Source organism: Pinus tabuliformis, chromosome X (assembly GCF_031772625.1).
Source record: "Pinus tabuliformis cultivar Carrire ecotype Pingquan chromosome X, CPIR1, whole genome shotgun sequence".
In the NCBI taxonomy this organism is placed as follows: Eukaryota; Viridiplantae; Streptophyta; class Pinopsida; order Pinales; family Pinaceae; genus Pinus; species Pinus tabuliformis.
Genome location: NC_142308.1, coordinates 766,274,300 through 766,346,388, shown reverse-complemented (window position 1 = coordinate 766,346,388; position 72,089 = coordinate 766,274,300).

Below are 72,089 nucleotides of genomic sequence, written 5' to 3'. Positions count from 1 at the left end.
TCCCCAAAAAATTTCATGGCCACTGAGGCGCCATGTGGCAGCCTCTGGCTGGGCCACGTGGCAGCCTCTGGTTGGTCCACCTAACCAACAAAAAATTGACCAATAAATAATCACCAACTCAACACGAATAAGAATATGAAAAGTGGCACGATGTCATTGGCCCTTTTTGAAGCCCAGTCATATGCCAACTCAGCAGGCCCAATCATCATGCCACGTCAGCAGTATGAACTGCTGACTGGGCATCCCTACACAAATTTTTCCTATTTGCCAAATAGATCAGAACTCATTTCTGGGAGAATACAACTTTTTTCTTTTGCGAAACGAGTTGCGTAGGATTCAAGAAGACGAGATATATGTGGTTGTTCAAGTTTCTCTTCAATCTGGAAACTTTCATTTTTTAGCATATTTTTTAGCACCGAATCACTCCTCCCCACTGGAAGCTTTTGGACCCCAAAAGCTCTTTTAGTAATGAACAATTAGATGAGGGTACAACCCCCTCACCCTTTGAGTCTCAATCCATTGGAATTTCCCTGAATTCAACAATTTGAGCTTTTCATGAAAACTGATCCTTTTCCTTGATTCTGGAGACCCTGTCTTGCTATTGTAGATACCATCTTGGAGCAATTTCCCAGAATTTGCAGAACAACAAACTGTCCTTGAAGAAACAAACATATTCCTGCCTTAGTCGTCAATCAAAGGAAACTTAAACAACTTGAAATTTTACTCACCTCGAACACGGTCGACATGGCGATGTTTAGCTTGTCTTTCCTTGTCTTGCTTGCCCTTCTTAGGATGAGGTTGCAGATGCAATCTCCAAAACTTCTCGACCCAATTCCCACTGATATTACAATGGGTGCAGATTTTTTTGTGCTTGCTTCTTGATGACATTGTCTTTGAACTTGGAAGAGAGTCTTTCTGCCTTGCTTCATTCCTACATTCAAGCAACTCTTTCCTTTGCGGACACTTCTTACAGAAAGTGAATGGAACCATATTCCATAAAAGTTTATTCAATGGATCATGTGGCTCAAAATCAAATAAACTATTTGAGTGAGGCTTATACCTTCCCTTGTTATCCTTTGAACCATGCTTCTTACACAAGGAACTTGAATGCTGAGAAGAACTTGTCTTAGTCTCTTCTTCAACTTGTTCATCTCTCTTTAGAGAGGTCTTGCATTTCATGTCCTCCTTTTGCTTTAGAAACCAAGAAAGTACCAATTTCAGATGCAAATCCCAACAATTTGCCTCGTCATGTCCTCTCTTATGACAAAAAGAACATGATAGCCAAGAGTTATCGCTAGAAGACCATTCTCCCTTTTCAACATAGCCCAAAACTTCATATCGAGGTCTCTCCTTTTCCTCAATTGGATGGATAATGCCCTGATTGTTCACTCCAAGGCCTTCTCCCTTGCCTCCTCCCTTCTAACCCATCTTGGACAAGAGCTTTGTTCATATGACTTTTCTATGCTTCTCAAAGGTTGCAAAAGAGCTTAAATCAACATTTTCATATAAAGAAACTACATTTAAATTCTTACCATTTTCCTCATCTTTCGACTGAAGGAAAAAGATGCTCTGAAACTCCTTCCTAATTCTTGAGGTGTCTTCTTGGAATCTTGGCCTTTCTTATTTCAGCTCCTTGGACTTTGGTGCTGATAGAACCTCATCCTCATCATCATGAGGACAAAAGGTGCAGACTTGGCCATCTTCCTTCTTTGAGGGTCTTTCTGCACTAGCCTCTTGTGTAAGGGTTGTTTTGGAAGAGGATGATGATGAAGGTGAGGATGGAGGTGAAGATGATGGTGAAGAATATGGTGGTTCATCACAATTCCATTTTGAAAGCTTGTCATCATCTCCTCCTTTTCCTCCAGAAGAACCCTTTCCTTTTGAAGGCTTGGAGCTCTCACCCTTCAATCTTGAATTTCTCTCTTCATAGAGAACTTTCACCATATGGGTCATGTCAAGGAATTCTTTTTTGAAAGAATTCTCATGCTTCAATATATTATCAAGTCCTCCTTCATGAGACATGCTTACTAAAGCTTCAGGAACAAATTTAGGTGAAACTTGTGGTGGGGATTGTGGCAAATGTGCTCTCCGTGTCCTTGTCCCAATTTGAGAACCTGTACCCACAAGCTTTCCTTATCCTCTCTTAAGCCTCAACCTTGTAAGCATCATAAACACTTGCAAACAATTAAATCCTCATAGGAGCAAAGAAAACCTATTCCCTAAGGCCAAACTTGGTCTGTATATGAAACTGCTTGAGGATTATGTAAATTGCAAGTTAATAAAATGAGTTTTTATGGCTTTTTAAGTTGAATTTATACACATTAAAACATGAATTTAATTGGTATATTGTAGAAAATTGCAGATAATAAAACCATAATAGTAACCACAAAAAAAAACATGATGAAGGAGTTCACCCCTCCTGGGCTACGTCTCCTGGTCCAGCTTCCAATGCTTGGCCCTCTTTCATTATGCTAAAATATGATGACTACAATGAGTTACATTGCTCAAATGGCTTGAAAAACTGCTTCAACAGCTTCATAGCTATCAAAAACCCTTGTCTAGCCTCTTTCTACTCCCCAAAAGACCAAAAAACTAAGAAAGTAATGAGCTTTCCAAGTTTTGCTGCTAGTTGACCCACAATTTCTCCAAGTTTGGATAACTGTCCTATATTCTCGCCCCATTTTTCGCTAATGGAGCAACAAATCAGCACATCACCGGTGTAAATTATGGGACCGTTAATTTCTCCATTAACTCATGTGCGCACCGGTGGTCACATGGGTGCTCCACGTGACTTGGGGTTGGATCCCACGGTCTAGTTCCCCTTCGTATCAGCCCTTGGTCTCGGCACTATGGTTGCAAGGCCAATGTTTAAGGTTAGGGGGGCCGAGGCTAATCCCTAGCCCCTGGTCCCGCCCTTAGTCCTTGTGGGCATGGCGACTGGGGCTGGGGCTAGCCCTCGACCCCTTACCCCAATAATCACCCCATTAATATTTAAATAAACATATGGTGGGTCATTTACACAAGGCCCACCTTTGGCGTAATGGTGTATGCATATATTTGTTGGTAAGCGGTTTTAGGTTCAATTCCTGTGGAGTATAATTCAGACTTGCCCCAAAAAATTTCGTGGCCACTGAGGCACCACGTGGCATCCTATGGTTGGGCCATGTGGTGGCCTCTGGTTAGTCCACCTAACCGACAACAAACTGACCAATAAATAATCGCCAACTCAACATGAATAAGAATATGAAAAGTGGCGCAATGTCATTGGCCATTTTTGAAGCCCAGTCATATGCCAACTCAGCAGGCCCAATGAGCATGCCACGTCAGCATTAGAGACTGTTGACTGGGCAACCGTGCACATAATTTTGCCTGCTTGCCAAATCGATCAGAACTCATTCCCGGGAGCATATGACATCTATTTTTCGCAAAATGAGTTGCGCTGGATTCAAGTAGACGATATCTACGCGATCATTCATGTTTTTCTTCAATCTGACAAATTTCATTTTTGAGCATATTTTTGAGCATCAAATCACTCCTCCCCACTAGAAGATTTTAGACCCCAAAAGTTCTTTTATTACTGAAAAATTAGATAAGGGTACAACCCCCTCACCCTTATACTATTAATCCACTGGAATTTTCCTGAATTCAACAATTTGAGCTTTTCATGAAAACTGATTTTTTTCCTTGATTCTAGAGACATTGTCTTGTTGTTGTAGACACCATCTTGCTGCAATTTCTCCCAGAAATTGCAGAACAACAAACTATTCTTGAAAAAACAAACATATTCCTTCATCGGTCGTCAATCAAAGGAAACTTAAACAAATTGAAAATTTTCTCACCTCGAACACTGTCGGCATGGTGATGTTTAGCTTGTCTTGCCTTGTCTTGCTTTCCTTTCCTAGGATGAATTTACGGATGCAATTTCCAGCACTTCTCGACCCAATGGCCACTGAATTACAATGGGTGCATAAATTTTTGTGCTTGTTGCTTGATGACATTGTCTTCGAACTTAGAAGAGAGTCTTTCTTCCTTGTTTCATTCGCACATTCAAGCAACTCTTTCCTTTGCTGACACTTCTTCACACTATGGTTATGTGAATGACAGAAAGTGCATGGAACCATATTACATAAAACCTTATTCAATTGATTATGTGGCTCAAAATCAAAGAAACTATTTGAGTGAGGCTTATACCTTCCCTTGTTATCCTTTGAACCATGCTTCTTACACAAGAGACTTGAATGGTGAGAAGAACTTGTCTTAGTCTCTGCTTCAACTTGCTCATCTCTCTTTGGAGAGGTCTTTCATTTCATGTACTCCTTTTGCTTTAGAAACCAAGCTGGTACCAATTCCAGATGAAAATCCCAACAATTTTCCTCGTCATGTCCTCTCTTGTGACAAAAATATCATGATACCCAAGAGATATCACTAGAAGACCATTCTCCCTTTTCGACATAGCCCAAACCTTGATATCAAGGTCTCTCCTTTGCCTCAATTGGATGGATAATGCCTTGATTGTTCACTCCAAAGCCTCCTCCCTTGTAACCCATATTGGACAATAACGTTGTTCCTATGCCTTTTCTATGCTTCTCAAAGGCTGCAAAAGAGATTAAATCAACATTTTCATGTAAAGAAACTACATGTAAATGCTTACCATTTTCCTCATATTTCAACTGAGGGACAAACATGCTCTTAAACTCTTTCCTAATTCTTTAGGTGTCTTATTGGAGTCTTGGCCTTTCTTCTTTCAGATCCTTGGACTTTGGCGCTGATCGAACCTCGTCTACTTCATCATGCAGACAATACGTGCAGACTTGGCCATCTTCCTTCTCTGAGGGGCTTTCTGCACTAGCCTCTTGTGAAAGGGTTGTTGTGGAAGATGATGATGATGAAGCTGAGGATGGAGGTGAAGAAGATAGTGGTTTGTCACCTTTCCATTTTAAAGGCTTGTCCTCATCTCCTCCTTTTCCTCCAGGAGAACCCTCTCCTTTTGAAGGCTTGGAGCTCTCACACTGCAATCTTGAATTTCTTTCTTCATAGAGAACTTTCACCATGTGGGTCATGTTAAAGAAATATTTTCTTAAAGCCTTCTCATACTCTGACATATTATTATCTCCTCCATTAGACATGCTTACTGAAGCTTCAGGAACAAATTGAGGTGAAACTTGTGGTGGAGATTATGGCAAATGTGCTCTCCTTGTCCTTGTCCCAAATTGAGAACCTATACCCACAAGATTACCTTCTCCTCTCTTAAGCTTCAACCTTGTAAGCATCAGAAACACTTGCAAACAATTAAATCCTCACAGCAGCAAAGAAAACTTATGCTCTGATACCAAACTTGATTTGTATATGAAACTGCTTAAGGATTATGTAAATTGCAAGTTAATAAAATGAGTTTCTATGAATCTTAAAGTTGAATTCATACACATATTAAAACATGAATTTAACTCATAAATTGCAGAAAATTGTAGAGAACAAAACCATAACCGTAACCACAAAACAACAAGTGATGAAGGAGTTCACCCCTCCTGAGCTACGTCTCTTGGTCCAACTTCCAATGCTTGGCTCTCTTTCATTATGCTGAAAGAATGTGATTACAATGAGTTATAGTGCTCAAATGGATTCAAAACCTACCCCAACATCTTCAGAGCTATCAAAAACCCCTGTCTAGCCTCTTTATGCTCCCAAAAAGACCAAAAACAGATAAAGTTATGAGTTTTCCAAGTTTTGTTCCCAATTGACCCATAGTTTCTCCAAATCCAGCTAATTGTCCTACATTTTTGCCCCATTTTTCGCTAACGGAGCAATAAATCAGTGCACCACTAGCGCAAATTATGGGACCGTTAATTTCTCCATTAACTCCTGTGCGTGTCGGTGGTCACATGGGTGCTCCATATGACCTCAGGTTGGCCCTCGCGGTCTAGCTCCCCTTCATATCGTCCCTTGGTCTCGGCGCTATGGTCACCTAACCAATGTTTAAGGTTGGGGGAGCCGGGCTAAGCCCTGGCCCTCGGTCTTGCCCCTAGTCCTTGTGGGCGCCGTGACCGGGGCTGGGGCTAGCCCTCTGCCCCTTACCCCAATACTCTACCCTGTTAATGTTTAAATAAATATATGGTGGGTCCTTTAGTAAAAGGCCAACCTTTGACACAATGGTGTATGTGGATATTTGTTGGTAAGAAGTTTCAGGTTCGATTCTTGTGGAGTGTAATTTGGACTTGCCCCAAAAAATTCCGTGGCCACCGAGGTGCCACGTGGTAGTCAAAGAAATCATGTTGAGACATGTTGATGATCATAACCTTAGTCTTGAATATGAATCTATATTGACTTGATGGTTTGCTTGCAGGCCTCACTTTGGTACTTTCTATTTCTATTTAGAAACTTCAAATAAATAGAAGAGTAATTATGTTTCCCTCCTCTTATCGGAATGACACTACTCTTTGAAAGGCAAACTGTCCAACCTACAGTTGGGTTCTGGCTGTCTTCCAATTATCACCTGGATATGGAGAAAGAGAGAATACAGTGTAATATTTAAATACATAAGCAGTCAGAAAACATGGCCTATTGGAATTATGATTTATACCACTAGTTTTATTTTTGAATATGCTTATTGAATAATGTAGCTTATGCAATAAGGCACAGGTCATGCCACAAAAAAAACAGGGGTGGAAAATAGGTTGTGCCACAATCACAACAATGCAAAATCTGGGGAGAATAAAAAGTCCCTGCTCTCTAGATTCTCACTGAAAAATATAATCAAGGTCAACCTCCTCATGTGTTCAAGGAGTTTAGGGTTTTCAAAATAAGCCTAAAGAGAGTTACAATGTGACTATATTGTAAATGCTTTAGCTACTTGGAATAGATTAGAATGTAGGGTTGATGTTTATGTTGGAGCCTAAATTCATGCAATGTTCAGATTGCAGGTTGGCCTCCAACAATTATCAAAACAATATGTTATGTTCCCATTGTAGTTTTTGATGCCTACTGCATCCATTCTGGGATTGATGGTCAACATGCTTCATACAAAACAAGAACCAACAAGATAGTAAGCATTGAACAAATTTACCCATATGTCCCTTATAACACTTTCTTCATCATAAGCTTGGTGAAGTCAATTGCATTTCCCCAAAACATCTCTATGGGAATCTTCCAAGCATTGTGGAGGAGGCATTTGAATGCCGTCCATATATAGAAACATGCTTCAATTAACTTTAATGCAGTGACAAATGAACCAGCTTCAGCCCAACAAATTTTATATTGTATTTATTAAAGGATGGGTACTTCCATGAAGTCAGTTAAAGGTATCAATCAATAGTAAATAGGCAGAAACTCTTACAAGCCAATATTCCTGGCAATCTACTCTATCTCCAACAAGAACATAACTTTCACATAAAACCAAAATACATTAAGTTTTGAAACAACCATTCACATAATTCTGCACATGTTTCGCTTTCAAGATAACCCATTGTCTGCATTTTGTCCTATGTGGAGGGATGAGGTAATCCTCAGCTCTTTCTCAAGGACACTTCAAGATGTCCAATCTTTAGATCCCATAGCTTATTTAGGATCTATCTAAGTTTTAGGAACTTGTGGGAGGAAGTTATGTTGTCCATTCTACATGCGTTTTCACTTTTTTTTTTTTTTTTTTTTTCTATATTGTTTGTAAATATTTTCCTATAAATATAAAACATATTTTATTCAAAAGAAAGAAGAAGAATAGATAAAAATCTATCATTGAATTCATTAGAACAAAGTTTGGCTTTGATTGTTTATATACAAGGTCAATGTAAACCACAAGGAGAAAGCTCAGAGGGGCAAGACACTAAAGAAAATGCGTTCAATGTAGAGGTATGAATATATAGGAAAAGGAAATCTCTCTGGAGTCTGTTAGCAGAAAGACATTGTCCAAGGAGTCAAGTTGATCTGTAAATGTAATATGCCTATGGCCTCTCCATTTCACCAACACGGATCCTTTGTGGAATTAATAAATTCAATTGGTGTCTCTGCAATTCCTTGAATGACAAATTACAACAATGTATATAAATTCTTTAACTCCTTGAATGACAGATTACAACATGTATATAAATTCTTTAACACTAACCTCTGTCTCTTTGTTATGCTTTCAATTATTTATTTTATGTGTGGTCTATCCAGAGAACCCAGTTTCTAATACATTGATTTCCAACTATTAAATAACGTTATTTCATTTCAAAACATTCCCAGCACTTCTATGCTCATTAATAAAACAAAAGAACAACTATATATATTGTTTGATCAGACACAAACATCACAGTGAGCATTATCCTTCAAGGAAACACTGAATTTATGGTTCTTAATTTGAAGAGAAGGCAATGGGGATTTAAATATGCACTTGGTTTGAAATATGGTATCCAACCACCAATGCTGCATTAAATAAGAACATAAGCACTCCAGCATTAAATAAGAATAGTGGCACTTTCCTCAAGTTTCAACATGAACATCACCAAGCATTGACACATTTATATATTCATATGAGGGCCAACAATTTAAATGGGAGTATCTACATACCATCTCATTTTCTGCCCTCCATCTCAGCAATTAACAAAGTAATGAGCAAGTATTTGTTTACAAAGGAAAAGATATGAAGTGACATACATATACCAATTTTTCATGTATACTTGTTTTGCAATTTACCATACTATGCATTCTCCAAAGACTGCCTGGTCCTGCATATGTTCAATTTCAGAATAGGGGTCCAAAAAAATAATAATTTTCAATGCATAAATTATATATGGAGAATTACATAGCTTGAAAGACATCCATAATACATATACATTGAACAAATGGGTATATCTCTCACATGGTTAGTTACAGAATTAAGAATACTTGGACGCAGCTAGTCAGTGGGTGGGTGAGATAAAATCTAATGCCTGTGAGTAGATGAAGAAAATGTTGTCATAAAATAGAATACACCCTAAGGAAAGACAAAGCAAGAAATTTGTTGTGTGAAATGAGGATGGTAGAATTTAATACTACGATTCTGTTGAAACCCAAGAGATTACTTCTGAGCATGCAATGTGAACAACACTACGATGCTTTTGAAACCCAAGAGATTACTTCTGAGCATGCAATGCGAACAATACTAGTCTAGTTTAGTCATCCCATTACATAGCACTCATAAAAAATTCAATGATGTTGCCCAAAACTATTCCTCTTATGATTGTGATTCTATTGAGTATTACAGTCTATCGTTGAATGGGAGGATTTCATACTAGGTAAGGAGACAATTAATCACTCTACCCTAAACTTTTCCAATTTGTGTAGACATAAAGAAGATTAGTAGATGGTATTCCGATGACAAGTCAACTTGGTGAATAGAAAGTGCACTTTCCCCTAAAAAAATCATTGATCCATCACTTCTAACGTCAATGACTGAAATGACCACCAACATAAGCTTCAGCCCATCCATCAACGAAGGGTTCTAAACGCTCACATTAAAAATAGAGTGAGCCTACATCTAACATAATATCATTATTTGATATCAAGCAGTAAATATGTCCAAAATCAAAAGAACATTCCTCAAAATGAATTTGACCCATGTATCAGACAACTATGTATGAAAATACGCAGATACATAGCAACGAAGCTATGGTGACCATATCTTTGGTACCAAACCAAAAACCTAGTAAAATGGCTAAGAAACAAAAACCACACTGATGGAGATCATTGCAATTTATAAAATTACAATCAACAAGGCTCGAATCGTAATGAAATATCCATATGACTGCCAGCAATCCTTTGGACTTTCAAACCATAGAACATTTTTTCCCACCCCAAGAAACCACCTGAGCTTCTGAAATGTATATATGGTAGATAAATGAGTTATATTTTGCTTAATTTCTACATATCTTGAAGATTTGTTTCATGGAAACCGGAGAGTTTTACTCCTTACCTTTGTGGAGAGTTTGATTCCCTAAAAAAAACTATGGACGTGGATATCTCTAGTCACTGACATTGTTACTGAAGTGATTCCTTACTCCCAGCAACCATAAGGTTGACCAATTGAACCATAAGCCTAACCAGCTGAGTTGGGGAATGCCAATGACTGCCCAACCATAGATTGGTCTGCACTGTAAACTTTCTTGCAGCCCAATCACTCCCATGCCAGACTCCAGAGCATGAGGAGTCTACTTAAAGGATGAAGCACTCGCTCCTATTCTGCTCACAATTTCCAGCCCATTCTCCTGCGTACCTGCTTCTCACCCTCTTCATGGCATGCTACCTTAAACAGAGTACTGTCATTCACAGACTTTAGGTTCTCCCCCTCCTTCTCGGTGCGCTCTTGCTTTTGAAAGATGCCTCGAACTGTTTCCCCCTTTCCTGGGTATAACCAAGGTCTGATAAAAAAAAAAATCTCCCTCTAGCCCAAAGTTACTGAGCCAATCAATTGTTTCCCAACTATCCATCTTGTCCATATTTTTTTGTGTTACTTGACCTTGTCACTATTGATTGATTTTTTTCTGCTTGCCAAGTCTTGCAAGCCAATCTCTGTGATGCCACCTACCAGCCTTCATGGTTGTCATAAGCAACAAAATCCCAAGCAGTTTACCTCCTCATCTCTGGAAGTCCATGTCACCAACTTAGCCTTTTTATTTAATTAAATTTATAATGCTTAAAGCAAGAGGGAAATGTATTGAGTTATTACAGCCAACACCACATTACAAGATCCGGAATTCCTCCAGGCACCTAGTGTCATCAAATTTTCTTACTCCAAGAATTAAAGGACTTGAAATTGAAACCTATAATTAGCTACCATGATGAGAATTCTGTTAGACTAGCACATCAAGAAAATTACACTTCCACCTTGTCTTTTTAAAATTAAAAAATTATAGAGAAACGACAAGGTGATATGTTTGGAGATGGCCCAGTTTAACTCTTAGTTACCTCCTGTACACACAGTTTCTAATCCGCCTAAAGGGTGTTTAGACTCTACATACAGAGAATAAATACAAATCTTCTTAGATAATGCACAAGATTCACGGAAATTATCAGTGGTCAATAAACCCTCTAGAGCTTAGAAGTCACTCTCAAGATAACACACATGTGAGGTACATTGGATGCAAGAATGATAAAAATGAAACCACAATTGCAACCTAGAAATCTCACCCACCCAACACCCCTAAATTGTCTGGAAAAAACAAAGAACCCAAAAAACACCACAACAAATAAAAAGCAAGCCCTGAAACTCATAACCCTAAAATTCTTAGATAAGATTTTTTTTTTTGAAGAGCTAAAAACAATCAATGATGACATTGCAAAAGCAAACTATTGATAAACCATTAACGCTCACATAAACACTCTTAGTTGATGTTTCTCAACATTTCCTTGTATCTTGGCATATCCATTACGAACCCATGAATCAACTTGAGCATGCATAACTGAGGGTCAATCCCTCTCATGTCTGGGTAGTCCCATGCAAAAGCCCCTTTATATTTCCTAAGGACTTGGATAAGTTTCTGTTGCTGTTCATTACGTAGATTACTGTTAATGTTCAGGATTTTCCCTTGCTCGATTTCAATAGGCTTGCTATTATAGACAATGGTTGTTGGTATTGGTTGGTCATTAATGTCTGTTGTTGGGAAAAGTATCCAATACGGAATGACCCTATCCCACTCTAAGGGTGATAGTTCCTTAGCAACAATCAAAGCAAAGCTATCTGAGATTACTTCTTTATGAGATATAAAAGAGGGGAGAAAGAGATCCACTAACCGATGTCTTCCGCTAATGATTGATCCAATCTTCTCTCTTTGCTGCTTGCCCTCAGTTCCTTGCTCTTTCACTGGCCCAGCTACACCAAGATCCTGCAAAATGGCAAGAGAGGGAAACTACAAGAAGCATACATTCATAATTGATTCAAGGATTAGAATAAATCAAATACACAAGTATAACAATACACCATTGAGACACATGCATATAGAAGAACCTCAAATGCTTTATTAATGGAAGAAGTAAGGTTCAGGAAGTGATACAACCATAAGAGGCCCAATCCAGCATCACCTTCCCAGCAGAAAGAAATCTCCTCTTCACCTCCTTCAAAGCAAATCACCCAATAGTTCTAAACTCAAACCAACAACAATTCTTTACATTCACAAGATTCCAGCCTCCCTCGACCTCATGAGAGAGATCTATATATAGGAGTTTTGGAGAAAGGATGAGTCAGCTTGAGGCTGGCATGAAGCTGACTAGTGTCCTCTCTCACTTCAATTATTCTTCAGTTCTTGAGTCCACTTGGAGGTTCTTGCTTCCACTTGGAGATCTAGAACCCCTTACTCATCACCAGTCGAATTCCCTGATCCAAGTGTCATTTTGGAAGCTTCCTGGGCATTGACACCTTGAGGAATGACTGTGCCACATGTCCAAACTAACCCAGCGCAGGTAGCCTTCTTTGTAGTTGACATTCAACGCAGGTAGACAGTGGAGCAGTTGACATTCAGCGCAGATGCTCAGTGGAGCAGTTGACATGATCCAGAATTGCCTTGTTTTTGAGTGTTTTCAGGTGGAGAACTTTTATTCAGTGCTGTGGTTTGCTGACCTTGTTCCTCTAGGGGTAGGAACAACATGTTTAGGGACTTTGGATCCCTTAGATTATGGACATTTCATGCTTTATGCTGATGAGGCACAAAAATGTCTATAACAGTTGCCCCCTAAAGTATGAGGTCGTTTAGCGGGTGAAATGCTTTATCAGGAGGATCCGAAGTTCATTCAATCGCTGAGAGGTGACCTGTAATAAAATAAAATACAATACATTATTTTTCATACTGCTTTCATGATCTAGCTGAGGTGGGCATTCCCATGCTCAGCTTTATAAATTCATTTTGGTACATAGAACAGACGATCGTCTGATGGTAGACTGATAATTTTGGTGAAAATTATCATCCTTTGAGTAGGATGATCATCTGCTGCAATGATGTACATGTCAAATGTCTTTACATTTCTTGAATATATATCGCAACCCGGATGGATGAAACTAGATCCGAGGTCTTCAAACTCGTTCGATCTTCACTCTAAGTACAAGTCGATCCATGTGAGAATTGCGCTGAAGTCGAACATGGAAAGACATCTCTTGATTACCGGTCAATGATGTAAACCGTTAACAAGCGCGAGAGGAATCACCGATAATGATAATGACCCTCAAGGTACTGTAGTACAATCCACGTGGTGTGAATAAAGGACTTGGCGTCGAACACTACGCAAAATCTTTCGGTCGAAGGTCATTGATGTATACCTGTCGCCGGAAGTGAGAAACTTTCCATTGAGGCATGCAAGCTTCAAAGTATTGAGGGGGGTGTTCCTAGATCAACTTCTTGGATAATGAGCTGAAGTCGACAAGACGCGATCCGTCAAAGGAGGGCCTTAATGAATCCCACATCAGTGACACGGAACGGAGCTAATGATTTTAATGGAGGTGAAAACAATCTGTGACATATGATTCAGGGTGGCGGTCATGAATGGATGAAGGATAATGTATGGCAGTGGATGGGACACGGTTGACTCTTTCTGAACAACATCTCTTGAACATATAACGACACTGATGTGATGGATCGGTAGCATTACCCCAAATGTGGATGGTTTGGCGAGACCATGGTGATGAGACCGGTGAATGAAACAACCCAACCCGATGTGGTACGGAGGAAAAGTGTCATGTTCAAGAGCGACTTGCTACCATTAAAGCTTTGAGGTTCTCCCAATTTTTCCCCAGTCATTTCTGACCAGTACCTCTTTATTTTTGTCAAGCTTGAGGAGGATAACATATGCTTGTTCTATAACCTGCCCTTTGGGCAAGCCCATCGCTATGTTTTAACGAGCCTAGCGATAGGGAAACTCGTTCTCGTCTAAAGACAAGTTTGTCGCTATTTAATCATTTTAACGAGTCTAATGACAAGGAAAACTCGGTCCTTTTCATTTTTAGAGAGTCTGACAAGGTACATAAAGTTAACTCCAAAATTCCTTTTTCGTCATCTAATCCCTTAGGTCCAAAAAAGTGTAAAACAATACAGAAGGGATGAGTTTTCGATAACTTTAACGAGCCGAAAAAACAAGCGCTCGAACTTTTTGTGCAATAATCCCTCAGGTCCAAAAAGATTAAAATCTAGAGGAGGGATAGCTCTTCCGGTCCTTTAACGAGCTGGAAGGCCAAAACTCGGCAATCTTTTCATATTTTACGAGTCAGTTGAAAAGAGCTTAAAGAAGACTCGTCTTTTGAGGAACGAGTGATAAACAGGGATAGCAACTGATTCCAGGTACAGGTTGGAATTTTCCAATCACGGCAGTGTCACAAGGATGGCTAGGTGAAATCACTCTTCGCAGCTGTTCCTCAAAATAGGTAAACAATCATATGGAGGTGAACGATCGGCCAAATGAAGGTGGAGGTGGCAGGTGCAAACACAACCAAGGCTTTTATGGCTGATAAATTTACGATCACAGTGGTTATTTACCCAGATAGGTTCATTTTTTATTTAAAAATGAGCTTAAACTCTGGAGGAAACATTGCTCACTGCTTATATTTATTTTTTAACGAGCATGAAGACCGCGTTAAAACTGCTCAGATCTTGCGTTTATTTTTTAACGAGCATGAACTTTATGCTAAAACTGCTCGATTATATGGTCAAATTTTGAGTTTTTTACCATTACTAGCTTTTCTCTTTTCAAGGATAGTACTGCATTCTCAATTGCTGCAACAAACTTTGTTAGAAATGAATAATATCTGCATGAAAATGAGATTATAACCCTAATATTTCGCTTCGAACTACGTAAAAAGCCATTAAAAGGTGTTTTTACCTCTCATTTTACCATTTCATTTGCATTTGGTTTGTTGGAGCTCTGGAGGTGCCTCTTCCCCCTTGATTTTCACCAGCTAATTCCGGGAGATTCTGCGGACGATTTTCAGCACCGTCTGGACCAGGTAGGAGCTAAACCCTAGCTCTTTCTTTTCATGGTTTCCTTTTTCAGTTTTGTGCATGTTTCCCAGCTTTTCTGAGCCTCAGGGGTTTTTCCAGGGCGCCCCAACTTCAGCGCAGGTTTCCCATTCGAAACCTGTGTTGAATGTCAAGCTGCCTTAAGGTAGCCTGACCTTCAATGCAGGTGGGACACTCTCTGCCTGCGTTGGGCTCAGAAAACTGAGTTTTTAGCTCATTTTTTGATGAATTTTCGCCAGTTTCTCATCAAATTCAGGAACTTACTCTTTCTCTTGTTTGTTTTGCAGGGATCTTTGAACAAAATGTCCCTTACATGGCGAGAACGAGAACATGAAGAGGAGGACATGATTGCCCTCCATGACCCTGTCACGGTGAACGCGCTGCGGAACTGTGGCCTGCTGAAATTTTTCCGTATCTCTAGCATGAGAGCACATATTACTTTGCTGCAGTATATGATTGATGCTTGGGATCCCATTAACCAAGTATTCCAGATTAGGGGAAAATCCATCCCCTTGACCATAGAGGACATTTACTTCTTGACTGGATTGTCAAGGCGAGGTACCCCCATTTCTTTGTCAGGTACGGCCCGGGGGACCGACTCCGTGAGAGATTATGTCCGCCAGTATTGCAGGGAAGGTTCCCAGCCGAGCAGAGACGGCAAGGTTGTTATCCGTGAGATTACTGACAGGTCTCTTAGATCCATTCTGTATACCATTGGTAGGATGGCCGGTAGCGCAGCTCTACATGTTGCCAACAGATCTTATGTGCAGCACGCCTTGGAGTGTCTCCAACCGAAAGTATTCAACTGGTGTGATGCAGTACTTGTTCAGATGAAAAGTCAATTGACCAAGGTAAAGGACGGGAAGCTGAAGAACTTTGGATTTGGTTCTATTCTGACTGCCTTCGCCTTGGAGAAAATCCCACTGATGCAGCCTCAGTACATTATACTCGACTTGCCTTCTCCGACCGAGCCATGCATGCAGAGGTGGGTCGATCACATGTCTAGGCATGTAGGTCAACCTCAGATCAGTTTCACTGATGCCTTCTTCAGGTGGTTCGAGCGCCAGGAGATGGTCTTTTCCGAGTATCCATATGTGGGTATGGATTTCCGAGGTGATCCGGATTTGGTGTTACCGGATGGCGAACAATGGGGCGCTATGGGTAAACTCTTTGACCATATCACTGTTTACTGTTTTATTCATAATGTTGCTGTGCTTTATTCTATCAAGACTTTTAATCATACTTCTTGGGTGCATGCAGATGTTGGTCCTGTTCGTCCAGCAGTTCGTCCGAGACCACCAGTTGCTGCCCCGGCAGTGGAGCCTGCTAGGAGAGTTATTCTTCGCAATCTTGACGATACTGAGACCCTTACAGCTGTGCAGGAGCAGGTTGAGAGCCTTACTCTCGGCATTCCCGATGTGAGGATTGATGAGTTACCTTTACAGCTGCAGCGGCATACTACTAGCGTGCCTAGACGATAGACTCGTCTCTTGCGCATGATTGCACAGGCCGTGACGTGCTACCATGAGCACCACTAGGCTAGGGTGCCCCCTAGCACTTTTTGAGTTTTAGGTCATATGACCAATTTTCGTCTTGGTTACAGAACATTATGTATGAACTATAAACAGCTTATATATATTTTGAATTTCGAGTTTTATTCTGGTTGAGTTATATGATCCATATGTACAATCATTGATGATGTGTCTCTTTTATAAATGTCGCAAATGTCTATCTAACACATAATTTGCTAATGAGTCAGTTAATGTGTTTACGTTTCTGGAAATATGTTGATATTGAATTGAATCAAATTGTCTTTCCAAAATCTTAACCCTTAGGAACATGCGATAAATAGTTGGATTGCGAACAGAATATATACCATTGAGTTGTAGTATTACGAGCTGTGAGTCTAGCCTGACAATTAGTCGGCATATGCCACGTGTGATGGCATCAGAGAGTAGTTCTATCAACGCTCTATACTCAGCGATGTTATTCGTTGATTTCCCAATACACACTCCTCTGAAACTTACTAACTCGCCGCTTGGATCAAAAATGGCCCAGGCTGCAGAGGATAGGTTCCGCGAACTACAACTCGATCCGTTGGCATATCCAACACATGTCTCCAGAAGGTTCGAAATCTACAACAAATGAAAAAGATGGATCACTCGACCAGAACAAAAACTTTAGCGAAAACAAAATACAACAAAAGCATGCAGGTTACTATTTAAGCATAGTAACGCTTGAGGTACAACCCGTTACGGGGCTGCGCTAGTGGAATTCCGTCATAATCCATTAACTCATAGGCTCCTTTTGCCAACACCATTTTAACAATATAGGGGCACATCCATAAGGATTTGAATTTACCTGCTCCCAATTTATCGGATTCTTGGTCATAAAGCAAGACCAAATCACCTTCTGAGAAGACACGGGGTTTGACACTTTTGTCGAACTGAGCCTTGACTCATTTCTTATGGGCTTCGTTAGCCAAAGCGGCATCACGACGGGTTTCATCCAATTGGATTAATTCCAAGAAACGAGCCTCTTCTTCTGAAGTTCCAGGGAGGAGATCAATTGCGAGTTTAAGCGACGAAATTTCGCACTGGATTGGCAAGACTGCTTCCAGGCCATACACCAGTTGAAAAGGTGTGAACCCGGTTGCGTTCTTTACCGACGTTCGGTAAGCCCACAAGGCTGAGTACAGGATTAGGTGCCACCTTCTTTTATGAACCCCGATCATCCTTTGCATCATACGCTTCAGGACCTTGTTGATTGCTTCAACTTGTCCGTTGGCTTGCGGATAATACGGGGTAGAGCTGTCGTGAGATAGCCCTAGTTTGGCAGCTAATTCGATCATCATGTGATTGCGAAAATGCGACCCATGATCTGTCACTATAGCCTGTGGTACGCCGAACCTGGTGACTACATGATTGAAAAAGAAAAGGGCAGCTGTTTCACCAGTGTTATCCAATGTAGGCATCACCTCGGCCCATTTGGTAAAATAGTCAACAGTGACTATAATATACCCATGCCCCCTGGTCGAGGTGGGGTTACATTGCATGAAATCGATGCCCCACTTGGCGAAGGGCCCAACAGCAACTATCGGCTGTAAAGGTGCGGGTGGTCGTCTGGTTTTGCTATCAAAAATTTGACAAGCATGGCAACTTCTGACTGCGGTTATGCAATCTTTGAACATGGTTGGCCAGAAGTATCCTGCTCGTAAGATTTTTTGTGTTGTTGCATATCCAGATTGATGCCCCCCACACGCGCCTGAATGACACTCATTCAGGGCTTTTTCGGCCTCCTCATGGGTAAGGCACCTCCTCAGAACTGTATCGACACCACGACGGTAAAGTGTATCACCAACGATCATGTAGTCTTTTGCTTGGTATCGTATACGTTTTTGTTCGGAGTAAGAGGTGTTTGGCCTGAATTTTTGGGTTTGGAGATAAACTATGATATCTCCGTACCACTCATCGCTTGTAGATATCAGAAACAAACTTTCGTCCACAATTGACTCTTCCGATGTTTCATCGTTGGACGACGATGGGAGATCGCATAATAATTCTGCGAAAACTAGAGCTTTCTTTGATTTGGATTTTACAAATTCCAGATCAAACTCTTGAAGGATCGCTATCCATTTTGAATATTTGCCCCCCAGCAACTGTCGCGATAGTATATAAGTCATGGGGTTGCAATCTGACAAGATGGTAGTTTTCCGAAAGAGGACATAATGTCGAAACCTTTGAAGCGCTTGAACAGCTGCAAGCGCTAGTTTTTCAACATAAGAATATTTACTTTCTGTATCATTTAAGTTTTTACTTAAATAATATATAGGATGTTCAATTCCATCGACTTCTTGAACTAAAACCATCACAATGGTCGTATCCGCTGCAGCCAGATACAGGTTAAAATCTCTTTGATAGTCTGGGGCGTACATTAATGATGCTTTTACTAGACAATCTTTCAGAGCATCAAAGGAAGCTTGCGCCACCTGGTCCCAGACAAAGGGTACATCCTTTTTCAAAAGACGAGTATAACCTTTAGCAAGTTCTGCGTAATTTGGAATGAACCTCCTCAGAAAGTTCGCTTTCCCTTGGAGTTTCTGAATCTGAAGCAAATTTGAAGGTGGAGGCAAATTAATGATTGCCTGAACCTTGCAAGGGTCGAGACGAATCCCATCCTTAGAGACTACAAAGCCAAGTAAATGACCAGAACCGATGCAAAACACACATTTGTGTGGATTGAGTCTTATCTTGTAGTGTCGGCAACGTAGAAATATCGCTCTTAAATGCTGCGGATGATCAGTCTGCTTTCGCGAATGGGCCGGAAGGTCGTCGAGATAAGGTTGAACAATGTTCTTGATGTCATGGAAGGCATAATTCATTGCCCTATGAAACGTCGCCCCTGCGTTCTTTAAACCAAAGGGTAATTTTCGATAAGCGAATGTGCCCCACGGACAAATAAATGCAGTCTTTGACTGGTCCTGTGGGCGGATATTTATTTGTTTATACCCGAAAAATCCATCCATAAATGAAAAGATTTCACATCCGGCGCATTCATCAATTATTTGGTCGATGAAGGGTGTAGGGTAGTTGTCCTTTGGACAAGCTTGGTTTACATCCCTATAATCGACACACACTCTAATCGTCCCTTGTTTCTTCATAACAGGGACAATATTCGATACCCAATCGGTTAGAGGAACCAGGTAGATGAATCCAGCATGGAGAAGTTTTTCAACTTTCGCCTTAATGGCACCGGCTTTCTTGGGGTGCACCTGCCGAAGCCGTTGTCTTACTGGTTTGACATCAGGATACATTTTAATTTCATGTTCAACGATACTTGAGTCAATGCCTAGCATTTCATCATATGACCAAGCAAAGACATCTCTGAATTCGCGAAAAAGAGCGTTATATATTGCCAGTTCTGAAGGGGAACAACCTTTGCCGACATAAATATTCTCTACAACATTTGTTTTAGTCGAGATATTTATGGCTATAGTCTCTTCAATATTGGATAAGTTTCGCTCGGAATCCATTGTATTTACAGTATTTGTTAGGAATTCAAAAACTGAAGGGTGATAAAGGTCACTTTGAGTATCTTCTTCATATTCCGGAAGAAGGGAACAATGGTGGTGATCATTCCATGGTGCCCCCTCAATCAACATTGATTGTAAGATTCCTTCGTCAGTCCCATGTACTTTCGACCAAGGATCTAATGAGGTACCATATTCTCTAGACCTATCTACCCAAACGCTTGACGAGCGTTGATTTGGGTTCGCCTCCCATGCTTGAAACATTGATTGCTACAATATTTCTAAAGGGCTTGGGGGCAAAACAACTGCATGATCCATGTTGACTTTGTCTTTTGCGACCTTCGTGGAAGATATCCTGTTGCAGGTTGCTACAAACGGTATATTTCATATGTAAATAGAAGGTGGTAGCGTGAAAGTTCCCATCAATGTGGGGTCTTTCAATAATCCTACTCCGATATCTTGAAGCGAATGGTTGCTCTCATGGATCATGGGAATGCTTCTTGTAACTTGTGAACCATTAGGGAGGAAGTTCTGTTGGTCGACGACCGTAATCCCTCCTTCAAACGGGAATGCGATCTTCCTAAAATAAGTCGACACAACAGCCGCCATGGCATAGATCCATGGTCTACCCAGTATGATGTTGTAGTCAAGATTTCCATCGATGACCTCAACATCAATTTCTACTGTTTTTCCTCCCAGTTCAACCTTCAAGTTATTAAGGATACCGTATGGGGTATATGTCCTTCCGTCGAAAGCTTTTAAAGTCGTCGAAGATCGCGACAAGGTTGGAGATCCTAAAGTTTTCCAGCAACTCATCGACATAATACATGTTGATGCTCCCTCATCAATTATTGTTCTGTGAATAGTTTTGTTGAGGGCTTTCACTTGAATAAGGAAAGCTAGTTGAGCTGGTAACTGAGGATCGTATCCTTTGTGATCAAAGGATACAAGATTGGAATCCTTAGGATCAACTCCACCAATAGCCGATAACAAAGCCTGCCTTTGGGATGGACAATTTTGTAGTACCTCAAGAGTCGACATAGCGGATGGCGATTGTGCCAAATCTTCCACTATGTTATAATGCTGCGCCGCTCTGGTGCGAGGATTAAATGTCGACTTGTGAACTACACCCTTTGGCGGTTTTATTTTTAATTCAGGAATGATGGGTGGTACAACTTCTGTCGAAGTTGTTGTCGAACTACTTGGTTGATCTTTACCTTTTTCGTTCGACAGCTGAGGATTCCCATAATCTCTGTTCCTTGTCGAAATCAAAGCATCATTTTTCTGTTTTGAAACCGACAACATAAGTACTTGCGACGGGGAAGCATTTCCACTATCAACCAGATTTTGACCTGGGTTGGGAAATGGATCAGTTAACACAGCTGAGGTTTGGGAACTTTTAAAGAACCTCTTCAACTTAGCTTTGAATGGACAATTCTTTATGTAATGATCCTCTTCATCACATATTTGACATGGATAATTTTGTTTCCCTTTCCCAGGAGGGTTTGAAGAAGTTTTTCCAGGAGATGACTCACCTTGTTTCTTCTTCTTCCCTTTGTTTTGCTTCTTCTTGCTTCCTGGTTGATTGGTTTCTTTGCCTTTATCTACTGATACGACATTTACTTCCGAAGCAAGAATTTCTTCTTTTGCATTTTGATCCGAATTCTTACGGGATTTCTTTGACGAAGCCTTTATCGATTTCGCGTTTGCCACGCCAATCACGCCATCACCGGCATGAGAGTCACTATTGGATTTAGGAGGAGGAGGAATTGAGAATTCGGGTCTAGGAGCGTCAGGTATTTTGTCGTAGAGTATGCCAGACTGAGTATAAACTAAGTCCAAATACTGTGCACGAGCGATAACTTGCTCCTCTGTTACGACTCCCCCCTTGGCCACATCTTCCGTTATAGCAGGAAGTGACGACTTTATAAACCATTCAGCTAACAGCTGACCGGGAACGTATGTTTTCACCATCCTACGACGATGATGCCACTCATGTATATGATCAGATATATGGGTGGCAGTTGTCTGCTTGAAGTTGGTTAATATTTCTGTTCCCATTTCATACCTTATCGGTAATTGAAAATGGGTTAAGAACGTCGTGGCTAGGGAACTAAAATTGTCGAAAGAGGCTCTAGGTAATTCAATATACCATTTAGCCGCTGGACCTGTCAATGTCCTCTGAAAAAGGCGAAGTCTTATCGAATCGTCGTTTAGGGTGTTCGACGAACACCACAGATGAAAAGTCATCACGTGATTCGATGGGTCTTCACCTGGATTTCCATTGAATTTAGGAATGTCAGATGGAAGTTTATGAGGAATCGCTGGCCACCAAGGGGCATAAGCAATCGGATCGTTGGTTAACCGGTGTAAATCGGGTAACTCTAAAGTCGCCACGAATGGTAACTGTTGATTCAAGTTAGGCGAAGCATAACCAGGGTACGATGGAATCACTTGAGCAGTGGGTCTTTGCATACCAGCATAATGTAATTGATGTTGGTATGACTGATACGGTTGGTGGACTTGACCACTGTAAAGTGGTTGGTTTTGACCGTTTTGGATATACGGTTGTCCACTGTTCGCAAAGATCTGCTGCTCAGAACCTTGGTACACTTGCTGGAATTGTGGTTGTTGGTATTGCACTAGCCACGGTTGTGAAGCCATGTTCTGTTGTGCTATGCTAACCGTCGAACCAAGGTGTGGGGTAATTGTACCTGTTTGGACCTGTGTCACCCCACCAGTTGGCGATTGTGGTTGTGACCCATGTTCAAGGGGTTGTTGCACTACAACCTGAGAAATCTGAGGTTGACATGCAACAGGCATCGCTTGAACTTGTGACACTGTTACAATTGCCGGTGTGGTTGGGATGTTCATCATAGATACACACTGTTGCATAGAATATACAATCCTTGGTTGTTGAGGTAGCATAGGTACCCAACTACTTGATGCAATTCCAGTATAACCTGAATACTGTTGTGAACTCCCGTATGGGTACCCTCCCGGAGGGGGTAATGAAAAGGCATACTGTCCCCCATACGGTAGCAATCTGAAACTCAAGGGGATTGATTGTCCTTGGGGACTGGATTGCCTAGATTGACCTCCAAATGGATCAATTTGGCGAGTCTCAACATAAGAGTTGCCGGATATTACTCCGGATGAACAAACTGGAACAGACCATACTGTCGAAATAGTCCCTTGGTGGACTCCTTCTAATGGTTGTGAGCTAGTTGGGACAGCTGGTATGCCGGCAAACATTGTCGGAGTGATGGCAGGGGCTTCTGCTGTCGCTGTGTCATTTGACACAGTCCTAGATGATGACGGTTGTTCAGACATTTTAAGTCTATCCAATAGATTGCCTAGCGATTCTACAGGAACCTCCACTTGTGGTGGATTAACCTCTGATGAAGGAAATATAGTGACCCCGACTCCAAAATGGGTTGGAGTACTTGCTTGCGGATCCTCTGCAATTTCCTCTATCACAATCAAACCCGGTGGAAGAGGAAGACCGTCAGGTCCGTAAAATATTTCTGGTGCCGAAGAAGTGGTTGTTTCGACAGCGACAGTTGTTTGAGGAACAAAACTCTCTGGACCGGTTACAGATGGAATTGGTTCAGTTATACAAGTATTTGCCCCCAGACTAGGATCAGTATTACTGTCCTTCTGTGGCTGTTGAACTTCTTCTATAGAGGCAGGGTTTCCAGAAATGTTTGGAGTAACCGGAACCTCAGATGTAGTTGGAACACTTGTTCTAACTTTTATAGGAGATTTTGAACCGGTTAAATGAGTTCGCTTTGTCCGTACTGTTTTCGATTCCAGAGACAAAGACGGTTGACTCGTAAGCCTCCGCGAACGACGGGGTTTCAATTGACTTTCTTCCACGATTGCGGATTACTCGATCAACCAAAATATTAAAAGGGGAAATTTGTGTTTCCGAATTGAATGAATTTTACTAGACGCTTTTAGACACAACTTGCTTTTTCAGTTTTAAAGAGTCGAGAAAAAGCTAAAGATGACTCTAGTCTCCTTCGATGTTTTAACGAGCCCGAAGTGACAAATTCTCGGATGGACTTTTTCAGTTATAGAGTTTGAAAAAGGCCAAAATAAACTACTCTGGATATCTAGGCAGAGGGTGTGCCAAACCTTTCGCAAAACCACAGAATACGTTTTACGGTACGGGTGGTCGATCTTCGTGAATGCTGTGTTCACTGCATTGCGATCAGTAGGGCGGCCGACACAGCTTCCTAAGGATAAAAGATATATGCCTATAGGGGTCTCCCAATATATACGCGACGGTACGTGGGAGCACAAGTCCGTATTAGTGCCACCGACTCTCAGGAGGAATCACCCACCTTCTTCGAGATCGACAGTCACTGCGTTTAGCGACGCCGGAACACGTCTCTAGCTTAGACCTCTATGTGTTTGCATTATGTTTCAAAGCGTTGTTAGGTTCATTCAATATATTTTAAGTTGATATTTTTAAAGTTTGCCTTTCAAGGTTCACCACGAGATGTATGATACAAATTCCTAAATGCAGTCTAAGATGATAAGCAAGCTTTATCAATCTTTTCAACTTATGAAAATCTTAACTACTGAGGGAAAAGAAAGACATCATCTTTTCACACAGATCATAGAGCACACACTAATGCACTTTTTCCTAAATCCAACATGCAAACTTATCAAATGCAAAATGCACAATGCAGGTATTTCTTTTCTCTTTCTTAATGTTGGTGTACTACAAAAAGAAAGTTGTTGTATAACTTTGAATTCAATTTCAAGTGAAAACAAACAAGCTTTTTGTCCAAAATCAAAAGACACCTTAAGATTTACTTGTTTCAACACTAGAAATACATAAATTCAAACCATATGACGAAAGCAAAAGCTCAATCAGCTATGAACAACAAACAAACTAACTCTTAAGATCAGAACGACACTTATCACAGGTCTAGATCTAAGAGGTCACAACAAGACTAGTTCACTTTTGTTATGGGAAACTGCAAATGATGTAAGAAATACACAAAGAACAAATACAGTTTCTTTATACAACTGAGGCGGAATAGTGGCAAATAAAGGTGGTTTCAAATAGGTACATTGATTGATAACAGGCTGAAAAAATAGGGATGAAAACAGGGCAACAGAAAGCAGAGAACCCCAGTTGCACAAGGCTACACTGGTTCAGTGCAGGTAGAACACTGTCAGTTTGACATTCAGCACAGGTAGCCCCTTCGGGACCTGCGATGAAATGCAGACTGCCTTCACAATGCCTGCAATGAAGAGAGAAACTCTCGTTTCTCTTGGTTTCCGGGTTACAGATTGCTCAAAAATCAACAGTTTTTGGCCAAATCAAAGCTATCAATCAAGTACACACTAAAGGATGAAAAGGAGGATGAAAAGCTATCACTAAGAGCTGTTCAGAGTCCTTGTGAATCAGCTCTTCAAATCATAAACATGCCCAGAAACTGAGCTAGAGTAGCTGCCCTCTACTTTGCATTTGAAAGATCCAAATGCAGTTCGATTCGGTACTCCCTGTGTTTAGGAAATGAATAGCAAAAACACAAACAACCAACAAGATACGCTCCCCAGCGGAGTCGTCAATTTGTTGTTGGGAAAAGTATCCAATACGGAATGACCCTATCCCACTCTAAGGGTGATAGTTCCATAGCAACAATCAAAGAAAAGCTATCTGAGATTACTTCTTTATGATATATAAAAGAGGGGAGAAAGAGATCCACTAACTGATGTCTTCCGCTAATGATTGATCCAATCTTCTCTCTTTGCTGCTTGCCCTCAGTTCCTTGCTCTTTCACTGGCCCAGCTACACCAAGATCCTGCAAAATGGCAAGAGAGGGAAACTACAAGAAGCATACATTCATAATTGATTCAAGGATTAGAATAAATCAAATACACAAGTATAACAATACACCATTGAGACACATGCATATAGAAGAACCTCAAATGCTTTATTAATGGAAGAAGTAAGGTTCAGGAAGTGATACAACCATAAGAGGCCCAATCCAGCATCACCTTCCCAACAGAAAGAAATCTCCTCTTCACCTCCTTCAAAGCAAATCACCCAATAGTTATAAACTCAAACCAACAACAATTCTTTACATTCACAAGATTCCAGCCTCCCTCGACCTCATGAGAGAGATCTATATATAGGAGTTTTGGAGAAAGGATGAGTCAGCTTGAGGCTGGCATGAAGCTGACTAGTGTCCTCTCTCACTTCAGTTATTCTTCAGTTCTTGAGTCCACTTGGAGGTTCTTGCTTCCACTTGGAGATCTAGAACCTCTTACTCATCACCAGTCGAATTCCCTGATCCAAGTGTCATTTTGGAAGCTTCCTGGGCATTGACACCTTGAGGAATGACCGTGCCACATGTCCAAACTCACCCAGCGCAGGTAGCCTTCTTTGTAGTTGACATTCAACGCAGGTAGACAGTGGAGCAGTTGACATTCAGCGCAGATGCTCAATGGAGCAGTTGACATGATCCAGAATTGCCTTGTTTTTGAGTGTTTTCAGGTGGAGAACTTTTATTCAGTGCTGTGGTTTGCTGACCTTGTTCCTCTAGGGGTAGGAACAACATGTTTAGGGACTTTGGATCCCTTAGATTATGGACATTTCATGCTTTATGCTGATGAGGCACAAAAATGTCTATAACAATGTCTCTCAAGGAATCTTCTTAAATCTCATTATCAAGGACTGCTTCAATCATGTGACATCTCAAATTAGACACTGCAGCAGGGTGATTGATAAATGTGTTAATGACATCATCTTCTGTTTGGTTTTTGAATTCAAGCGCATTTGCCATAGTCAATGGTGAACGAATATTTTCTTTTAAATATGTTGTTGGTTGTTTCCTAATTTTTACAATGGTTAGCCTTGGCTGAGTAGGAGGGTATAAAGCTATATTATTTACATCATTCCCTCTGGTTATGGTCATCTCTGCCTATTCATAAACCTATATAAGCATCAAATGTTGCTAGCCAAGGCCTTCCCAGTATTAAGGGATGTCCATCTAATCGATTTATGGGGTTAATGATCAAAAAATCTATTAGATATTCCCAAGAGTCCACAGAAACCATCACATCTTGTAATATTCCTTCTGGCCTAATGACTGAATGTTCAGCTAGTTCCAGCAAGGTAGTGGTTGGTTCTAAAGCTGTGATACCAAGCACTTCGCAAGTTTTTGTTGTAAGAATGTTAATGGCTGCCCCTAAGTCAACTAAAGCATTGGGAAAAGAGCGACCATTTATTTGTACTGTGACAATGGGATTTCCCGGGTCTTCGTATTTTACAGGTGTCTCTTTGCCTAGTAATAAATCAGACAAAGTTCCGATGACATGGACAGTTGGTGTTATTTTTGTTTTCCTCACAGACTTCTTTGCACACAATTATTTAATGGTTTTAGCATATATCGGAATATCTTGAATGGCCTGGAGGAGGGGTATTTTTATACAGAGATTTTTGAGTTCACCCAAAAGATCAAAGTCAGGATATTCAAGTGGTCGAGGTATTATCAATATTTCTGGGAGCGGGGGAGAAGTAATTATAATTTGCTCAGGATCTTTCTGCCTGACTGTATCTTCTCCCTGTTTTATTTGCTTGTCATCTATAGTCGAAGGCTTATCCGGATGCGTTTCTTTAACTTTAGGTTGCAGATTTTTTTCCTCATCTGGAGAAATTATGCTTCCAGATCTTAACTTAAGTTCATTACATTCTCTCAACTCAACTTCAGGGTCTAGACTCTCAACAATTTGTATTGACTGGATTGGTTTGTTGTTAGGATTTGGGTTGGGTTAAGCTGGGAGTTGCGGTCGTATATTAGGTTGAGGATTTTGCTCCAACGTGTAAGGTGCTAGTAAAGTTGGTTGAGGCATAGGAAATGTACCCATAGGCTGGTTTGCGGATCGTTGCCAATTTGGTTGCCAGTTATGATTTTGTGAGGTAGAAGGAGACCATTGAGAGGAATAGGGGTTGTTCTGCCAGAATGGTGGAGGGTAAGAAGAATTTGGCCAATTATTATTTGGATTTGATTGGTTGGGCCATGATGGCATAGAAAATGCTTGAGGTGGCGAGGTAGAGAAAGGTGGTTGGTTCTGCCATGCTGCCCCTGGATACTGCTGAGAATTAAATTGTGAGGAAGGAAAGAATGAAGAAGGTTCTGTAGGCATACCTGTTGGACGTGCTTTCCATTGACGACGCTGGTTCAACAGATATACTAGTTCCACTTCCTCTTCTGCTTCCTTGAAAACTGCTTTTAATCTAGGAAGCGATGGACAACTTTCCGTAGCATGATCCTTAGTGAAAATGGCGCATGTTTGTATCATATCTAGTAGACATTCTCTATGATTGTGTTTCTTTCTGCAACGTGGACAGAAAATAGCCAGGTTCTGTTTTGCTTCGGCCTATTTTCATTTGGCTTGCATGATATCCAATTGTGTCGTCAGGGTCCCCAAGATATCAGTCTTGAAATCTTCCAACAGATTGCTGATTTCAACTCGTGTAATGCTTCCCCCTGAGGCTTTTCTGTCTCTGGCGATCGCACCTCATCTGGTTGGTTTCAGCCTTGTACTACCTTTGGAACACCTGATGCACAATTGTATAATATTGTCATAATCTTCTTGATAAAAATTTAGTGTTTCTACCCATTGGTCTTTCATACCTTTGATCATCGTAGTTTTAAGAACTTCAGGAGGCAAATTTGCATAACGAGATCTTTGCAAATTATATTGAAAACATTCTACATATTCTTCAAGAGTTTCATTAGTCTTAGCTACCATTTGAAATATTTCATCCTTTAGTTCTCTAGTTCGGTAATAATCTTGGTGTTTTTTTAGAAAGGTTGTTTTCATTTGGTCCCAATCATTGATGGTACCTCCACCAAGTCCCATAAACCAATGCAGAGCTGCTCCTTTCAGAGTATAGGGGAACAACTTCAGCTTCTGCGGGTCGGTAGTGTAATTACACCCCCTACATAAAACATTGAATTCGAAAAGGAATGCATCATGACCCTCTGAAGTTAGCCCATGAAAGGTAGGAATATTCTGTAATGGAATAGCTTTCATGGGAGCATTGACAACTGTATCAACAACAAAGTATTGTAATGTAGAGGTCTGAGGCTATTGCTAATTATTAGCCATTTGATAAAAAATATGCCAATTTTCTTCAGGGATTTCTGGCGCTGGAGATTTGTTCCTAGGGGATTCAGAAGAGACTTTTAGAATGGCTTTAACAACGCTACCTTGGTCTGGAATACTGGGTGTCATCTGTTCAACTACTACTTCAAGATATTTGAGTTCTAATGATTTAATCTTTTCAGCATTACCTATTTCTCCCTCTCCTTCATGGAGGTTAAAAGAATTCCCTTCTTGCAAAGGGTTAGGCTGTAAGTTTTCCGTGTTCTGAAAACTTTGTTCAGACCCTTCAGTCTTGCTGTGAATCTTAGCGTCAGCTACAGATGGTGATCCTGTGGCCTGAAGGGTTACAGTAGGATTTCTTGTAGAAACGGTTCGGGGTCCTACTGATGACTGAGACTCAGCTTTCCTGATGATTTCGTCAATGAAGGTTGATCGTCCAAGGGGCACCGATCCCTTAGATTTTTCAGATCTGGGCGGAGGAATTATATCTTTTTCTACTCTTTTCTTCTTAGTCATTCATACATAAATTCAAACATTTATTTCTACTTTAATTCCTACGCAATTTTGCTGAAAAGCGGGCAAAGGAGCAAGCACTTTACTTGTTATTACGCAGGTTCTTACCTTCCGTTTTTAATACCCAATTCTTTCACAACAGACAAACATCAAACATCTATTTCTACTTCAATTCCTACGCAATTGTGCTGAAAAGCGGGCAAGGGAGCAAGAACTTTACTTGCTCGTACATAGGTTCTTACCTTCCATTTTTAATACCCAATTCTTTCACAACAAACAATTATAAAACACACATCACCTTCTGTGAAATGGAAACACTCTCCCCGACAACGACGCAAAAATGTTGGGTGCATATAAGGTGTCTTTTAGAACTCCTAAATGCTTCACATTAATTATCAACCTGGGTCAGTATTTTTGTTTCAAGAGTGTACACAATATGTGCAAGTGATGGAAATCGTTAATCTACAGAGAGTAATGCTTTGAAATAACTTATTGATTTCAATATAAGAGTAAATGGATCAAACCATAACTATCAAACTTGTAACTTCAAACCATAACTATCAAACTTGTAACTTCAAGGAAATTAACCTATTCAAGCACAAAACTCAATCTTAATCAAGAAGTTCTAATTGCAATTACATCAACCAAGTGCACCGTAGCAATAACAGAGCTCTTTCAGCTGAATCTAAACTTCTGCATAAAAGTAATACACTTGATCTAATCAATAACACTCTGGATTTCAATTAACAAGAAATGATTCTTACCTAATAATTAAATCAATATACGACATGAATAAATAAAGCCAATCGACAGAAATAAGAATTAACGCAATGAATACACAAACTCAACACTAGTGAAAGTAAATCAATTGCAAAGCTATGAAACCGAGTAATTAAACTTGCAGTAAAAGAAAGGTAAACTATAAAATAGGGAACATCAGTGAAATCCACCTGTGACTGGGCCCAATCGGCCAGTGATTACTGCTTGATTACTTCAGAATATTGCGAATGAAAAGTAACACGAATTATATATTATTCATCAAATCCAAATGTGATTACAACATGATGTATCCTTCAGAATAACGCTCTGTATATTAAAATTACAACTGAAGTAAAAAGGCAAAAAGTTAAGTCCCTCTATTCTATTCATTTTTCCCCTCTTATAGTCAAAGAGGAAAAGAGATAAATGTGATTCCTCAGGATAAAGAGATCCTGAGGAATTCACAACCAAATACTATTATCAGACAATATTCCATCTTGCGTTGATCCTCCTGATTCGCTTCTCGATTTGATTGCACTCTTTTCTCCTTGTTTAGCCTTTGTTGTTCAATAGTTTGAAAAACAGTTGTTCCATTCGCTAATTTCTGCATAAAAAGCAACGAAAGTTAGTTTTGACAGACAAATCACATCAAAAGAAGTTTCGTTCACTTCTTATCAAAATTCTATCAAAACCTTATTACATCATGGCACAAATACATAAAAAGGAGGAAAAAGATAGTGTAATCAAGAGTAAATTTATACCTGTTGCACGACCCAACAGTGGGGTGAGAGATTTTTCTCTCTAAATATTTATGTCAGATACTTGCTGATTGGATTGCTAGTTGGGCATCCATAGATTGTACTCAGATTTCACTACTGCATAATAAAGTAAAACCCTCATCTTTTGCATCAATTTTCCCAAAGTTGGGTTTTTCCGAGGACATTTGTCCAAAAACAACGGTGTTAATTTTATGTGTGTGTGCTAGTATTTTCTCAGTTCCAACACTATTTATTTCCACAATTTTTATTTGTGAAGGTTGAATTGTATTTATTTCGATGTTGTCGTAGCAATAAACTGAATAATTAATTTATCAGTTAGAAGAAATAATACCAGTTGTTGCAATAAGATTCTGGTTGTCGGAATTTTCACAGCCCTGGCCCAGATGGCAAGGGTATTGAATTTTTCCTGGGTATTTATGAAATTATGGGTAGTGATTTATTAGATGTGGTTAAAGAATCTTGTTTGAATCATCATATGCTCCTTTCTTTAAATTCTACTTTCATTACTCTGATTCCTAAAGTGGAATACCTTATTTCCTTTGATGATTTTAGGCCTATATCTCTTTATAATGAAGTATACAAAGTCATTACGAAGTGATTTCCCTTCATCTCAAACCAATTCTCTTGGCCTCCAGCTCCAAGGAGCAATTTGATTTTCTTGAAGGAATACAAATTCATGAAGTAATTGGGGTGGCTCAAGAAGGCCTTCATAGTCTGAAAACTATGAATCTCAAAGGTGCTATATTAAAACTTGACTTATCAAAGGCCTCTGATCAGGTTAGTTGGATGTATCTTTGGTTACTTCTAACACATGTGGGCTTCAGTCTTGATTTCATTACATGGGTTATGAGTTGCATTCAAATGGTCTCTTTTGTTGTGCTTATTAATGGTGTTTCTTCTCCCTTCTTTCATGTACAAAGGGGTCTTCATCATGGGCGCCCCCTCTCACCTTTATTATTTCTTATAGTTGTTGAGGGCCTTAATCGGATTTTGGGAGAGGTGAAAAACAATGGGGATTTTTAGGGATGCATCGTAACTCGAGCCTTGGATATTTCTCACCTTCGTTTTGTCAATAATATTCTCATATTATGTAATGGAGATATCCAAGAGGTATGTTGAAAAACTGTCAAAAATGATTTCTTCTAGTTTCAAATCTGGAAGAGGATATTGTTCAACAAATTATTGATCTACTTCTGAAGGATTTCTATCATCTAGATGATGGTCTTAAATATTTGTGTTTTCTCCTAAAAACCAACACTTACAGAATGATGGATTAACATTGGCTGATCACAAAGGTTGAGAAGCATATAAATATATGGTGTCACATATAGATTTCTCGAGTTGGCTACCTGGTTCTTATCAAATATGTTCGCGAAGCAATTTATGTTTATTGGTCTTCTCTTCCCTAGATTCTAAAAGGTGTTTTGGAGTGTATTAGGTTGGTTTCTTTCAAATTTTTATGGTCTGGTCAAATTATGATGTCACCCTCCCATGTGTGGGATGGGATAAAATAAGAAAGCCCAAGGCCTTGGTTGGTTTGGGCTAGAAGAACATATTTTTCTTCTCACATGCTCTTGATGCAAAATGTGGATGACGTCTTCTTACCACCCAAAGCCTATCGCCCACAGTTTTTATTGAAAAATACATTTCTCCACTCTCGATGGAGGATTGAGTTCATCGTGCAAATAAAACTCACCTAAAAATCTCTAGAATTTGGTGTTCTATTGTAAATACCTTTGAAACTATCTATAGTGGCATGGTTTGGAGAGTTGGATGGAGTCTTCGGGTTCATCTGGGTATGGATCCATGGCCTGGATCCCATCATGATCATCTTCTTCCTTCTCCAATAATCAACTTTCTTTAGGATCGTGTGATATCAAATTATCTCACATCGTTGATCTGACATCTACTTCTATTTGGAGTCAAGGGTGGAAATCTGTGGCAGATTTGGGAATTCCAAATACTTTCACTAGTTAGTGGAATAATTTCGTTAGCGCTCTTTGATTGGGCCATGTTCGTCTATCAGACAAGGACAATGAAATCATTTGGTTTGGAGCCAAGAGAGGGATTTATTCTCTAAAATATGGTTATAATTACAATTCATCTTAGTGTCATCCAAATGATACACTATGGTGGTAGCCAATTATATGGAAATCCAAATTCCCACCGAAGGAAAAAATCCTAACATGGTGTATTATGAACAGGAAGGTTCCTACATGGGGTGTACTTCAAAGGCGTTATTCTATTGGCCCTAGATGGTGTGCTCTTTATCAAGATGAGGGGGAGTTTAGCACTCACCTCTCCATGAATGTCTCTTTTAGCCACGTAATTTGGGACCTCTGTAGATTTGCATAATCTCAAATTAGTCCTTGGATGGATACATCTATTTAATCCACTTAGCAATACTGGCTCTCTCTCTCGTCCTCCCACACTGTCAAGGCCCTTCCATTAATCATATGTTGGGGCATTTGGGTAGCTCACAATAGAGCTATATTCTAGGATCATATATCTTCTCCTAGGATTATTGTCGTTGAAGCAATGGTGATCCTCAGTCACTATCCATAGGAGAAAGAAGTTCATAGGGTGTGTGAAATAGTGGCTAAACAACCTGAGGAACTAAATCGTGGGCATATTTTGACAGTGCTTCAATTGATTCAGGTGGGAACAACAAGGGGCGATTTTATTCTTCATCTCACTTCTAACATCTATTTTCATGTATCTGTTGGTATGGGGGTTGGATCAAATAACTATGTTGAAATTCTTACTTGATGGAACCTATTTGTTTTTGCCACAGAACAGGGTGCATCTCATTTACAACTTTTTGGAGACTCCAAGCTTGTGATCGACTGGTTGAATGACACTTAATATTGCATAAATTTTCTTTTATCACCCTTCTGGATGAAGTTATGAGATTAAAAAATATGTTCTCATATTTTTAATGTAAACATATACACGTGGAATTAAATCAATGTGCATATGGTATCTCCAGACAAAATCTTAATCTAGCAAAGGATTGTTGGCAGATCACCGAATTTCATGGAGGAACCTCAACTACATCTTCTTTTAGCCGATCTCCTACACATATTTCTAGTTAGCAATTGTGATATGATTGTTGGGATCTATGATCATTTGTATATACAATTTTTTCCTTTCTTATATTTTTTCTCTAGACATTATTCATCTTGATCTCTATTTAGAATTGTTTTATGTATTATTTTTGGGACTCTCTATGTGCTCATGTTGGATGAGCTTCATGATATTTTTGTATTTTGGGGACAACAGTTAATATATGACCCCGATTTGATATATTTATGGTGATATTGAGTGATTGATTGATAAATATGCATACATACAACAATGTGTCTACAAAATGTAATTTTTATTATCTCTTAATAAAAAGTACAATTTTTTTTTATTTTATTTTTTTTTTTGTGGGAAAAAAATATTGTATTCATTAATTCAAATTTATCATTCACCATTTTAAAATGTACGTTTATTTAAATTCATCATTCATCATTTTATAACATACATTAATTTAAATTCATTATTCTAGCATTTGATTAGTACTAAACAAAATAGTAGATATTAATATCCCAATGCTGGAATAGTAAATTGAAATTATTGAAACTCAAAAAAGTAAAGATTGATGAGTCAAATACTCGATGTGAGGTCATAAATATCTACAACCAAGAAACACAATTTAAAACTAAAAATTAACAATGGGTAATGAACCATGTTATCTGCTTATTGAACCTATCGTCCACAATAATGAGAAAAATAACATAAAACTAAAAGCAAACCAAAAATCGATTGACCAAAAAATAAATAAATATTCATGTGCATCCATATGAATCCAAAAAATTACACACAAATATGTAAAGTTTCTTATATATATAAAGTAGGTGTACATATAACAAAAATAGCACTAAGTGCAATCCATGTTTGAACAAAAAATATGTTAAGAAAGAGGCTCTAGATGGCCTCTATAGTCCAAAAAAATCATGGTACAACAAATACCTACATATCATCAAAATCATTGCCTATATTGGGATACTTATCATAAATATCACTCTTTAAGCATTAAAATAAGATATAAAAATATTAATATGTAAATTTGAGATTTTGTTTGAGTGATAGATACATTTTTACTAGGGTCATGACAAAGGATTTTAACAACTAATACCACAAAAATTGAGGTACATAGAGGGCTTGGTCCTCTTGATTGAATACTAGTTCCATACCCTCAAACATGATAGAATCCAATGACAACATTGCAATCCTCCACCAATCCTAAAATCTTGAAAAATGTTACTTTTGTTGGATTTTGAATGGGATCCAAAATTCTACTTTCTCCATGTGAAATCTAATGAGGTTGGGAGCACTCTCAAACATCTTGAATCAATTAATGGTATTGTTAACAATTTAATTAAAAGGATGAAAATGGAATATAAAGGAGAATGCCACTTCTTGACATTACAATAATTACAGAGAATTAGTATGGAAATAGGGTTGAATATCAAACTTCCTTACTCATAAATTATTTCTTTTAGGAAAAATTCAACGGGTTCCCACAAGAACCCCCTTTGGGGAAATGCATTCCCCACATTGGGAAAATGTTCCCCCTGTGTTTCACTAAGTTTCCCCAAAAGAGGGAAATGGGGAAACATTTCCCTAGGTGTCTCCTATCTTAGGAGTGCGGGGAATGTATGGAGCATAATCCCCTCTCTCCAATACTACATATGGGTGAAAAATACAACGCTTTACTATGATAGTAATAATAAAATCAGTCGTAACGTTAGATTTTATTTGGATTTTTTATATTTTTTTTTAATCCATGACCATCATTAGATATATTACTTTGTTCATTAATGTGTTGGATATCTGACGCAAACACTGGATATCTGACTTGCATGCTATGTGTGTCAGATTCCTGACATGTGACCAGGTCAAGCATAGCAATGTTGGAATACCGACGGTGGAGGAGGTCAATTTTTTTGTTCGCTATACAATTTCTCTACATAATATTTGGATGGTGTAAATTTGACAAAAAAATTATTATATATAATGGAATTACAAATTGCATCACAAATAGTTAAGTTGTGATTGATTTTTAAAGATAATCAATATTGAAAGTTTGGTAAGGAAAAATGGATGATGGAAAATATTATTACCCTTGTACTAGATGCAGGGGCTACAATAGGAGGAGACTTTTAATAAGAACAACTAAACACCATTATAGAGAATTTGGACACCTTGAAGATAGGCATGAATATCGTTCCTTAGTAAGTTATTCATTATATGTCTTTATATTGTAGACTTTTTTTGTAAAGTAGGCGTTTATGGTTTAAGGGGTTTAAGGTTAGGGATCAAGGGGTTAAGTCGGATTATGGGTTAATAATTTAGGGGCTTAGGGGTTATTGGTTATAAGGGTTTGGGGGCTAGGGATTAAGGGTTAGGGGATTCAAGCCTTAATTAGAAGGAATGGGCATAAGGTTTTAAGGATTAGAAGGATAGGATCTAAGGGGTTATGGGTTAATAATTTAGAGGTTACCAGGGGGTAGGTTACTGATGTATGTGTGTGTGTGTGAGCTTTAAATATTTTTATTTGGTTTTTAACTGATTTGTTGTCAAATTTATTTCTAGTCATATGGTATGATTTATATTTTGAGCGAAAAATGAAGGCAATATAAGAATAAGTTATCTTTTTTGGTTCTGATTATATATCTCACAAAGTGTTTATTTTTCTATCAGCTAAGAAAAGTAATTTTTTTCCTAAAAAATTTCAACATATTCCATGACCCTCTTGATAAATTGCAGAAGCTTCGTCATTGATTTTTTGTTTTCGTTTCTCAGTCTCACCTAAGTTTATTGCTCCATCTAGACTCCAACTCCTTAATACCCCTGATGCCTGGATTTTTAATTTTTGAAAATTTAAAATTTTATTTAATAAAAGTTACATTATCATACACATTTTATTAAATAATAATAAAATACCCCAGCATCAAGCATTCGACCAAGAAAATCTTCATCGATTAATGGTCCAAGTTATTTTAAGGATGAAGTGAGAGGGAAAGTTGCCACACTAACTCCAAATATGGTTGTCCCAGGGCCTTACATAGTTGAGAAGGCATAAAAAGCATAAGATCTATCAGTAAAATTGATAGAAGTGAGTGGGATTTTCACTGTTCTCCAAGATAGATCTATGATATATTGATTTAATGGCTTATGGCCCAAGTCTGAAGATCTACATCAATGGATATACGTCAACTGGACTAAAAATTATGATATATGCCCATGTGCAAATGGATTTTTTGTGTTTCAATTCGACAATCTGAAATATATGGACTACGCCATAAACGAAGGACCATGGGTTTGGGGAAGGGAGGGTCTCTTCATCACTCCATGGTTTCCAGCTGTTGAAGCCGCAATAATGGTGATTACAAAGATGCCAATATGGGTAATATTTCACAATCTCCCATTTCCTTTTTGGAACCATCAAGTTTTAAAAGGCACTGAAAATTCATTTGGGAGAATTCTAAAGATGGATCGAGAAATAATGGACAAATGTATCTTTACTTTTTCCTGCATCTGCATGGAGATATACCTAATCAACGGCATACCAAATAGAATCCATCTAAATCGTCAAGATTTCAAGTGGACACAATGTCCAGACTTTGAAAAAATTGCATTTAGTTGTCGAATCTACCATTAGACAAGGCATCTGCAGAACTCATGCCCTTAAGAAAAATGAAGGACAAATAAAAGATCCCAAATTCCAAAGGGATGGAAATCTTCAAATCCACCTTCTTCAAATGATAAAGATGAAAAATGGATGAGAGTCTTCAACAATCAAAAGCATAGAATCAACAAGGCTCCTATGTGGAGGAGGTTGAAAAGAAGTAGAAGGATTATGCTAAACATGTCATACCCTTTCAAAAGGAAGTAGGGGGGAATAAAGTGAACCCATACATCAAGGAGTTTAGATTTAGAAAAAGAAGTTCCCCCGAAGGTAGAAGGCAATCAATTGGAAATAAAATAAACCGCTCCTAATCAAGGAGTTTGGCGAAAGGTGGGAAAAAAGAAAGGAAAAAGGGGGAGCCTAATTAATTATTATCACACGTAGCCTCGCCAATTTTATGTAATTTTTTTGTTTTGTTTTTGTTTTTTTTTTTTCTCTTTCTGTGCATTGGACAAAAGGTTGCCTTGATCGAATTCTTTCGGGCATTTGCAAAATGTAATTTTGTTCCTTCGTTTTTAGGTTGAATACAATTGTGATTTTTCTTCGAGGAATATATAATATCGATGTGTGTAATTTATTTATTTTTAATTTTATTTGTATAATTAAAATTTATAAATTTTTATTAATAATTAGATTTGAAACAATATCAACCAAAAAATTACCTAAAATGTATTATAAAATTATGTCTTTAAAAATCCTAAAATATTCAAATTATAAAAAATTCAAATTCAAATTATAAGTTAGGGTACTTAGTAGCTAATAGGTTAAGTGGTTAGGGGTTAATAAGTTAGGGTTTAAGTTAGGTTTAGGAGTTTAGGTCCTGGGGAATTTAAAGGATAATTGGTTATTGGTTAAGGGTTTAGGGTTGAATGATTTAGGTGTTAAAGGTTAAGGGCTTAGGGATTAGGGGTTTAAGGGATTAATTAGGGGGAATGCGGTTAAGGTGTTAAGGATTAGGGGGATAGGGTCTAAGGGGTTAGGGTTTATGCCGGATTAAAGGGTTAGGGCCAGTTAATGGTTTAGATATAAAGGGTGGGATAAAGGCTAAGGATTAGAGGGAAAGTTTCCATTGACTTAAAAGCTAGCATGACCACCAAGTGAACTCGAGGAAGAATATGGCATGATGATGAAGGTGAAATAAGAATAACTTATTTTTATTATTATTGTGACTATCTATCTCACAAAGTATCTCTTTCTACGTGTCAATACAAGTAACATTTTTCCTAAAAATTTTCAACATATTCCATAAATATCTTGATAAATTGTGCAAGCTTCATCATTGATTTTTTTTATTTTTGTTTATCACTCTTAGCTAAGTTGATTGCTCCATCTAGACTACCAACTCATAAGTACCCCTAACACTTGGATTCTAATAACCTCTTAAATCCTATTGTGTTAATGCTTAATCCATCAGCTTTGAACCCCTTATAAATTAAACCATTGCCTTGAGTTAATTTGGCAAGGAAAGTTGCCATCGAAATCAAACTCACAGTCTCCAAGTGAAATAAAGAAAAAATAGGACATAATGATGAAGGTGAAATAATAATTGGTTGTTTTTTTCTAGTTGTGAGAATATATCTCATAAAGTGTATCTCTTTCTAAATGTTAAGAAAACTAAAAATTTTCATATATTTTTTCAACATAGTCATAAACATATTAATAAATTGCACAAGGTTCATCATTGATTTGTTGTCTTTGTTTTGAGATAGTATATTTTTAATTTTTTGTATCATTTAAAGATTTATTATATACACCAATATTACTTTATTGTTTGTAATTATGCAGAAACAACGCCTTAGGTAACTGGCCATGGATCAAGATGTCGTGGTCGTTATACAAGCGCCTGCTCAAAAACATGGAGAGAATATTGAATATCAAGTTAATGATCCTATGGAAGAAGATGATGATGCGAATAACACAGTTGAAGAAGTGGGGACAAATATATTGATCCAGGATACATTTGATAATGATGACGATGATCATAGAAGCAAAAATTGAGCAACTACTAGAAGAAAAAACATACCAATGATCATCACATGGATGCCTGGAATCCTAAATTTATCCATTCTCATAATAGCGAAACACCAACACAAGATTGAAGTGGAATTAAAGACTAGTGTGTATGACCAGATTTAACAACAAGAATTTTGTTATCCCTCTTATCCTAATCTTGTCTCCTCCTAATTGAAAATATGCCTTTGGTTTATGGCTTAATTGATCAACCTAAATTTTTGGGGATAATCCTTAAGTCTAATTCCACTCCCTCTTGTAATTTGTAATCCCTACTTCCCCTTGAATGCTTTAACCATATACTACATTTGTAACATATGGTCTCTAAAACTTAATAAATCCCCACGCCACTAACTCACGTAATCCATACAACCCTGATAACTCTTGAACCCATAAGCCCAAAACTCTTTATAGGCTAATATAAATATACAACCCTCAATATTGAAATTTTAACTCTTGAAGCCTTTATCTCATAATATAACGTTTAATGCACCTATAACTTGATACTTATATTCACTCATCACAATAACACCTGACCATTAAGCCATGTAACTTATGTCACATATAAAACTAAACTCCTAGTCCTTAAAATATAAGCACAATACAAAATTTTAATTAATCATTGAAACAAGAGTAGGAGTAGCTTTGGTCTTAGATGTGATCCAGGTCTGGGTGTGAAGAAGGACCCTTCCCAGACCTTTTACTTTCGTGATGTGTTAAAATTGATTTTTAAAATAACATTAATGAATACATATGCATGCGGAAAGAAGAGGAACATAACAATCATCAACACATGAAAACATAAGCGTTGATAACGGAGTTTGTCCTGGAGGGACTACGTCTCCGGGCCCCGTGTCAAGATGGTGTAGGCTGCTGCATTAAGTGTTGTCAATAAAGGTGATGTACACAAGATATGATGTCATGATCATTCAAGGAAAAATGCCCTCACGCAGGAGTGGCTCTAAGAGATGTTCCACAACTAGAACTCTCGATCAAAAGACTCCTATTAGTGTGATACAAAAACATGCATGGTGAGCATCCTGCCAACATGGCTCAAAAGGGATGTCAATACAAAACACATGCATGATGACAACAAGAGTAGCCCAGGAACATACAACACAACCAAGGACCATCTGAAGAAGTGGAGATCTCACTACTAAAGCTGCTCAGGCCATCGATCTCAAGGAGACGATCGTATGAAGATGGCTGCTCGCACAAGAATGTGGATGTCTGAAACATAGCTTTCAAAAATGATGAAGCTTGCTGAATATCGATTTCACAAAATTGATTGCAAGAAGAAGAATCAATCAAAGAAGAATTGATCAAAGAAGAATAACTACTTTGGACTTATCGCTCTGCAGCTCTATGGCTATCTGGCCCTATATCACTATGGCTTATCACTGCAGCTCCGCGATCTGCCAGAATTTCAAGCGTTATGACTCTATAGCTATCTGCGCTCTGGATTGATCAAGCTATGTGGCTTTATGGGGTTCAAGCATTGCGCTGGCTTTCTAGCCCTCTCTGGCACTTAGGCTCTCGGGCCTCTTCCTCACAGCCTTTCCACACAGCCTCTCAGACTTTCTGTCATACTGCTCTCGCCCACTGTTATCCAGCCTTTCTGTGCTCCCCCTCGACTCTCTGTCACCATTATGTGTTATAACACGCTTGTATCAAAGTTTCGCTTAAATATCGGAGGTCGGTTTTGTTTAGAATAGAAGCCGTTTGCTTAGAAGCATCGACTGGTGCAACAAAATCCTCGGAATAGCCTTCTTTCTATTTAAAACATAAAGAAACTAAAAACTAATAAATCCGAACAAAATCCTTTAAAGTTGAACTTCAAAATATTTTAAATCAGCCCTACAAACCCTATCGGGTCCGCCTTTAGACGCTTATAGCAATCGTTGCAACCCAGGGTCCTGCCTTTGGCATCCGCCGATCATCGACGCCGATCGTTTCAATCGCCGATATCAACGATCGCTAATCGCAATCGGCCCAAAGGTCTGGGTCTTGTGCCTTGGTTTTCGCTGACCCGATTCCCCGATGCTGACATTCCATCACCGATTTGCAAGCGCTAATATCGCCAATTTGACTTCTCCGACCCCATATATTAGTAATCATTGATTGGGGGTCTTAAAGTTTTCCCTTTGCATGATTCCCGAGGTGATTTTCCTTATAAAGGCTTTAAGTCCATTTTTATGAGAAAAACGTCCTTTTTTCAAAGGAACCAAGGCAACTCTTTTCGCGATAACTTCATCATTCGGACTCAGATTGACGAACCATTCGCACCTCCACAATCAGGAAGATGAGATATACGCTCTGGTCCTAGTTCGAAGTCATTTTGAGTGCTTTTGATTTTCAAGCATTCATAACCCTCTATCCTGTGTGTCTTTTTGGAGCCACTTGTATCAATCCTCCCCACTGAGGAGCTTTTGGTCCTCCAAAAGCATAAAAATTAATCTGCAACTCTCTCTGTACCATGTCTGCATCACAAGCATCCTGAAAAGGTCTCGCTTCCATCTCCTTCACCTTTGTTCTTCGGAGCCTTAAGCGACGAGCCGACACCTGCTACTTTTGCAACCTGTAGTACATTGTTTTGCAAATCACATGCTTGAATGATATGACCAACTAATGACCCAATGTCCCACGCTTGCCACGAGTTTATCACATACTCAATGGTCAAGTTTACAACAAGATGGATGTAATATCCCAGCTATGACAACAAGGCCAACCTATCATGGTTGCTTCAAAAAGTGATGGAAAACACATCATCACTGCAACACATGATTTACACACATAATGCCAAACACTATTGTGTGGACAAGTGATGGAAACATAACATCACTTTTAGAATTTTAACATGCAACTCAAAAGACGATTCAAGACATGACCAGACATCATTGTTGTTGAACAAGTGATCGAAACACTTCATCACTTTTACACTTTAAAATGCAACAAATGATTTACAAAATAGTGACCATGAAACAACATGTCTAGAAACAATTTTTCACTTGACATGGTGAATGGGTCACCTTCTTGAGGTGTATTTTCTTGTCGAACAACTGCTTTACTTGGTTCACGCACCGGCGCTTTGTCTTTAGGGCACTGCTCTGGATGGAGCTTCCAGCAAGTGGCTCTTTGATGGTCGTTTCTGTTGCAATGACTGCAGTAGGCTATCTTCCTCCATATTTGCTTAACCTATTTCTTTTCATGCTGTTCAGAGGGTCTTTCATGCCTCATGAGTGTTGCCATTCTTTTCCAACACTTAGAAAAAGGTATGGTTAGGTAAACCACAAAAGGTACATTTTTTTCAATGCCTTGATCTTCATTTATTATTAACAACATGATCATACTCAAAATGAACATTTGAAGATCGAAAATGGTTATACCTTCCTTTGTTGTTTCTAATGTCAGTATGGCGATGAGAGATTGCCTTAGCTCTCTCCCTGCAATGGAAACTTCCATGGGATGATGGGGATGTTTTCCCATCATTCTCTTTCCTCGACGATGTCTCGAACGAATCTGACACCTTTGAGCACTCTCCTTTAGTGTATCTTGAGCCTGAAAATCGATGTTCATGCACAACCTCCAAAGGTTGAGTGATGCCTTGGTTATTAGCACCAAGTTCTTCTTTCTCCTCATGCCTCATCCTTGTAAGGAGCCTCATGTTTGTCCTTGTAATTGGGATCTCCAAATCTCCAACAGACATCATACTATGAGAAGATGAAATTGAAAGGAAATCAACATCTTTTACCTTCTCTTTCGATTTGGAAAGAACTGATGAGGGCTTCTCATCATCCGTCGTTGGTGGTTCACTAACTGTCTCAACGCATTCCCCAACTTCTTTCCTGACATACCCAAGTCCTGCCTGACAGGGTAATTCCTCTACTTTGATGGGATTGACAATGCCTTGGCCATTAACACCCAAGCCTTTTCCTTCATACCCCATTCTCTTCAACAGTTTGGAGCCAATTCCTGTGGTGTGATTTTCAAACACAGCGAAATCATTATCAGGAAACATACATGAAGATGGAGAACTACTTTTTACCTCACATGGGTCACGCTGTAGCTTTTCCAAGGCCTCGTCCTTTGCTTGCAGCTGTCATAGCAAAATTTACTTTTCCTCTTTCTCTTCATGTAGGCGCATCTTCAATTCATCATTCTCTGTTTGAAGATTATGTTTGTTTCGCTTCAGTTCTTCCATGGCCTTTTCTGTGGTTTTGCAACTAAAGATGCAACCACTCCTTTTCCTCTGTCTCTTTCTATAAAGTTTCATACATAAGTTCAACTCTCTTAGAAATGTCGAGCATGGTCTCGTACATCGCTCTTTCATCCTCTATCACTGTTCACACTGCAATTCACATCAATGCAAAGACCGCTCTGATAGCACTTGATCCAGGTCTGGGTGTGAAGAAGGACCCTTCCAAGACCTTTTACTTTCGTGATGTGTTAAAATTTATTTTTAAAAGAACATTAATGAATACATATGCATGCGGAAAGAAGAGTAACATAACAATCAACAGCACATGAAAACATAAGCGTTGATAATGGAGTTCGTCCAGGAGGGACTACATCTCTGGGCCCCGTGTCAAGATGGTGTAGGACGCTGCATTAAGTGCTGTCAATAAAGGTGATGTACACAAGATATGATGTTGTGATCATGCAAGGAAAAATGCCCTCACACAGGAGTGTCTCTAAGACATGTTCCACAACTAGAAATCTTGATCAAAAGACTCCTATCAATATGATACAAAAACATGAATGGTGAGCATCCTGCCAACATGGCACAAAAGGGATGTCAATACAAAACACATGCATGATGACAACAAGAGTATCCCAGCAACATAAAACGAGGGATCTCAAGGCATAACATAAAGAGTTATGACAACAAGTACATCACATAAAAGATTCTGCATAACATGAAGCAAGGAATCATGACAACATGTAATAAACAAGATCCTGCATCAACATCAACCAAGGATCTGTGCAACATAATGCAAAAAGAAGAAGTACATGAACACATCATATACCTCACAACCAAGGGCCATCTGAAGAAGTGGAGGTCTCACTGCTAAAGCTACTCACACCATCGATCTCAAGGCGACGATCATATGAAGATGGCTGCTCACACAAGAAAGTGGACATCTGAAACATATCTATCAAAAATGTTGAAGCTTGCTGAATATCGATTTCACAGCATCAAATGCAAGAAGAAGAATCTATCAAAGAAGAATCAATCAAAGAATAATTGATCAAAGAGGAATAAATGATCTGGACTTCTTGCTCCACAGCTCTATGGCTAGCTGGCCCTATAGCGCTCTGTCTTATCACTGCAGCTATGCGACCTGCCAGAATTTCAAGGGTTGTGACTCTATGGCTATCTGCACTCTAGATTGATCAAGCTCTGTGGTTCTATGGGGTTCAAGCGTTGCACTGGCTTTCAAGCCCTCTCTGGCACTCAGGTTCTCGGGCCTCTTCCTCGCAACCTTTCCACTCAGCCTCTTGGGCTTTTTGTCATACTGTTCTCGCCCACTGTTACCCAGAATTTTTGTGCTCCCCCTCAGCTCTATGTCACCATCGTGTGTTATAACACGCTTGGATCAAAGCCACGCTTAAAAATCGGAGGTCGGTTTTGTTCAGAATAGAATCCATTTGCTTAGAAGCATTGGTTGGTGCAAAAAAATCCTCGGAATAGCCTTCTTTCTATTTAAAATAGAAATACACTAAAAACTGATAAATCCGACCAAAATCCTTTAAAGTCGGACTTCAAAACATTTTAAATCAGCCCTACAAAAACTATCAGGTCTGCCTTTAGACGCTTATCGCAATCGCTGTAGCCCGGGGTCCTGCCTTTGGCATCCGTCGATTGTTCCGATCGCCGATATCGATGATCGCTAATCGCAATCGCAATCGGCCCAAAGGTCTAGGTCTTGTGCCTCGGGTTTCGCTGACCCGATCTGTCGATGCTGACATTCCATCGCCAATTTGCAAGTGCCGATATCGTTGATTTGACTTCTCTGACCCCATATATTGACAATCTTTGATCGAGGATCTTAAAGTTTGCCCTTTGCACGATTCTCGATGTGATTTTATTTATAAAGGCTTTAAGTCCATTTTTATGAGAAAAACCTCCCTTTTTCAAAGGAACCAAGGCAACTCTTTTCGCAATAACTTCATCTTCAGGACTTGGATTGACGAACCATTCACATCTCCACGATCAGGAAGATGAGATCTACGCTCTGGTTCTAGTTCGAAGTCATTCTGAGCGCTTTTGATTTTCGAGCGTTCATAACCCTCTGTCCTGCGTGTCTTTCTGGAGCCACTTGGATCAAGATGCCAAGCCTTCTCATTCATGAAGACCTTCAGGCAGGTTGATTCCCTGGGTTAGCCCTTGGGAATATGATTAAGGCGAAAAAGGTGTGATAATTTGGGGTTGTGTTCTCGACAAAGGCATTATCATTTGGGGTTTTTTTCACAATGAAGGTGTGAACATTTTTGGTTTTGTTCAATGCGATGAAAACATGAGCATTTTGGGTTTTGTTCTAAATAAAGGCATTAATACAATCTTAAAAACCATCATGGTAGAGAGGTTATTTGGTAAATTGGCCTAGCTTTGTGTCAAGCAGTGAAAGTGGAAGTGATCATGGAAGTAATTTGCTCATTTTATGCTGCTACAATTTGACTAATTTGAGGATTTAAACCCTCGTAACTCCATAGCATTGATTGCATTCACCATTCAAAATTACCTTTCATATTTAATAATAAGAATATTCATAGTAATTCCACAGAGTCATGTACCATAGGCCTCGAGAATGGCATCAAGTTGTGGGCTCCGAAATGAGTTCTAAGCCACATGCAGGGTGTAGAATGCTGGACATGGCCACGATGCTATGAATTATCAAGCATAAGAATCATCAACAGTGGCAAGCCCATATCGAATGTGGAGATGAGAGTGGGTGAATAGCCTTTGAACGATATGATGGGAGGAGTTGGTCTGTCATTGGGTTGATGTGGCATCATGTTATTGGGTATTGGGCCTAGAATAATGCCTGAAAATGCACCCCTCAATTGGTTTGATATTTTTAATGGAAACCGAGGTATATCCGCTGATTTTCCATCAACTTGGGTTATATCCATGTGGGTTTTTTTTTATAATTTTCTTTCCCCAAATCATGTGCAATTGTAATAATAAATTTGATATTCATCACATTCTGCGACTATATTTCAAGAAATCATCATATCACATACTCATTGATTCCTTATAACTAGAAGAAACAACTTGAATGTGCAGTAAAAGAGGGCGTAAAACAAAAAGGACAAAATAGGTGGAAAGGACAACGCACACAATTAAATCTTAGATATGATTTAATTTGGTGGCCATGGCTTGCTAATAAATAAGCATTATAATTTAAGATCTGAATGGGGGGAGAGAGAAGGAAGTCTGCCATTTGAACAAATCACAAATAAAAAAAGAACAATGAATTTTGATTGAGATGGGGCAATGATAGTGCAAGATTGCACACAACGTTCAATTTTTTCCACCATTTTTCCCATTAAACAAAGAATTTGAGCATTGTACACTAGAATTTAAACTTTTTGGGCTAATAATAGGTTGTTAGCTAGGTTGCTTTGAGTTGATATAGATTATCACCATGAGGGTATATTTATCTTAGCATTGTTTGACTATTTTGATGTTTTATATGCACCTTGCATAAGATAATCAAGCTTCTTTTGTTGCATATCATTGTTTTCATTTTCTTTGCATATTGTTGTTAACGATTTAAGATTTCAAGTATGTTTCAAGAAATCGACTGGATTATGATTTTCTCATGGGTTAGAGAAGTTGGGAATTGAATTTTGTTTTGTAATGGATTAGAGAAGTTGGGAATTGTAACAACTATTTGTAAAAGAAAACACAATTTCTACAACTCATTTATTTCTTGTTTGAGGTTTTTGTTGTGAATTTCATCTTTGGGTATGAATTCAATGCATTAAAGGAATATAATGTTGTAATACTAAAACATTGTAATGATTTGAAGGAGAATTTCGTTTATTCTCATGCTAGACAAAATGCCTTTAGGTAGGGCTCTTACTATAACACCCATGGAATTCCCCAAGGGAAAGAAACCTATAGAACAAATGAATGCTTTGCAACAGAAACCTATTATGGTAGAAATATCTTCAAAAGAATAAATTTTTGATATCTAGACACCTCAATCAAAGGTGGAACAACCAAGACCTATTTTCAAAGACATTGAAGCCATCAAAAGGGCTCAAAACCCTTTTCCATGATGAGGGGAGGTGTATCAAAGATTTCACATATAAGAGTGTCTTGAAGTAGTACCTCATATTCACCTTCTTTTTTTTTGTAATTAAAATATTTATATTATATATGATAAAAAATTACATTCATGAGAGCTCTACGGATTTGCAAAATCCAGCCATAATCATGATCTAGCATATGAAAACCAAAGAAATGCCAGAAGCATGAGGAGGCCTTTTTGAAAATTGTAACGAGAGTTGGTCTTCATAATTGTCATTGTACTTATGTAGTTATATATTTTACGTAAAAACAAAAATAAGCTTTTTTTTGTTTCAAGCATGGATTTCATGCTCAAGTCAATTTATTAATTAAGTCAAGCATGTTTTTCATGCTTCTAGGGTTTATTGAGTCAAAAGAATATTTTTCATGATTCAAATTATTGTATTAGAGTTAAGTCCCATTTGTAATTTGAAAAGAAAGTGGAAAAATATTTTTATTTGAATCGAAAATATCAATTTTGTCCCCATAAGACCAAGTTGGACCTACCTGGACAAGTCGGCCCTGAAAGTGACCTATTTAACCTCCTAGTTGTGTATAAATAGAAGACAATTTGACCTCATTTAGAGTATGTCAAGTAAATTTTATTTCTATGCCAAGAAGAGAGAGAAAACAAACAAAAAAGTGAAGAAGAAAAAGCAAAAGTTAAAGGAGAAAGAGTGAAGGTCAATGGAGGAAAAATATACCCTAATTCTCTCACACATGTGAAATTCTGAAGCAATTGCAGGGGCTAAAAATCTACAGTTTGACCGAGTTTTGAATGTGTTGACTATCGTTGACCAAAATGAATTTTGACTTGTTGGAAAAACTTGAAGGAGGGTTTACTTGGGTATTGTGGGAAGTCTTGGTCTTGGTGTTCAGGTCTTGGAATTATCACTTTGATTTTATTCTATAAGAAAAGAAGAAATTACTGGGTTTTCCCCTTAGAGGGATTTTCCTCAAGCTTCGAGTCTATATCTCGTGTTCATTGTTTTATGTGATATTCATAGTTTATGGTTTTGGTAATTGGTTGATGAATTGAACATAACAAAATTAATAAGAAGCCAACATATAATCACAACCAATTATCAAAGTAAAGATAAATCAACCTTAATTTCTACCCTAGTGATTTCTCAACATGGTATCAAAGCTAAGATGAGGAGAAGGCAGCTTGAAGATCACTCTTGTTGGCACAAGCGAAAGACATTCATCAAAGCTACTTTGGAGGACAAAAGGAAGGAGAAAGGCTCATCATTCATCTTGAAGGAATACATGTACATCATCTATTTGTATTTCTCTCTCTATCATTTAAGACTGTTCGTTGCTCATTATTTTTTGAAAAACATCATCATCTTATCAACCTCTCTCTCTTGGAATCTCTTTGATCATCATTCATTTTGAGAAATATCTCTACAAGAAGAAGAATCAAGATCCTTGGGAACATCATCTACATTCTTGGAAGCATCATCATTCATCTTTGAAGTAACCATCCTAGAAGTCATCATTCTAGGAAATCTTTGAAGTCTCTTGGAAAGTCTTGGGAGCATAAAGATATTTGAAGAGATCATCAAAGGAAACACATTTGAAAAGTAAGTACTATATTACTCTCTATGTCTCAATCTTCAAATAAAATGAATTCGTTTTGTAAAGAAGGCAACAAGCTTGATGGGGTATGTGCCTTAAGAGGCAATGATGATGGTGTCTATAGTCATGCATCCCCAACATTGTGCTTTAATATGGTGGAAAGATAGAGCTTGTTAGTCAAGGCCTCACTATATCACTATGTTGACAATGTCAGTCATGATATTGATGCTTAAGATGGCTTATCAATCTGACTCTTCTTATGATAATATTTCAATTTGATATTTTCCTTGTATCTTGTAGTGCAATTATGAATACCTCCCTAGTTAAGAGGAAGTGTTGAAAATTGTAACTAGGTTTGGTCTTCATAATTTTCATTGTACTTATGTACTTATATATTTTATGTAAAAACAAAAAGAAGGAAAAACAAATTTGTTTTTCAAGCTTGGGTTTCATGCTTAAGTCAATTGGTTAATTAGGTAAAGAATGTTCTTCATTATTCTAGGGTTTATTGAGTCAAAATAATATTTTTCATGAGTCAAATTATTGTATTAGATTCAAGTCCAATTTGGACTTTGAAGAGAAAGTGGAAAAATATTTTTATTTGAGTCAAAAATGCCAATTTTGTCCCAACAAGGCCAAGTTGGCCCTGCTCGGAAAAGTCGACCCTAAGAGTGACCCATTCGACCTCTTGGATGTTTATAAGTAGAAGATAGTTAGACCTCATTTGGAGTATCTCAAGCAAGTTCAAATTTTGTGCCAAGAAGAGAGTGAAATCCAGTAACAAAGTCAAGAAGAAAAAGAAAAAGTCAAAGGAGAGAGAATGAAGGTCACAGGAGGAATAAATATGCCCTAATTCTCTCACACGTTTGAAATTATGAAGTAGTTGTAGGGGCCAAAGTTGCAGACCTAGTTGTAGGGGCCAAAAATCTATAGTTTGACCAATTTTTAAAGGCGTTGACTACTGTTGACCATATTTGACTTTGAGTTGTTTGAGAAGCTTGAAAAGAGGGTTGACTTGGGTCTTTTGGGAAGTCTTGGTCTTGGTGTTTGGGTCTTGGAATTCTCACTTTGATATGATTCTATAAGAATAGAAAAATTTACTGGGTTTTCCTCTTTGAGGGGTTTTGACCTAGCTTAGAGCCTAGATCCTGTGTTCATTGTTTTTCTGTGATCTTATAGTTTATGATTTGGGTAATTGCTTTATGAAATGAAGATAACAAAAGTAATAAGAAGCCAAAATGTAATAATAAGCAATTATCAAAGTAAAGAGAAGCCAACATTAATTTTTTCCATAGTGATTTCACAACAACCTCTACCCATTAAGGAGAAACCAAAGGTCATCCTGAATACTACAAACCACATTACAAAGGGAAACCAAAGCGAGGTTGTCAAAAGGAACCATGAGAAAAAAACATAAAGATGCAGAAGCATAGGAGAATCGTGGCCATGAGGAGGATACCTTGGAAGCCTCACGTGGTCCAATTAGAACTCGAGAGTGACTTTCTTGACCATGGGACAGGGCTTGTAGCACTCAACATCACCAGGAAGAGGGTGCATCATTGGAGTTGGCTCACTGGAGGGACCTATTTCGACTTGAGCTACCTTAGGATCCTTGCGGGTATTGCAACACTTTAGTGAGGGACCGAATTGTTGATCATGCGCCATTGTTGTCTGAGTTGGGGAGAATCTACAATTGTGTCCATCGAGGGTGACACTCAGCCTTGACGTTTCATTCTCATAAGCACAACAATGTGGAATTCCATGTCTAAGAATTTTCCTTCCAATAGAAAATTTACATCCTCTTGGTCTTTGAAGTGATGACTGAGGAGGTTTCTAAGAGCCCAAATATTATCACCTGTCACCCCGAATTATTGCATCTCTATGTCTACAATAATTCGACAGAAATGGTGGGGGATGGTTCAATCAAAATGGTCATATCCTTTCCCATACCTAGGTTGGAGGGGAGGTCTTCCTTTGCCACAACCACCTCTATGTGGGAAACCCTTCTTGTGCATCATGATTTTTTTGAACTGTTCTTCAAACTTTTCACCAGAATTTCTACTGTGGATCTTAGCACCCAACTTCTTAACCCAATTTTGAACTCTCGCCTGCTCCGGAATGAGACAACATACTGCTACATTAGTGAATTGTGTGTGTTCCAGCAGAATTTCAATATATGTTGGAGGTCCTCTCACTAAGTGGAAAAATGAGTGTACTAGCTTATAAGTTATCATAAATGCCATTAGATGGTGGGTTTCTCACCGACTTCATTTCCCAATCCCAATGTACACAAGAAGACAAGCCCACGGCGCCGCCAAAGGCCTACTACATGAGAGCTAGGGAGGGGATTCATGAAGTTAGTTAATGTGCTCAATTTAATATCCATAACCCAGATATGGGGGTAATACCTATGTAGAGATATCTCAAATCCACTCCTTCATGTCCGTTATCAATTTATTAAGGAGAATAAGACACATTATACAACAATTTGTGATCAATTATCCCCTTGGTGAGTGGTAACATTGCTGATATTTCATATGGTGGAAAAGAAGTTGACACTGAAAGGAATATGGATTAGTTACATAGGGGTCATATCCTAGTGACGAGGATGAACTTTGATGAGGTCTTTGTTGAGAAACCAATGCTCGTAGACTTAGGGTTAGATTTATCTTTCTTGTTAATTACTTGTGAATTATGTTGTTTTATTTTACTTATTTTTTATATTATCTTTTATCAAGCAATTACCAAATTATGTGTGCATGAAGATCACAACAACACAAGACACAACCAGGGAAAAGACCTATCGAGGGGAAAACCCAGTTAAAATCTCTTCCTTCAATAAATTTTTTTGAGACTCTTCAACCTAGACACAAACCTCCTAAACACCAACCCAACCTTTCCTTCTTCGATCCAACCTTCAACCTAGTAGTAGCCACACTTCAACTCCAACAAATTTGACTTGGAAAGGAGACTTCAATATCCTAAATCATCCCACACAAGAGAGAGAGAGAGAGCAAAGCTTCAATTTTTTTCTTCCCTTCCAAATCACACGAGAGAGAGACCAAAGCTTCAATTTTGTTCTTCCCTTCAAAATCACACTCCTAAGAGAGAGAGAGAGAGAGAGAGAGAGAGAGAGAGAGAGAGAGAGAGAGAGAGACCAAAGCTTCAATTTTGTTCTTCCCTTCCAAATCACACTCCTTTTAGCCTCCTTCTTCACCTTAAAAATTTTCCCAAATTCCAGCTTTAGATATCAAACTATGTGTGAGAGAGTGAGATGCTCCAAATGAATTCGAACTACCTTGTATATATAACCTTCCAATGAGATCGAATTACCTTTCTTGAGACCGACTTGATCTTCCTGAGGCTGACTTGGTGTGGAGGTTACATAATTCATCTTTGACTCAAAATAATTCTTTTTACATCATTCGAAAGCCCAAGAAGGGTCTCATAAAATATACAATGACTCTAATAACTCTTTATTAATCCTAGGAGTCCAGAATGGAGACTTTGACTAATAAAATGATGACCCGAACATGAAACCCACGCTTTAAAAAATCATTGTAACAATAATAAAAATTATTTTGACAAATACATTTTATGAAGACTGAACCTAGTTACATTTTCAACACTCCCTCTTAACTAGGGAGGTATTCATAAGGAAGATCTCAAACTATATGAACTATAAAGATTTTAGGCACCATGTTAGGGTCCAACCCTAACCCCCTTTTTTATGTAATAGGGTCGAGTCATAGTTATAGTTAAATAAAGAGTCAATAAATCCCATATTAATAATTGTAAGTGGTTGACCCGCATTTAAAGAAGGGACCACAGTTAGTTACAAATGGGCCATGGTATTAGATAGATGGTATTAAAAAGAACCATGGTATTGATCCATGGTATTGCATGTATGAATCCTATATAAAGGATAGAGACTCCCCTCGAGGAGCATCGTGTCTTATTTTGTAATTGAGCTCAACTCTATTGGAGGTTTCCCCCTCGAAGAGGCAAGTGAACATTGCTTTCCTTTTCTAAATAATAAAATACTTGCTGTTATTTCTTATTGTTCTATGTTCTGGGTATATTTCTTCGCATATTTGGTATTCTCGTATCTTCTCGCAGGTCAAGAGCATAACACACCACAATGCCATGGAATAGATTCCTGACCAGGGAAATTTATCCAAGGTCTCTCAATATTTTAGGCACTGCAATGCCACATACCATCCTAACTAGGAAATCTACCCGAGTGGGATTAAGATGGACTAAATCATTCAGCCTCTCTAGGTACCATCAGGCTTACTTACTAACCATCAACTTAGGAATCTGGGTGTGTATCTGAGGTTAGAGTTCCATGACCAATGCCACCCTCCCTACTTCAGGAAATAAACATCAACACATAGTGTCGACCAGATGTCCTCCTAGGAAATGTGTTTCACACACAAGGCCTCAACAAATTTCTGCCAAACTTTTATCATCATCAACAAAATCACTAATATCAACTAAACCAAGCACGCTTATAAGATATTCAAACCTCTTATTAGGAAGAGAATTTGTTAGTATATCAACTACCTCATTTTCTGTCGAGACATACTGTAGCTTCATGATCCCATCCTTCACCAAGTTCCTAATATAATGGAACTTATTGTTGATATGCTTCATCCTAGCATGAAACATGGGATCTATAGACATCTTGATACAACTTTGATTATCATAATTAATCACAGTAGGGTCTAGAGGCTTCTCGAACAAATCTATCAAAATCTTCCTCAACCATACAACCTCCTTTCCTACTTCACATGAAACCACATAGTCTGCTTCAACACTACTCAAAGCAACATGATCTTGCTTTGTACTCATCCATGAGATCATGGTAGATCCCAAATTAAAGCATCCACTGGTAGTGCTTATTCCATCGGTCTCGCTGCCGCCCCAATTAGGATTTATGAAGCCAACCGGCTTGACTTCCTTGCTATTTTACTTTAGGTAGTGATGTATTGTGCCACGAAGATATCTCAATATATGCTTGGCAGCTATCCCATGATCATGATGAGTCTCCAACTAAAATTGATTGAGGATGTTCACAATAAATCATATATCCACCCTAGTATTTACTAAATACATCAGAGAACCCACTAAATGACAATATGAGGTAGGATCCACGAGACTTGGGCAAGATCCCCTAAACTTCTTGAGATTAGTGATCATATGAGTAGTCATGGGATTAGAATCGATCATCCTAAATTTCTGTAACAACTTGATGATATAATTTCATTTCCCCAAATATATATCCCCAAGATTTTGCCAGACTTCCAAACCTAGGTAATAGTGCATCAGCCCTAGATCCTTCTTCTCAAATTCATCTACCAACATCTTCTTACATTCTTGTATTCTTCTTTCCACACTAGTAATGAATAGCACACCCACATACAATAGAATAATGACTAGCTTATTATTCACAACCTTGATGTAGAGATTTGGATCAACGAAACTCTTCATGAACCCAATTCTTAGAAGGTATGCATCCATTATTTCATGACATGCCCTAGGATCTTGGTTCAAAACTATAGGGCCTTCTTGAGTCTACACACATTATTATATTTTCAATTTACCTCAAAGCCTTCGAGTTTCTCAATGTATACTTCCTCATCGATGGTCCCATTTGGAAATGTTGTCATCACATCCATTTGATGGATATTCCATCCCATCTTAGCATCCAATGAAACCCAATTTCTAATGGAAGTATACCTTGTAGTGGGTGCAAAGGTTTCTTGATAATATATGTCTTCCTTTTGAAAGAAACCACTTGCAACAAATTTGGCCTTATATTTATCTATACTTCCATCAACAATGTGTTTGAACTTATAGATCCATTTTGAGGTGACAACCAATTTTTCTCTAGGTCTAGGAATGATTTCCCAAACCTCATTCTTCACGATGGATTGATATTCTTCTTGCACAAATTTCTTCCATACTTCTTGATGATAAAATTCTTCAAATGTAGATGGTCCTTCTTCAATTATTCTTCTCATATATGAAACATATGCAGAATATCTCTTCGGCCTTTTTCTTTCTCTAAAGGTTCCTTTTGGCAGCTCCATGTCCTTCATCATCTTCAAGAGTAGATTTTAACAAATTTGGCCTCTTTCTAGCATTCAGTATGACCACAGGTTGAATAGGTTCATTTAATCCTTCTTCTTCTTCTTGAATTGTACAGGGCTTGTCAGGTTGTACTTCTTCTTCTTCAAATATAGGTAGATCTTCATCATCAGAATCAATAGGAATATACTTTGATCTTTTGTAGGCTTGATTTTCATCAAATATAATGTCCTTGCTTACTTCAATGTGTCTCCCTTCCTTGATGTAGATTCTATATGATTTTGAGTAGAGACTATAGCCAACGAAGATCCCTTTGATGATTGTAGAATCCATCTTCTTTTGTTTTTCCTTTGGAATGTGGATGTAGGTTAGACTCCAAAAGATTTGGAGATAGTCCACACTTGGCTTCTTCCTTGTGAATTCTTCCTCGGGTGTCATATTTTCAAGAATTCTATGAGGACTTCTATTTTGAATATATACGGTTGTCATTGTTGCTTTTCCCCATAGAAATTTTGGTAAGCCTTGATCAAGGAGCATTGTTCATACACCTTCTTCAATAGTACTATTCTTTCTTTCAACCACTCCATTTTGTTCGGGATAGTAGTGAACAATAATATCCCTCTTAATCCCTGCTTCTTTACAAAATTCAATCAATTCTTTAGAAGTGTATTCCACACCATTGTCAGATCTCAAAGTCTTTATTTTCCTTTTGGTTAGGGTTTCCACTTCACATCTAAAATCCTTGAATTTTTCAAATACTTCATCCTTTTTCTTGAGAAGGTAGAGCCATGTCTTTCTAGAGTGATCATCAGTAAATGTTACATAGTAAAGATGACTCCAAGTTATTTGTGAGACATGGGACCACACACATCATAATGTATGAGGTCTAATATTTATTTATACCTTGTTTCACTATTTGAAAATGGTTTTCTTGTATGTTTTCCGAAAGATCCTCCCTTGCAAACTCCTTCATGATATTATTTGATATAGGGATGCCATGAATTGGATGTTTAAGAGTGGGAAATAACTTGTAGTGAAGAGGACCATATCTTCTATTCCATAACTCAATGGGATTGATTTCCATATGAACCAGGGATTGAGGAGGTGGTGTAGTGACTCTATACAAGCTTCCTTCATGAACTCCAATAACCCTAGCTTTATCAATACTTGAATATTTTCCCCAAACCAAGACCTTTCCATAAAAAAAAGAAACTATATCCCCTTTATCTTCTAAGCAAGAAATTGAAAGCAAATTCTTTTTCAAACCTGGAACATATAGTATGTTATTGAGATGAAATTTTGCTCCATTTGCTATCTTCAAAGATGTTGATCCCGTGCCTCTAACAACGTAGCTTTTGTTGTCTCCCAATTCCACTACATGAGAAGATGGTTCCTTTGATAAAGTTTGTAGTTGTTTACTTTCCCCTGTCACTGATCCATTCATTATCATCATTAAGTGATCCTGTAAGTGTAGCTAAGAACCCTTGACTTTTGACCTTGTTGAATAAGTAGTAGATAATATTATTGATCCATATTCCTATAGAATTGAATCCCATTGTTATCATAGAGGGAGTAATCATTTCCTTCAAGCCAATGAAGTGATATTCAATATTCTTTGACCTTAGCTCTAATACCATGTTGAGAAATCAATTCTAGTAGACCTAGGGTTAGATTTCTCTTTCTTGATAATTACTTGTAAATTATGTTGACTTCTTTTACGTATTTGTTATATTATCTTTCATGAAGCAATTACCAAATTATGTGTGCATGAAGATCACAAAAACATAAGACACAAGAAGTAGGCACTCTGCTAGGGAAACCCCTATCTAAGGGAAAACCCAGTCAAAATATCTTCCTTCAATAGTTTTTCTTGAGACTCTTCAACCTGGACACATACCTCCTCCATACCAGGCCATCCTTTCCTTCTTCGATCCAACCTTCGACCTAGTAGCAACAACATTTCGACTCTAGCAACTTTGACTTGGTATCTTCCAGCATCAACAAACAACAACATCAACTTCGACTTTGACAAGGATACTTCAATATCCTAAATTAAACCACACAAGAGAGAGAGAGAGAGAGAGAGAGAGAGAGAGAGAGAGAGAGAGAGAGAGAGAGAGAGAGAGATCCCAAAGCTTCGATTTTGTCTTTCCCTTCCTTTTTTACCAAACTCGCACTCCTTTTAGCCTCCTTCTTCACCTTCGCACTTTTCTCAGCTTCCAACTTCATATATGAACTATGTGTGAGATGCTCCAAATGAATTCGAACTGCCTTGTATATATATCCTTCCAATGAGGCCAAATTACCTTTCTTGAGGATGACTTGGTGTGGAGGTTAGATAATTCATATTTGATTCAAAAATAATTCTTTTTACATCATTTGAAAGCCCAAGAAGGGTCTCATAAAATATACAATGACCCTAATAACTCTTTATTAATCCTAGGAGTACACAATGGGGACTTTGACTAATAAAATGTTAACCCAAGCATGAAACCAATGCTTTAATAAGTGATTGTAACAATAATAAAAATTATTTTGACAAATACATTTTATGAAGACCGGACCTAGTTACATTTTTCAAGAGTCTTAGGGGTTTTACTCTTGAAAATCACAACTCAAATACAAATTTAAAATGTCATATTTCTTACCCAACCTGAATTGAGGCACAAGCCTTTGAATATATTTGAGATCCACCATGTGGAACTCATATTCATATGATGAAATTATCACCAAATTCTTCCACCAAATGAAACTATTGACTAATTCACCTCATCCAATTATCAATAGAGTACACAAACAATTTCATCAATGATAACCCACTGGGCCAACCAACCAAACATTCAATCTTCATGAAGCACATTAGAGCAAGGAAAGTTCCCTCACACACCCTCAACCTATGACAATTCATGTCTTTAGGCTCACCTAAACTAAGTGTAAGTCCACTGATCAAACCACCAAACTATTTATTCCCTAGAATATGAGAGTGTTTACCCAAAATGCAAGAAATTCAACACAATTTGCATCAAGCATTAGGAATAAATATTTGCAGTAAAAAAAAAAAGGAAAACAAAAACAAACATTTTCTCCTTTGTATATAGGTGTTGGGATTCCTATTACATTTTAGCATTGTAGTATCCTTATATTATCTTGATTTAGTGACTAAGTTAGTTAGAAATCAACCACCCATTTTCTGCATATGGACTTTCGAATCTTAGGAATTCACTTATTTGGAATATTTCCAATAGCTCACCTAGTTGATACAGGGTAAGATCTAGGGAGTGTATAACGTGTATATAACCCTCCCCATGATGATCAAGGGACTAAGCTAAGCCCCATACTATAATTGTGAGGAAAATGAATATACTGGGGAATATCTTACATCACATTGTTAGATGTTCTATGAAGACTATACCCCACGTAGTCTTCTTATAAAACCTAAGATTCGAGTTGTGAATCCAATCACGAACCCAATATCTAGGATTCCAGTGGCATCTTTCAAAAACTCTCTTCTATAACCTAGTTTATTCAACCATGATATTAGAATCATTATCAAATAACCAAACACATGTAACATTATAATAGACAATATACAACATACATTTAAAACTAAAAAACAATAAATTAAAAACAACGCCGCTTGTCCCCGCTATTGAAGCAGGTAAAGAACACTTTAATTCTATTTCTATTAATGAAATACTTGTAATAATAATAAACAAAATATCAATTCAACATTTCTTTCTTGTTGCAGTTGATGATTTTTCCCTCTTGCAACAACCTCAATGATGTTGTGAGTACATGACCAAGTCATCAATGAGAGCTAAAAAGGCCATAAGAACGAAGGGGAAGAAGAAACATTTGATGAAGTCATTTATGAATTCTATTCAAAATTGAAGAAAAAGAAAAATAAATGATTTGCTAGTTATATAATTAGAAACATCATGTACCATGTTATGAAAACATATTTTTGATGATAAAATTTATTGAGATAAGTGTTTTATTGTAGAGTTGAGGCTTCTATGATCCATAACAAGTTTATGATAGATTTTTTGGCGAAAATCACATGAGAAACCATTTGTCGACGCGTTTCAAACCAACCAGTGTGGTTCATCGTCAGGACGAACCAACCATTTGTCCTGACGATGAACCACACTGGTTGGTTCGAAACGCGTCGACAAATGGTTTCTCATGTGATTTTTGCCGAAAAATATATCATAAATAAGTGTTTTATGTTTATGATTAATGAATGAATGAATGGATGAATGGATGTTATAGTTTAATGAATGATTTCTATATGTTTCTTTATGAATTTTTTTGTTTTGCTAGCGTTTATGCATGAACCCTAATTTGTTGATTTCAACTATTTCCTAGTAGATAGATTGGGTACTAGGGAATTGAGTGTGATGTGAGAAGGGGGAAGGAGAAGGGGGGTGGGGGGGGGGGGGGGGGCGGAGGCGCGGGAGGGGCCATAAGAGCTTCCACCTTCATGTGGTTAGCCCTATTCATTAGAGAACAAATTAGGATTTGGATAATATTGCAGAAAACTTCGCTCAATACAACAGAGCAACAACAAAGTTAATGTTGAGTTCGTGTGTGGCTTCATCAAATCGAGGGACATTTGCTCCAGGATTTGACTACTCTGATAAATTATTCTAAAAAGAAGAGAGGATCTCACTCAGGTATTCATGCACTCGATTCTTTTTAATTAAGATTAATTCATAAAAATGTTTGTTGATTGATTATATTATTTTGATGATTATTTTTCTACCTTCAACTCAATTTATGTGAGTTTCGGGTAGTTTATTCTCAATTTATTTGTTTTCATCATAAATTCGACATCAAATCAGTTGAAATGGATCTTTACTAGTAAATTTCATGTATGTTATACAAATCAAGTCAAAATTTTATTATTTTTTCATCTAACTTGTTCATATGAGTCTTCTACCTCGATTACCTTCTCTTGTTTGATAGACCTAGTACTTTTTTCTACATTGATATTTCTAGTCACGCTCCTTGTAAAATTACATTCAGGAGACAAACTCACATTGAGAGAAGTCCTTCTGTTCTTTGATATTAGTGTTTTTATTCTTGGCATGACAAATTGACTTTTTATATCTAGCACTTCTTATTGAACATGTGTTCTAGGTTCAACCATAACTACTATAGTTACATGTTCTTGAATCAGCATGATGTTAGTTCTTCTTCGTATAAGCTATATTTTTCTTCTTTTAGAAGAAAAACAGATTTAGGTCTAGCTCTAGGGTTTTGGGATTTCTTATCAATCCTTCTAGGCTGCTAGGGTTTACAAACCCTAGACTTCCAATTTTTATCGAACCTTTGTCATATGCAAGTTTTCTTTATAAAATTGAAATGCCAAAAACCATAAAATCCATATGTGATAAAATTAATCAAGGCATATTAGGGTTTATAGTCCATTATAACTTTTGTGAGGCAACATATCTCAATTAGTTGCATATGCAAGGCATCTTTCAAGGTTCACTTCATCAATACAACGCCCTGCTTCTGAGCAAATTCTGAAGTGCAATGTAACATTTCCAAAAGAAACATAGGTCCCCAAAACTTCAATCCAATGTATAACACTTCAGTTTTCCAAATAATTTTGGCAAAAGTATGAGAATTTCACATAGTTAATCCCTGACATGCTTGATTAGCTTTCATGTGCAGTTACCCAAGACACATTTTGATAAAGAGGCTTCTTTGAAGCCTTATCAAGCTATGGATTAGCTACCGCAAAAATCAATATTGGTTCAAGCTAGGGTCATTAACTGCCATGCACCTAAAATTTTGATATATCACGACAACCATTGATTTGCATTTCTCACTGCCATTGGATCATATCGCTCAACAGAAAGGCATGCATTTTAAAAGTCCCATCTTCTCACCCGATATTACAAATTGAACATTGGATGTAATGAGTGTGGGTCTTCATATCGCATCAAGGGTTAAAATTGCATTGAAATGCACGCAGGTTCAAGGGGGATGCACCTTATCAGCCATAGGATCGATGGATTTACAACCACTTGATGATATTAGATTCAAATATGAAAGTGGGTAAATGACGATTAAACAATATGATGGGAGGGGCTAGCCCACTACTGGGTCGACATGGTGTCATGCTATTGGGTATCAGGTGCAAAATAATTCCTAAAAAACCACCCCTCGATCGGTCTGATACTTCTTATCAAAACAAGGGATCATGGTTCTGTGAATATCAATTTGTTTTATAATACTCCATTAACCGTCAAACTTCCAATGCAAAACCCATCGGATACACAGAGGGGTCTTTGGATTCACGTGTGTATTCTATTAGATATAATGTTGGCCCGTTGGATAAATCGTCAGATTTACAACACATTAAGGTCAAAAGGGGTTGTTGGATGTACAATGCAGTCATCAGATGTATGATAGCAGTGTCAAATTACTACATCGAATTTAAGATGTAGACATATTAGAAACCCCTAGTTGAATGCATAGCTTGGCTTTTGATTCATTCTCAGATTTCATGTCGGCTATCTAACACCCATTGTAAGATTATTATCGTTGAATTTGTGTACTTTATAGAAGAAATTCATCTTACATTCGACAAGGAAGAAGTTAGATACTCGACGGAATATTCATCTCATGGTTGTCGTTTATCTAACTAGAGGTTTGTGGATTTCCCATTGACTATCCAATGCCAATTTGTTGGATTCTTATCATCAAATTTGTGGACTATCTGACGAGATGTCATGGGATATCCAATGGACTATGTGTTGAATACTCGACAGAATATTTATATCTTGTTCATCGTTTATCCAACTAAAGGCGGTTTTCGGATATCTGATGGCCATTTGTCCGGTCAATTATTTGGTCGGGTTGCACTGATGGCCTTGGAAAAAGAGGCCTGTCGAAGTGATTATAGAATTATATCAAACACATGACATTAGGCCATAAGATTTTAGTGCACTATAGAGTAGTGCTCGGGGATGCATCCTCATGGAACACTAAATTTAAGATGGATTTAGACTATTTGTTTTAGATGTTACCATGTATATATGTACATATATAGTTATTTATTTTTCTTATTACAAACTAAGTACATGTTTACTTTTTTATCTCCATGATCACTTCATAATCAAAACTATATGTTTTTTTAGTTCAAGTAGTTTGTTTCCTCTAGAGATGGCTATAGGTTTAATATTTGGCTTGATAAACCGCGACCTAGGGGCATCTAAGCTATCAAGATAACTAGAGGATCACGCCTAGCCTGGGCCACACCAACCCTTAACATGAATGGATTTTTTCCATGGAGTTTTGAATCAGTGACCTTCACATCACGAAGTGACTTAACCACACACCCCATCACTATTTATTATATGCCCCGTGGGCCAAAAGTATATTCTTCTTATTATTATCATTGTCATGTAATAAATTATCAATATTTTTTTGTTTCTATTCAGAAACACAAATTTAAATTTCCCCTAAAGCCCTTTTGTTTATTTTTAACTTTAATATTCATTACTTTTTTACTTCGTTTAGAGCACCTCACAAGTCGTGCAATAAATATTTTATGAAATGTTAGAAATTTGTCACACAATAACTTCTTTGAGATTATATTTAACTCTACTAACACAACAAAGAGTATCACTCATATTTAACAAGCATGAGAAGAATACTAAGGAAGCACATCCTAGAGAAACAAGTGGTATAAGGGGTGGAAACTTGTTCCAAGATGATGGAACTTCCCTAAGCAAAGTGAAGTAGAGAGGAGGAAAGGAAAACCCACACATCATAATGGTCTCTCTAGTAAGGGTAAGAAAACCAAGTGAAATCTAGTAAGGGATTCAAGGAAATGAGATTAAAATGACCAGAAATAAGCCTAAGGAAGATCAACATACATAAGTAAATAAGGAAATGTATAGAAAAAATCACAAGGTAGATTTTGTTTTGGAATCCTCCCAAGGTATGGCTAGAATACAACAGAGGAGAGAATATGAGGCTCATATTTAGATTCATGGTAGGTATAAAGGAGGGATTCCAAGATTATAAAAGTATCCAATATGAACACCAAAAGGGAAAATAGGTGCTAAATTAGGGCATCCATGTAAAGGAATGCTCTACCCTGTAAGTCATGAAATGAAAATAAAGAAGGGTTATTGTCACAACCTAATGGGATCAGACCTAAGGCACAATGAAGAGGGAAACGATGGTCAATAATGCATTAGAAATGGCATGGAAAGACCTACCTCTATATGCCAGGGTTAATAAAATTCACCTAATATCCAGTGGATATAGCAATAAAATGCCTACCTTTCCTATGAAATCCATCTAGAAAGACTAGACCCGTGGTTAAATCCATGTTTTGTATATGTGTGTCCTTGTATAAATCCTCAATGATTGTGAAAAATGTCAGCATAGATAGATGAATTACGTAAGTAACATTGCGCTCTCACTGTGGGTGTGCCTATGACAAGCCTAGAACATGTGACTAACAAATGCAAATAAATCAATAAGCATGATAAGCATTGAACTAAAACAACCTGCATTCAAGATAAAAATCACTCACGTCACATACCAAACCAAAACTAAAATACATATGTATAAGGTACAACATAATCTAATAGGTTATGTTATTTAGTACCCAACCCCAGGCATAAGCCAAGGATCCCTATGGATGTTTATGAACTCATGGGTTGTTGTCAACATCATATGGCACACCATTTTGAGGCCACACTAAACAAAGTTGAATTGTCACATTCCTAAAGGTTGATGATGCCAGAGGAAAGCATATAAATGTATCATTATTAGGAACTGCCCAAGGACATAGAGAGTGAGTAATATGATGAACTATTATAGCTCCTTGATGATGGCTATTAATACACAAAGTAGTTACAAGACACTCGCCAATGGGGGGGGGGGTGGGTTTGGATTGGAAAATTCATTGTAAATTTTTATAAAATCCAAGACTTGACTCGATCCAAGGGTGGAACTTCATTGGATGACTGAGGAAATGGCCCCTGGCCTGATTCAAAATTTTGTTTACCAGGCTGTTATAGACATTTTTGTGCCTTACAGCATGAAGCATGAAATGTCAATAATCTAAGGGATCCAAAGTCCCTAAACATGTTGTTCCTGCCCCTAGAGGAACAAGGTCAGCAAACCACAGCACTAAATATCAGTTCTCCACCTGAAAACACTCAAAAACAAGCTAATTCTGGATCATGTCAACTGCTCCACTGAGCATCTGCGCTGAATGTCAACTGCTCCACTCTGTACCTGCGGTGAATGTCAACAGTAATGAAGGCTACCTGTGCTGGGCGAGATTGGCCAAGTGGCACAGTCATTCCTCAAGGTGTCAATGCCCAGGAAGCTTCCAAAATGACACTTGGATCAGGGAATTCGCCTTGTGATGAGTAAGAGGATCTAGATCTCCAAGTGGAAGCAAGAAACTCCAAGTGGACTCAAGAACTGAAGAATAACTGAAGTGGGAGAGGACACTAGTCAGCTACATGCCAGCCTCAAGCTGACTCATCCTTTCTCCAAAAATCCTATATATAGAGCTCTCTCATGAGGTCTAGGGGGGCTGGAATCTTGTGAATGTAAGGAAGTGCTGTTGGTTTGAGTATAGATTTATTGGGTGATTTGCTTGAAGGAGGTGAAGAGGAGATTTCTTTCTGCCGGGAGGTGTTGCTGGATTGGGCCTCTTATGGTTGTAACACTCTCAGAACTTTACTTCTTCTATTAATAAATCATTTGAGGTTCTTCTATATGCATGTGTCTCAATGGTGAATTGTTATATTTGTGTATTTGATTTATTCTAATCCTTGAATCAATTATGAATCTATGCTTCTTGTAGTTTCCCTCTCTTGCCCTTTTGCAGGATCTTTGTGTAGTTGGGCCAGTGAAAGAGCAAGGAGCTGGGAGCAAGTAGCAAAGAGAGAAGATTGGATCAATCATTAGCGGAAGACAATGGTTAGTGGATCTCTTTCTCCCCTCTCTTACATCTCATAAAGAAGTAATCTCGAATAGCTTTGCATTCGGTTGTTGCTGAGGTACTATCACCCTTAGAGTGGGATAGGGTCATTCCGTATTGGATACTTTTCCCAACAACAAATTGGCGACTCCGCTGGGGATCGTATCTTGTTGGTTGTTTGTGTTTTTGCTATTCATTTCATAAACACAGGGAGTACCGAATCGAACTGCATTTGGATCTTTCAAATGCAAAGTAGAGGGTAGCTACTCTAGCTCAATTTCTGAGCAAGTTTATGATTTGAAGAGCTGATCCACAAGGACTCTAATGAGCTCTTAGTGATAGCTTTTCATCCTCCTTTTCATCCCTTAGTGTGTACTTGACTAATAGCTTCTGATTTGGCCAAAAACTGTGAATTTTTGAGCAATCTGTGACTCAGAAACCAAGAGAAACGAAAGTTTCGTTCTTCAGTGCAGGCTGTGTGAAGGCTATCTGCATTTCAGCGCAGTTCCCGAAGGGGCTACCTGCACTGAAGGTCAAACTGCCAGTGTACTACCTGCGCTGAACCAGTCTTGCCTTGTGCTACTGGGGTTTCCTGATGTTTCTTGCCCTGTTTTCACCCTTGTTTTTGCAGCCTGTTGCCAGTCAATGTACCTATCTGAAACCAAATTTCCTTGCCACTATTCCGCCTCGGTTGTATAAAGAAACTGTATTTGTTCTTTGTGTATTTCTTATATCATTTACAGTTTCCCATAACGAAAGTGAACTAGTCTTGCTGTGGCCTCTTAGATCTAGACCTGTGATAAAGTGTCGTTTTGATCTTAAGAGTTAGTTTGTTTGGTGTTCATAGCTGATTGAGCTCTTGCTTTCATCATATAGTTTGAATTTATATATTTCTAGTGTCGAAACAAGTAAATCTTAAGGTGTCTTTTGATTTTGGACAAACTTGTTTGCTTTCACTTGAAATTGAATTCAAAGTTATACAACAGCTTTCTTTTTGTATCGCACAAACATTAAGAAAGAGAAAAGAAATACCTGCATTGTGCATGTGCATTATGACAGCTTGCATGTTGATTTAGGAAAAAGTGCATTAGTGTGTGCTCTATGATCTGTGTGAAAAGGTGTTGTCTTTCCTTTCCCTCAGTAGTTAAGATTTTCAAAGTTGAAAGATTGAAAAGCTTGCTTATCATCTTAGACTGCATTTAGGAGTGTTACTATACATCTCGTGGTGATCCATAAAGGCAAACTGCTAAACAAGATCAACCTTAAAATAAATTAAATTTACATAACAACGCATTGAAACATAATGCAAACACATAGAGGTCTAAGCTAGAGACGTGTTCTGGCGTCGTTAAACGTGATATCTTAGCGTTGAGTGGTTGGGTGATTCCTCCACGGTGAAGCGATAAGTATCAATACGGACTTGTGCTCCCACGTACCGTCGCGTATATATTGGGAGACCCCTATAGGAACAAAGCCTTTATCCATACGAATCCGTGTCGGCCGCCCTACTAATCGCAATGCAGTGAACACAGCATTCACGAAGATCGACCACTCGTACCGTAAAACGTATTCTGTGGTTTTGCGAAAAGTTTGGCATACCCTCTGCCTAGAACTCCAGAGCAGTTTCTTTTGGCCTTTTTCAAACTCTATAACTGAAAAATTCCATCCGAGCATTTGTCACTTCGGGCTCGTTAAAAAGTCGAAGGAGACTAGAGTCATCTTTAGCTTTTTCTCGACTCTTAAAAAGTGAAAAAGCAAGTTGTGTCTAAAGCGTCGTTATAAAATTTATTTTAAACGGAACATAATCACCTCCTATTCCTGCGTTGATTTGTAGGTTGAGAACATGGAACGCCCCAACCAAGGAATTCCACATGATGGAAATCCTAGTCCTTTCTCCTCTTGGGGAGAAGTTGGTGTGCCCCACATGGCCACATTGTCGCTTCCAGGACTGACAATTGGCCTGCCTATTTGGCTATTCTCAACCAATGTAGTTCAGAACACCATGGTTCCTGAACAGTCGAGTCAACAGTTAGATCAGTCTAGAGCTGCCCACCAGCCTTCTACTTCCTATAACTCTTCCTCCGATCCTTCATCTTCGCAAGGTAGAGCCGGCAAAAGCCAAGCTCCCATGAATAAGAAGGAGAAGAAGGAGAGGGAGAAGAAGAAGAAGGAGCCTAAGGCGACTGGAGGCAAGCAAAAGACATCTGACAAAAATCCACACACAGCACAAACCGGGCCTAAATCGCCATGTGTCATATGTAGAGGAGACCACTTCCATAGAGATTGTCCCTGTATTCCCCGGATACTAAGGGACTGGTCCCCTCGTTTGCACAATTTGGGAGCATCAACCTCTGATAGCCGTGTTGAATGCTTACTGTCAACCAGCGAAAGTGAAGGTTCAATACAAAGAGGGGGAGAAAGATCCCCTTGCAAACTGTGTAAAGACGATCACGCCATCCACCGTTGTCCCTTCTTAGACGAAGCGAAGAGAGTTTTGGAAGATCGTCCGGTTTCACCGTTGAGACTTCCTCCTGGATACAAAAAACTCGTGCCAAGTCCTTCGTTGGTTGAAAATACAGCTGGCCCACTCAAGTGGTCAGCTGAAGCGTCAGTCATTGAAAATGAACCTACTGAATCCAGACCAGATGAAAGTCTAAAGGTCGATACGGCAGTTGACCCGGTTCTTCCTTCAGAGGTTTCATCCTCAAATGACACCGTCACTGAAGATTCATCTTCAAATGACACCCTCACTGAAGAGAATAAGGATGACACCATCCAGATTCTTTTCATCAACACAGACTCTGATGAGCATCAGGGCAATGCGCCCATTCCTTTATCACAGGAAGGAACATCGTCAGGGTCATATCCGGCCGTATATTCAGTCCCACCACCAAGCAACCTGGTTGTATCCTTTGATTGGAACCAACTAGGTAGACCCCGGTTGCCAGCCAATATACCATTCAGAATCATGGTCCAAATCGACAGAATGGTAATGGCTGGAACTATCATTGATGAAGGGGCATCTGTGAGTATCCTTTCCTCTATTGCTTGGAAAACACTGGGTTCCCCGGAGCTTTTGCCTGAGATAAGAAATCTCTCAGGTTTTGATAAAGGAACCAGTCGACCATTAGGGATCCTCCCCAATGTACCTGTTACATTGAAAGGGAAGACCGTTCAAATGAACGTGATGGTCGTTCAAGGACCCTTGGTTTATAACCTACTCCTTGGACAAGACTATATATATTGCATGGGAGCTATAGTCTCCTCACTCTTTAGAGTAATGTGTTTTCCACACGAAGGAAGAATGGTCAAGCTCGTAGACCAACTTTCATTTCCGGGATCACGCATCGCAAATAGTCACATACCAACCCTCAATGGTCTATTCACTCAAGAAATGTCTCCACCCCCAGTCCTCCTTCTCGATGAGTGCGAGTGATTCGGAAAGATGGGACTGGAACCCAGGGGGCATGCATCCTGGTCTGCTTCGGGCAGAGGAAACCCTGGGTATAAGGTAGAATTTCCACGAAAGAATATGACTAGTCCGTACCCCATCCGAAAGAAGGAAGAGGGGTTGTTCTGGAACAGGATTCTTTTGTTAAGGTTACTTGTTTGACAAAGGTCATTCACCATTGTCTACTTCGGTAGACAGGGCCGAGGAGATGTTTTCGTTTGATGGTGTTAACAAAACAATCTTTGGGTAACCAGAAAGAGGCAAGCCTCCCTCAATAACATTAATGTTTTGTCTTTGAGTAGTGTTCTTCTCTTGTTGCAAGTAGCTGTTCTCTTGCGATCTTGCAAAAGAGCTGTCAAAAGTTGGGCCGACGGGAAGACAAGTACCGCGTAAGACCCGTTAAAAATAACGAGAAGACAAGTATCGTTAACATTAGACTAGCAAGACGACAAGTAGCTGTGAACACCCAAAGAAACTAACTCTTAAGATCAAAATGACACTTTATCACAGGTCTAGATCTAAGAGGCCACAGCAAGACTAGTTCACTTTCGTTATGGGAAACTGCAAATGATATAAGAAATACACAAAGAACAAATACAGTTTCTTTATACAACTGAGGTGGAATAGTGGCAAGGAAAGTTGGTTTCAGATAGGTACATTGACTGGCAACAGGCTGCAAAAACAAGGGTGAAAACAGGGCAAGAAACAGCAGGAAACCCCAGTAGCACAAGGCAAGACTGGTTCAGCGTAGGTAGTACACTGGCAGTTTGACCTTCAGCGCAGGTAGCCCCTTCGGGAACTGTGCTGAAATGCAGACAGCCTTCACACAACCTGCACTGAAGAACGAAACTTTCGTTTCTCTTGGTTTCCGGGTCACAGATTGCTCAAAAAATCGTTAACATTAGACTAGCAAGACGACAAGTAGCTGTGAACACCCAAAGAAAAGCAGAAGTGGGGGAGAGGAGGGGCAGCCTTGAAATTGTATTTTATACCTGGGGGCATGCAAACCTTTTGGAGTGCAAGCTAAGAGCGGTTATTTATCTGTTTTTTGGATTAGCCGTTTCCGAACTTGCATAAAGAAAGGATGAGAGGGAGCATAGCTTATGTGAGGTGCGAGCTATATAAAAAATGGAATCTTGCAGGAGACATTCTTATCTTATGACTGGTATATCGAGCAGTTTTACCGCGGAATTTATGCTCGTTAAAAAATAGAAAAGCGTGAGCAAAAGTTTCCTCCAGAGTTTAAGCTCATTAAAAAATGAACCTATTCCGGTAAATAACCATTGTGATCGTAAATTTATTAGCCATAAAAGCCTTGGTCGTGTTTGCACCTGCCACCTCCATTCCATTTGGCCGATCATTCACCCCCATATGATTGTTTACCCATTTTGAGGAACAGCTGGGAAGAGTGATTTCACCTAGCTATCCTTGTGACACTGCCGTGATTGGAAAATTCCAACCTGTACCTGGAATCTGCTGCTATCCCTGTTTATCACTCGCTCCTCAAAAGACGAGTCTTCTTTGAGCTCTTTTCTCCTGACTCGTAAAATATGAAAAGTTTGCCGAGTTTTGGCCTTCCAGCTCGTTAAAGTGACCGGAAGAGCTATCCCTCCTCTAGATTTTAATCTTTTTGGACCTGAGGGATTATTACACAAAAAGGTCGAGCGCTTGTTTTATTCGGCTCGTTAAAGTTATCGAAAACTCATCCCTTCTATATTGTTTTATACTTTTTCGGACTTAAGGGATTAGATGACGAAAAAGGAATTTTGGAGTTAACTTTCTGTATCTTTTCAGACTCTCTAAAAATGAAAAGGACCGAGTTTTCCTTGTCGTTAGACTCGTTAAAATGATTAAATAGCGACAAACTTGTCTTTAGACGAAAATGAGTTTCCCTATCGCTAAGCTCGTTAAAAAATAGCGATGGGCTTGCCCGAAGGGCAGGTTATAGAACAAGCATATGTTATCCTCCTCAAGCTTGACAAAAATAAAGAGGTACTGGTCAGAAATGACTGGGGAAAAATTGGGAGAACCTAAAAGCTTTAATGGTAGCAAGTCGCTCTTGAACATGACACTTTGTCCTCCGTATCACATCGGGTTGGGTTGTTTCATTCACCGGTCTCATCACCATGGTCTTCGCCAAACCATCCACATTTGGGGTAATGCTACCGATCCATCACATCAGTGTCGTTATATGTTCAAGAGATGTTGTTCAGAAAGAGTCAACCGTGTCCCATCCACTACCATACATTATCCTTCATCCACCCATGATCGCCACCCTGAATCATATTTCACAGATTGTTTTCACCTCCACTAAAATCATTAGCTCCGTTCCGTGTCACTGATGTGGGATTCATTAAGGCCCTCCTTTGATGGATCGCTTCTTGTCGACTTCAGCTCATTATCCAAGAAGTTGATCTAGGAGCAAACCCCCTCAGTACTTTGAAGCTTGCATGCCTCAATGGCAAGTTTCTCACTTCCGGCGACAGGTATACATCAATGACCTTCGACCGGAAGATTTTGCGTGGTGTTCAATGCCAAGTCCTTTATTCACACCACGTGAATTGTACTGCAGTACCTTAAGGGTCATTATCATTATCGGTGATTCCTCTCGCGCTTGTTAACGGTTTACATTATTGACCGGTAAGCAAGCGATGTCTTTCCATGTTCGACTTCAGCGCAATTCTCACATGGATTGACTTGTACTTAGAGTGAAGATCGAACGAATTTGAAGACCCCGGATCTAGTTTCATCCATCCAGGCTGCGATATATATTCAGGAAA